This window comes from Brassica napus, chromosome C4, assembly GCF_020379485.1.
Source record: "Brassica napus cultivar Da-Ae chromosome C4, Da-Ae, whole genome shotgun sequence".
NCBI lineage: Eukaryota > Viridiplantae > Streptophyta > Magnoliopsida > Brassicales > Brassicaceae > Brassica > Brassica napus.
The window spans coordinates 7,787,191-7,856,478 of NC_063447.1; the positions used below are offsets into that span (position 1 = coordinate 7,787,191).

General features: G+C 34.7%; 12 protein-coding genes and 1 long non-coding RNA gene across 17 annotated transcripts in view; 10 read left to right on the forward strand and 3 right to left on the reverse strand.

Moving 5' to 3' along the window:
- Positions 1 to 6,007: 6,007 nt before the first annotated feature.
- On the forward strand, positions 6,008 to 6,883 carry LOC106390234 (60S ribosomal protein L36-2-like). Its single transcript, XM_013830653.3, has 3 exons — positions 6,008 to 6,197; positions 6,360 to 6,559; positions 6,690 to 6,883. Exons 1-3 carry the CDS (start codon positions 6,096 to 6,098, stop codon positions 6,724 to 6,726), a joined length of 339 nt encoding a protein of 112 aa, XP_013686107.1. The 5' UTR covers positions 6,008 to 6,095; the 3' UTR covers positions 6,727 to 6,883.
- A 10,323-nt stretch (positions 6,884 to 17,206) lies between these two features.
- On the reverse strand, positions 17,207 to 18,909 carry LOC106394695 (dof zinc finger protein DOF2.4). The gene is made up of 2 exons (XM_013835265.3): positions 18,642 to 18,909; positions 17,207 to 18,461 (listed from the first exon to the last, which is right to left on the reverse strand). The coding sequence occupies exons 1-2, from the start codon at positions 18,690 to 18,692 to the stop codon at positions 17,535 to 17,537; spliced, it is 978 nt and encodes a 325-aa protein (XP_013690719.2). The 5' UTR covers positions 18,693 to 18,909; the 3' UTR covers positions 17,207 to 17,534.
- Positions 18,910 to 22,159: 3,250 nt separating this feature from the next.
- Positions 22,160 to 24,230, reverse strand: LOC106396043 (beta-glucuronosyltransferase GlcAT14C). The gene is made up of 4 exons (XM_013836337.3): positions 23,582 to 24,230; positions 23,055 to 23,130; positions 22,835 to 22,950; positions 22,160 to 22,768 (listed from the first exon to the last, which is right to left on the reverse strand). Exons 1-4 carry the CDS (start codon positions 24,078 to 24,080, stop codon positions 22,308 to 22,310), a joined length of 1,152 nt encoding a protein of 383 aa, XP_013691791.2. The 5' UTR covers positions 24,081 to 24,230; the 3' UTR covers positions 22,160 to 22,307.
- Positions 24,231 to 24,856: 626 nt separating this feature from the next.
- On the forward strand, positions 24,857 to 26,851 carry LOC106396042. Of its 2 annotated transcripts, none has more exons than XM_013836336.3 (2): positions 24,857 to 25,070; positions 25,160 to 26,851. In XM_013836336.3, exon 2 carries the CDS (start codon positions 25,236 to 25,238, stop codon positions 26,715 to 26,717), a length of 1,482 nt encoding a protein of 493 aa, XP_013691790.2. In that variant the 5' UTR covers positions 24,857 to 25,070; positions 25,160 to 25,235; the 3' UTR covers positions 26,718 to 26,851. The 2 variants fall into 2 exon arrangements, with proteins under 2 accessions (XP_013691790.2, XP_022557990.2); XM_022702269.2 differs by having other exon boundaries at positions 24,899 to 25,050.
- An 801-nt stretch (positions 26,852 to 27,652) lies between these two features.
- Positions 27,653 to 31,789, forward strand: LOC106393250 (replication protein A 70 kDa DNA-binding subunit C-like). Its single transcript, XM_048754835.1, has 9 exons — positions 27,653 to 29,261; positions 29,345 to 29,612; positions 29,708 to 29,804; positions 29,881 to 30,005; positions 30,090 to 30,310; positions 30,414 to 30,595; positions 30,692 to 30,815; positions 30,904 to 31,080; positions 31,191 to 31,789. The coding sequence occupies exons 1-9, from the start codon at positions 29,103 to 29,105 to the stop codon at positions 31,344 to 31,346; spliced, it is 1,509 nt and encodes a 502-aa protein (XP_048610792.1). The 5' UTR covers positions 27,653 to 29,102; the 3' UTR covers positions 31,347 to 31,789.
- Positions 31,790 to 32,439: 650 nt separating this feature from the next.
- On the forward strand, positions 32,440 to 33,195 carry LOC125585550. The gene is made up of 2 exons (XR_007322536.1): positions 32,440 to 32,535; positions 32,618 to 33,195. It is a non-coding gene; the product is annotated as an uncharacterized LOC125585550 (long non-coding RNA).
- Positions 33,196 to 33,448: 253 nt separating this feature from the next.
- On the forward strand, positions 33,449 to 35,992 carry LOC106398002. The gene is made up of 5 exons (XM_048755422.1): positions 33,449 to 34,319; positions 34,432 to 34,984; positions 35,060 to 35,715; positions 35,810 to 35,913; positions 35,963 to 35,992. The coding sequence occupies exons 1-5, from the start codon at positions 33,449 to 33,451 to the stop codon at positions 35,990 to 35,992; spliced, it is 2,214 nt and encodes a 737-aa protein (XP_048611379.1).
- Positions 33,654 to 37,830, forward strand: LOC111209850 (ATP-dependent DNA helicase PIF2-like). The gene has a single exon (XM_022709843.2). It carries the CDS (start codon positions 36,013 to 36,015, stop codon positions 36,922 to 36,924), a length of 912 nt encoding a protein of 303 aa, XP_022565564.1. The 5' UTR covers positions 33,654 to 36,012; the 3' UTR covers positions 36,925 to 37,830.
- Positions 37,039 to 37,560, forward strand: LOC111209999 (ATP-dependent DNA helicase PIF1-like). Its single transcript, XM_022710167.1, has one exon. The coding sequence runs from the start codon at positions 37,039 to 37,041 to the stop codon at positions 37,558 to 37,560; it is 522 nt and encodes a 173-aa protein (XP_022565888.1).
- Positions 37,831 to 39,315: 1,485 nt separating the features above from the next.
- LOC106396044 (origin of replication complex subunit 2) lies at positions 39,316 to 41,454 on the reverse strand. The gene is made up of 6 exons (XM_013836338.3): positions 41,254 to 41,454; positions 40,844 to 41,015; positions 40,658 to 40,764; positions 40,310 to 40,442; positions 39,936 to 40,227; positions 39,316 to 39,855 (listed from the first exon to the last, which is right to left on the reverse strand). Exons 2-6 carry the CDS (start codon positions 40,973 to 40,975, stop codon positions 39,428 to 39,430), a joined length of 1,092 nt encoding a protein of 363 aa, XP_013691792.2. The 5' UTR covers positions 40,976 to 41,015; positions 41,254 to 41,454; the 3' UTR covers positions 39,316 to 39,427.
- A 227-nt stretch (positions 41,455 to 41,681) lies between these two features.
- Positions 41,682 to 42,217, forward strand: LOC106396045 (histone H4). Its single transcript, XM_013836340.2, has one exon. It carries the CDS (start codon positions 41,776 to 41,778, stop codon positions 42,085 to 42,087), a length of 312 nt encoding a protein of 103 aa, XP_013691794.1. The 5' UTR covers positions 41,682 to 41,775; the 3' UTR covers positions 42,088 to 42,217.
- Positions 42,218 to 53,940: 11,723 nt separating this feature from the next.
- LOC106398495 (cation/H(+) antiporter 20-like) lies at positions 53,941 to 58,563 on the forward strand. Its single transcript, XM_013839041.3, has 4 exons — positions 53,941 to 54,120; positions 54,251 to 55,270; positions 55,628 to 56,401; positions 56,523 to 58,563. The coding sequence occupies exons 1-4, from the start codon at positions 53,941 to 53,943 to the stop codon at positions 56,781 to 56,783; spliced, it is 2,235 nt and encodes a 744-aa protein (XP_013694495.2). The 3' UTR covers positions 56,784 to 58,563.
- Positions 58,564 to 67,954: 9,391 nt separating this feature from the next.
- Positions 67,955 to 69,288, forward strand: part of LOC106401202 (ADP-ribosylation factor GTPase-activating protein AGD7) — a 4,283-nt gene continuing 2,949 nt past the window's right edge. For all 4 annotated transcript variants that reach the window (XM_048754837.1, XM_048754836.1, XM_048754839.1 and 1 more), the window contains exon 1: positions 67,955 to 69,288. This exon is cut by the window's right edge. The gene's annotated coding sequence lies outside the window, so the exon portion shown is untranslated.

The window sequence follows — 69,288 nt, forward strand, 5'->3', positions numbered from 1 at the left end:
TTATGGAGAACCAAATCAAAATCTGCGAGATCATGTCTGGGAGAAAGTAACTCGAATTGGTATAGCTCGCGATGAACCATGGTTTATTATTGGGGATCTAAATAAGATTACAGGGAATCATGAAAAGGAAGGAGGGGTTCTGAGGCATGCAGATACCTTTATATCTTTTAATAATATGATTGAGAATTGTGGTTTACTAGAGTTCCCAAGTTTAGGAAATACTTTATCATGGAGTGGGAGGAGGAATAAAAAAGTGGTAAAGTGTTGGTTAGATCGGGCATTAGAAAATAATGAGTGGCACAATTTGTTTCCATGTTCCTTTGTCGAATATTTGAGAATGGTTGGGTCGGATCATAGACCCATTGTGGCATCTATTGAGAATAAAAAACTAAAATTTCGTCGGCAGTTCCGTTTTGACAAGAGATGGATTGGGGAAGAAGGTCTTATGGAGTCTATTACGAGAGGCTGGAATTCGAGATATAGACAGGGAGATGTAGGTATTGTTGAAAATATCCATAATTGTAGGCATGAGATTTCGGTTTGGAGAAAAGCTAATCCACCATATGGAAAGGATATAATAAATACATTACAAAAGGCTCTTGAAGAAATTCAGAATGATTTTTCCAAAACAAATGATGAGGTCCTGGAGGTTTCTAGAAAACTACAGGAAGCATACCGGGATGAGGAACAATATTGGGAACAGAAGAGTAGGACGAAATGGCATACTTGCGGTGATCGGAATACGAAATTTTACCATGCTCTTACTAAACAAAGAAGGATTCAGAATAGGATTACTGGATTGTATAATGAAGACGGAATTTGGGTTAATTCCGAATCCAAGGTTGAGGAAGTCGTAGTTAAATATTTTATGGATTTGTTCCATACTTCATCCCCAGAGGATTTCGATAGTTTTTTAGAGGAACTTCCTACCTCAATAACGGATTCTCAAAATCGGAAACTAATGGCTGAGGCTACGGAAGAAGAGGTTAAAGCTGCTCTCTTCATGATGCATCCCGAAAAAGCTCTTGGGCCTGACGGAATGACTGCACTTTTCTATCAACAATCCTGGTCAATCATCAAAGAGGATGTGGTGAATATGGTTAATAATTTCATTAATTCAGGAATTTTCGATGATAAATTAAATATGACAAATATCTGTCTTATTCCCAAAACGGCGAGACCTAACCGGATGACTGAACTCCGGCCAATTAGTTTATGTAATGTTGGATATAAGATTATTTCAACGGAATTGTGTCAGCGGCTAAAAGGTTTATTACCAAAGCTGATTTCGGAAACTCAGTCTGCGTTTGTGTCGGGAAGATTAATTTCGGATAATATCCTCATTGCCCAGGAAATGTTCCACGGTCTCCGTACAAATAAAGCATGTAAAGATAAATTTTTAGCAATCAAGACGGATATGAGTAAGGCTTATGATAGAGTTGAGTGGCCTTTTGTCAAGCGACTACTTTTGAAGATGGGTTTCTCTAGTGATTGGGTGGCTCTGATGATGCAATGCATCTCTTCCGTTAATTACAAGGTTCTCTTGAATGGGCAGCCGAAAGGGCATATTGTCCCAGAGAGAGGTTTAAGGCAAGGAGATCCGTTGTCTCCGTATTTATTTATTTTATGCACTGAGGCCCTTATAGCAAATATTAAGAAGGAGGAACGAGAGAAACGACTAACGGGTTTGAAAATTGCGCGCGGCAGCCCGCATATCTCCCATCTTTTATTTGCGGATGATAGTTTATTCTTTTGTAAAGCTACGAAGGAGCAGTGTGGTGTAATTTTAAAACTGCTTAAAGACTACGAGGCAGTTTCGGGTCAACAAATTAACTTTCAGAAATCATCAGTACAATTTGGTCACAAGGTTCCGGACAATATAAGATTGGAAATTCACAATATTCTGGGTATTACTAATTTGGGTGGGATGAGCAATTATTTGGGTATTCCGGAAAGCCTTGGGGGGTTCAAAATACAAATTTTTGGTTACCTAAATGACCGAGTAAATAATAAAGTTAATGGCTGGACAGTTCGGTTTCTCACAAGAGGGGGAAAGGAAGTTTTGATCAAATCAGTGGCTACACCGATGCCAACACATGTAATGTCATGTTTCAGGCTTCCTAAAGGAGTGACGAAGAAAATAACGAGCACCCTCTCTCATTTCTGGTGGGGTGGTAGTGGTAATAAAAAAGGAATTCATTGGCTTTCTTGGGATAAAGTGTGTACTCCTAAGGAGGAAGGGGGACTGAGTTTTAGAGATCTTCAAGATTTTAATACAGCTCTGTTGGCTAAACAATTCTGGCGGTTAATAGATAAACCAGATTGTTTGTTTTCAAAAGTTTTTCAAGGACGTTATTTTCGGAATACCGATCCTTTAGACGATCACAGATCATATTCATCCTCTTATGGATGGAGGAGCATCTTCTCAGCTAGATCTCTGGTTAAAAAATGGCTAATCAAAAGAGTGGGAACAGGACAATCTATCTCTGTATGGACAGATCCGTGGATCCCCGCTCCTCGCCCGAGGTCAGCAATACCAAAAACAAATACTCAATTTTTAAATCCTTCATTAAAGGTGGAACAATTCATTAATCCGATTGACTGCTCCTGGAATGTAGATTTGCTTAATGCTTATATACATGCTGATGATGTGGAACTCATTAGAGGTTTAGCAGTAAGTAGATCCTACAAACCAGATACAGTGGGATGGAGTTTTACGGAGTCTGGTAAATATTCGGTTAAATCAGGTTTTAGAACTGAATCTTTATATCCAGATAGAGTACATAGGAGTATTTGCTATGGACCAACTGTTAAACCGTTATTAGCCTTTTCTTGGAAACTGAAGTGTCCTCCAAAATTGAGACATTTTGTGTGGCAATTTCTTTCTGGCACATTACCAGTTTCAAAGAATCTTACAACTCGAGGGATTGTTTGTGATACACGATGTAGTATGTGTGGGGCAGATGAGGAATCAACTAACCATGTACTCTTCGAGTGTCCCCCAGCTTTACAAACATGGGCACTTTTTAGGATTCCTTCCTCTCCAGCGATCTTTCCATTGTCGTCCATTTTCACCAATATGGATTATCTATTTTGGAGACTACCAAAGGAGGAGGATCTAAATTATTTTCCATGGATATTGTGGTATATTTGGAAGGCTATGAATGATAAGATTTATTCAAATAAGGATGGCAATCCACAAGAAATATTGCGGTTGGCCGAGGTGGAAAGTAAGATATGGATGGAGGCACAGTTAACCGTGAATGGCCCTAGGGAGAATTCTTATAATGGGAGTTTACAACAATCTGCGGATTTAGACCTGGATGTTTCTAGAGTTTGTTATATTGACGGAGCTTGGAAAAAGGAAGACATATTTACGGGACAAGGTTGGTTTTGCAGAAAGAGTGGATCGACTGATGTCATGATGGGGGCAATGAATCTTCGTAGAAGTTTGTCACCCTTGCATGCTGAGTTTGAAGCACTAATCTGGGCAATGGAATGCATGAAGACCCTCCAATTTTCTGATGTAGTGTTTGCAACGGATTGTTCTCAGCTGGTGAAGATGGTGTCGACACCTGATGAATGGCCTGCTTTCTCTACACATATAGAAGAATTCAATCGCAGTAAGACTTTATTCCCTCACTTCCGGATCAGACATATCCTTAGAGCAAAAAATACCTTGGCGGACAAGCTTGCACGCGGTGCGAGGAGTTCTCCTTCAGCTTTGCTTTATGTCGATTCAATCCCACCGATTTGGCTTGCTAGACCGGTTGGAGTTTCTAGTTAGTTTTTTAGTTGATGTTGTCAAAAAAAAAAAAAAAAACAGATAAATGTATGCTACAAAAATATAAACCAAAATAAATATTATTTTCACATCTATATTTTTGTTTAAGTTTCCTCATATTATTTTCACAAAAAAATAGTATTTACAAGAAAAATATTATCTGATTATTTTCTTTTAAGTTCTTTACACAACTCAATTTTTTTATCATTTTGCTTACACAAGTTTTTTTTAATTATGATGTTTTTGCCGTACATAAGTATGTGTGAATATGTGTGAATATGAAGAATATATGTTTGTATGTATAAGACACAATATATAGTTAACTAAACATAATTTTTATTGAAATATATTACTTGTGTAAAAATCTTAAACAAAAACGAATTATAGTAGCAATTTTACTTTTTTCAAAAATTAAAAGTAATTTATTTCTTATAAATAACTAACTTTTCTTTTTAATAGATAATTTTCTGTTAAAAAAATATAAACCAAAAATAACTTCAAATATTTCATCTCGTATGATTGTAACATTTGTACAAAAAATAAATAAATTGTGTATGTATCAATAAAAACATATCATTATGTGAAAATAACTTTTTTTTCCTAAAATCCTAAATAAAAGAAATCTGAAAAATAATTTTTTCCTCTTTTCATCCTAACCAAATAAGATTTTTTTTTCCTTTTTAAATCATGACCAAATAGAATTGTAAAAGTAATTTTTACTTTTAAAATTTAATGATAAATATGATACTGAAAATATTTGATTAAAAATACTAGTGATATTGAAAAAATGAATTTTGAAAAAAAAAGGTTAATATTTGCTGGAAACAATTATTTGATAGTATTTTTATTTTCTAAATCCTAGAAAAAATAATTATAAAAGATTATGCAATTTTAATTTTCTTTTCTAACACCCTAAAACTGTAAAAAATATATTTGATAGTTCTTTTCCTTTAAAAAAAAATCCTAAACAAAAGAGATTTGTATCATATTTTTTAATTCCTAACCAAAAGAGAATTGTAAGAAGTTGATAGTATATTTTAAAAGAGAATTTGATGATGAAAAATTGAACATGATACTAAAAATTATTTAATTAAAAAACAAAGTGTAAAAATAGTATTGATATAAAGTGTAAAAATCATAATTTTAAAATTATTTAAGAGTAACTAGAAATAATTATTTGATAGCAATAAGATTTTTATGAAATTCTAAACATGAGATAATTGTAAAAGTGTATATGATAATACTTTTCTTTTAACCACGTGGTAGTGGTCCAGTGGTTAAACTCAACCTGGGAAGTCATGGATTCGAGTGCCGCTGGGAGGTGATTATCTTGAGGGACCTTCGAGCCCAATACGGAGAAGCCTGCTAACGTGTGGCCACTTGTGGGATTTACATGGGGTGATCACCAGCCCTCCTGGATGACTCGTCGGGCTCTCCGGCTAAGCTACGGAGGATGGTCATTGGCGCTAGTCGGATCTTCTCGAGGCTCAAGATACCAGGATCATCAAAAAAAAATACTTTTCTTTTTCTAAAATCCTAAACAAAAATATAAAAAAGTATCTGATAGTTTTTTTTTTTAATTATAAATAAAAACGAGATTTATAAAATATAATTTTTCATTTTTAAAAAAAATTCATAACAAAAGTAAACATACCTATTTAATTCATTTTAATTAAAATGTTATTATAAAAATATATCATTAATAAATAATGAATCAAGAAAATTATTTAACATCATATAAGTTTAATAAAACATTAAATTAGTACATAAGAAAGTGTATAATGTTGACATTGCTTCTTGGCCTTATTTAACTTCCAAATTCCTTTTTATTTCATTATAATTATTATTTTGGGTTGGATCAAGTTTAAATTTTTACGTTTGGATGTTTTTTCTAGCTCTAACAAATATTCACTTAAACTTATGTGTAAAAACGAGTTTTTAACTATAAAATAAATTTCACATAACATATGCAAAAACAATTTTAAAACAATAATAAAATAATAATTTAATATTCCTTATTAAATTAAAATATTAAATAAAGCATGTTGCAACGCACAGCCGAATCCAGTTAATTATAAAAGCTTATTTGGACCTGTGGCTTATCCCATCATATATCAAATCGGTTCTAATGTTACCCAAATATAATCTAAGAAGCTCGATAAATACTTAGGCCCACTATCTTAGAAAAATCTATAGCCCAATAAATAATTAGGCCCACTTATAATAAAATGCTAGGGTTTTCCAATTTGTCGCAGTATATAATAAATTTGCCTTTCTCTTAAGTGTTTTTAGCGGCTGCAGAGAGAGAAAAATGGCAACACCTCAAGTGAAGACTGGTCTGTTCGTTGGTCTGAACAAAGGTCACGTCGTCACCAGACGTGAGTTAGCTCCTCGTCCCAACTCTCGCAAAGGGGTATGCATCTCTCCATCTCCTACTCTTTCAGACAAATAATGTCTTGTCTGAATGATTTGCTTAGTTTTGACTGAATCATAGTTTTGATAGAATATTAGTTAGATTCCACATAGTCATTGAGAAATGATGTTGTATTGAGGTGTACGTTTTGGATCTTTGTAGAAAACGAGCAAGAGGACGTTGTTCATCAGATCACTGATCAGGGAGGTTGCTGGCTTTGCTCCTTACGAGAAGAGAATCACTGAGCTTCTCAAGGTTGGTAAAGACAAGAGGGCTCTCAAGGTCGCTAAGAGGAAGTTGGGTACCCACAAGAGAGCCAAGCGAAAGAGAGAGGAGATGTCTAGTGTTCTCCGCAAGATGAGGTATACTATTCAACCCCCAACCATTTGATTCTTGTTTTTTTTTGTCGTCTTTTCATTTCTCCAAGATATTTAGTTGTGTCTATATTATTTTGCTTAGTTTACTGAACTTTGGTTGGTTTTTGTCTTGTAGGTCTGGTGGTGGTGGTGTTACTGAGAAGAAGAAATAAACATTTTAAGTCTTCTATGTTATTGGAGTATTAAGTCTTTTTGTTCGCTCTTGCTAATCAGCTTTATATTCTCAAAAGACCTTTGTGTTGTGTTTTGTTAGAAATATGGATTTAATGTTTGCTTCACTCTGTTCTATTAAGCTTTTCAAACTTGTTACTTTCGTGCAATTGTTTTACTCCCTCCTTGGTTAAATTAAGCCTGATAATCAGTAGCCCAAATAATAACCAAAACGACTTTATTTGTCGCAGTTTAGGGGATGTATTCAATCTAAAATTTGAGATGATTTGATTTTTAATGAGGATTTAAATGATTTTAAGTAATTGTAGAGAATTTTTTTAAAATCACTTGAAAACTTTAAAATTCTACAACTTAAAATATTAACAGTGGATTTCAAAGTACTTTATAAAATGTCAAGTTCAATAATATTAGATTTTAAATGAGTTTTTAAAATTCATGTTTCAATAATAGTGGATTTGTCATTTTGACACAAATCACCTAAAAATTTCAATTGAATACACTCCCCTTACTATTTCTACATGTTGCACGCACTTATGTTTCTACTGAAACAACAGAAGTAAAATAGACCAAGCTAGTTTCTTAAGATCCATTCACTTTAATGCACACACATTATGTTTCTACTTAGCTCTTGTTATCGAATAATTTTCACTCACACATAATATTTACCAAGAAGAGCATGGATTGTAAACGGATGTTTTCATTACATCTTTCTGGTATTTGAACTCGGGTGATGGGTGCACAAAAAAAAAGAACTCGGGTGATGGGTGCACAAAAAAAAAGAACTCGGCTGATGTGGATTACATGTCCTAAAGTTAGTTGATATGAGCTTCTGGTTCAGAATTCTTATTGCTTTTAGTATATAGGTAGAATCAAAGGGATTTTCCATATAAGCATGCATGATTATGTAAAATATGGATATACGTTGGTGTATTTTTTTAAAGTGTATGGCTGGCTAATCAGGAATCTTTGGTCTAAAATTGAAGAACGTGTGTGTTTGATGACGCCGCGAGGAAGAAACGTGACAGGGTAATGCTTCTAAGAGATTATAATCCCTTCACCACTTTATATACATCGATCAATTGCAAACACCTAAAAGATGATAGAGACTCTAGATCCTTTTGTATTTTTTATTTATTTATGAACGAAAGTAAGTATATTTCCATGTAGTCATGTTCAACTCCGGTGGTAGATAAAGAAATTTAATTCAATTTAAAATGTTTTGTTCCCGACATGAAGAGATTGTGAACAAAATTTTTTATAAACTTTTCTTGTTACGAAAAAGTTCAGTTTAATCTTTAGGATATCGTTTGGAATCTTGTGGCATCTACATACTATAAATGCTATTTTCTAATCCCCCCACAATTATCCTTATCTACAACTACAAGCCACAAAATAACTCCACTACAAAGCGCCGGTACCAATAAGATGCAGTTTTGATATAGAAATGCAAATGCTGCGCATGATTTTTCTTTTTCTGAGAATCAGAAACTATAATACAATATTCCTCTCATCTCCATTGGTAGAACAAGTTTAGTATAACCAGGCCCGGTTCAAAACGTTAGTGGACCTTGTGCCATAAAAAAAAATTTATCCTAGGTTAATGGTTGATTTTATAAATTGGGCCCTTGATTTTAAAAAAACTTGGAAGACCTGTTATGAACCAGATTCAGATTGTAGATGACTCATAACCAAAAGATTATGATTTGTAATTTTTCTATTTATCTATGACGGTGTAATCTCCTATATAAGGAACCTCTATGTTATGAATAAAGATAGACTTTTCCATTACTTTTATAACATGTTATAAGCACGAAACTCTAAATCCCTAAGCTAATACCCAAATCGAAAAACCCTAAAACCCTAACCCTAGCCGGCGATCCGACGAACCCTAAACCCCGATCGCATCTCTTGTTCCCGTATCTGTTCCAGCTCGCGTCCCCGATCAGCTTCAGCCCAAGGCGTTCCTGATCCTAGCTCAGACGTTCGCGACCCGAGAGCAGCTTCAGCATGCGACCTCTTCCTCGTTCGCGACAGCATCAGACAGCTCGCGTCCGACGATCAAGTCGTTCTCGATCAAGCAACAAAGGACGTCCGCAACCCGATAAAAGCGACTCGATCCATTCCAGCTCGCGTCCCGTTCGTGTCCAGCTCGCGGCTCAACTCCTTTGGTGGTCCGATTCAACAATCATCTAAGGTTAAAAGGTAATTCAAAACCTAAGAACCCATAATCGAACATGGATTGATTGATAAAGAATGAAACCCTAAAACCCTAATCTTTATGAATCAAAACCATAGGGTAATAGATCAAAAATCCTAATTGAGTAAATCGAAGCTCTAAAAGTTCGATACCCCAAACCCTAAGTCATGTTCCTACATGATTAAAACCCCAAATCGGTTTTTACAAGTTAAAATCCGATAAACCCTAACCCTATATCTGTAAACCCTAAATAATATAAGTATCAGAATTAATTATACTATAATTATCAAATCACATATTAAAACCCTAATCGAATATTTTGAAATCAAAACTGTTTTCGGTTTTGATCATTTAGGTTTTAAATCTGATTGAATTTGATGCTATGTTGCTAGAATTGTTTGACAGTTAAATTGATAGATTTATTTTCTCATCCTGCTTGGTTAATTGTTCATCTGATTTAAAATTGTTTAAACCGACCAGCCTGTTAAAACATTGATTGAATCCGATAGGTTGCTAGCTTGCTTTGCTTATATAATCCGATAAGTTGATAGATTGATTGAGGTTTACTTGTTTAAAATCTGAATGATCTGATTGCATGTTTCTTGAGGTTTAATATCATCTGCTAGGATTGATAGTTTTGTAATATGATCTGTTTTAAATAGAAACCCTAAATAATCCGTATGATAGGTTATATTGATCTGATTTGGATGTCTTTGAGAATTGAGAATCTGTATGCTAGATTGATAGATTCATGATAAAATCTAACGTCTTGAGGTTTAAGATTGTATGCTAAGTTCGATTAATTTGATTGATTTGATTATATGTTTTTGAGGTTTGATAAATTCAGATACTAGATAAATTATTTACACATGGTTTATGCTAAATACCAATCGGCCTTGAAACTGATTCATTGAAATTCATGCTTGAAATCTATATTCTATTATTGCTAAAATCAGTTTTGAAACTGATTCATTGAAATTCATGCTTGAAATCTATATTCTAGTATTGCTAAAATCAGCCTTGAAACTGATTGAGTGATTAATAAATCTTTTTACTAGTCTTGCTAAAATCCATTGATTGTTAAACCCTAATTGCATGATTAATTGAATCCGTTTTTGCTAGTCTTGATAAACCATAATATTATGAGCACATAGAAATAGTATTGCTGAAACTTGCTAGAAATTGACTGATTGATTAAATGCCTTTAAGATTGATAGTCTCATTGTCCTCACAAGATTGAAATCCGAATTGATTGTTTTTAAGAGTAAAGCCGCATGAAAATTATACCTAAATATTGAGTGATATATGATTTGAGATGTCGAAAATCAACCTGGATTTTGCTGCCCTAAATCTCTCTGGAGATAATTATTTACGGTGGGCATTGGATACAAAGATTATCCTAAAGTCAAAAAGACTTGGTGAATGTATCATAGAAGGCAATAATGCCAATGAGAAAGATTGATACAGAGAAATATTAATTATTAGCCATCATCTTATTAAGAGTCTCAAAGATCAGTATCTCACTATAGAGAATCCTCTAGACCTTTGAACATAGTTAAAAATCGAGATATGATCACCAAAGAACGATGTTATTACCAAAGACCCTATTTGATTAGAGGAAGCCCAGAATCCAGGACTATAAGTCTGTGGATGAGTCTATTGCTAGCTGGGCAAAATAATGGATTACTGATGAGAAACAGTGAATTGAGACCTCCTGGATTAACCCCATTACCTGATACCAATAATGCCGCAGAAGAAAAAAAAAAGGTAACCACGTCCAGAATGATAGACCACACGGTCATGGCTGTGGAGGGTGGAAAGGACGTGGCCATGGCCACTATAACACATTTGGCCGTGGGAATCACTATGGCAGAGGCCGTGGGTACCAACCCAATTTGAGCCATGGTCAAGGCAGTGGCCGTGGTATATCCTTTAAACCACAAAGCTCGACCAAATCAGTGTGCCATAGATGTGGAATGGAGAACCATTGGGCTAAGATATGAAGGACTCCCAAACATTTTTGTGACCTCTATCAAAGAGAGTCTGAAAGGAAAGAATCCTGAAACCCACTTGGTCTATAAAGATGGTAAAAATAATTTCAAACATGATCAAGATGATCTTATGGAATATGAGACTTATGATTGCCTAAAAGAACCAAGTTGATAATCTAATTTTGACATCAAACTTGTGTGATTGTTTTGCTTGTATGCTTTCTCTGATTTTTATCTCTTTGAATTTATTTCTATTACATTGTCTGCTTAGATTAAATGGATGAATGATTTTTCTATATGAGTACACTGAAAAACGCCAATATAAGTAATAAAGCAGGTATCGCCAGTCTGAAAGAAGACTATGGCTAGGCTAATATATTATTGCCTAAGGGTATGCATCTAGAAATCAGTGATGCCTTATATTCACCCAGCTCTAAGAGCAAGAGCAACTTATTGAGTTTTAAAGATATAAGAATGAATGGTTTCCATATTGAAACAATGGGCGAAGGAAACAAAGAGTTCCTTCAGATATATGTATAAAATCGCCCAAGACCATAATAAGTCCTAAAGACTATACATGCATTCTCTACTGACCTAGACTATGCATAGATCAGTATTATAGAGGCTAAAAGCCTGTGAAAATATACACTTTATGGCACGGCCGGATTGGCCATCCTGGTCCAAACATGATGCAAAAATTGATATTCAAAAGACACACATTAAAAGATAAGAAGAGTTATCCCAAAGAATCTCACGAGTGTAGCATGTACACAAGAGAAACTCATTAGGCCATCACCAGTAAAACGGCTACGAGCCCCTTTTTCATAATAAAGACTATATGTCTAGATAATACTGGTGAATACATGTCCCAAGCGTTTAAATGATTATGGTATGTCCATGGTGGTAAGTGTGGACAATTCTGTGATACATGTCCATACCAAGAACGGCTTGGCCGAAATCTTTTAAAACGCAAATAGCTGATTGAAAGACCATAACTTATGAGGTCAAGACTCTCATTCACACCTTGGGCCACACGATATTTACATGCACCTAAGTTAATACGCATCAGACCATTTAGTGAGCATAAATATCCCCTATCACAATTATTAACGGGCCAAGAGTCAGACATACCCCATCATAAGACATTTGGATGTGTTGTCTATGTACTAATTTTTCCACCACAAAGAACTAAGATGGGACCTCTAAAGAAGGATGGGGATATATGTTGGATATGATTTTCCCACAATAATAAAGTACCTTGAGCCAACTATGGGTGATTATATTTGAGGCCAGGTACACAGATTATTTTAAGACCAAGAGGAGAAAAATAATAAAGCTGGTAAAAGAATGGTAAAAGAAATAGAATGGAATCAACCATCAATGTCTTGGCAAGATCCTCGGACTAAAGAATGTGAAATAGACGTCCAAAGATTATACATTTATAAAGCTAGCTAATCAAATGTCAGACACATTTGCTGACCCGAAAAAGAATGACTAAGTCATATATAAACCAGCTTGTAAAGCACCAACGAATTTGATATCCAAAAAGAGACACAATCAAGTTGCTACAGAGTCTAGACAACGTATGAAACGTGGTAGACCAAATAGGTTCCAAAAGATAAGAATCCTCGGAAACAAAAGAAAGGTGCAGAGAATGATAATCAAAATCCAAATCCGAGGTTACTAAGGAAACCATCCTGACATAGAGATAAGGCCGGCCGGCTCTAAGGTACAAGTACCAAACAATGTAGCTTGGGACGCCAAGCTGCAAAATATTAAAGGTCCTGATAATAATGAATCTCAATCGATTATATCATGTCTGGAACATAATGAAACCAATAAGGAATGTCGACATAAGATGATTTATTTGCATACAAGGTAGCACTTGAATTTATGAATATAAGCGAGGATCATGAACCCACGTCAATATAAGAGTGCACACTCGTAGAACAGATTGGATTGAATGGAAATGTGGGGTTAAATAGTTTAAGGAAGAACGATGTATTGGCCATATGATTAAGACGCCATATGATGTTAAAACCAGTGGATATAAATGGGTCTTGTGAAGAATAGAAATCGTGAGATATAAAGCTGATGTTGCACAAGGATTCTCACAAAGACCAGTAATAGATTATGAGGAGACATACTCCCATGTGGTGGATGCAACTACTTTTAGATTTCTCATAAGTCTGGCTATATAAGAGAAAAAATTAGATTTGCAGCAAGTTGATGTAGTGACTGCATATTTATATGGTCCACTGGATAATGAAAGTACTAGAGGGTACTGAGTTGAAAGTACAGCAAATTCTCGAGAACAATATTGATAATAATCAAAGTATATGATATGAATATCCTAGGAACCTCTGGATACAATTTTTTCAAACAGTTGAATATCTCAAGAAAGTGTTTGAGATGAAAGATCTTGGAAAACAAAGTTTTGTTTGGGATTACAGCTTGAGTACATTAACAATGAAATCCTTGTGCATCAAATAGTATATACAGAAAAGGGTACTCAAGAGATTTAATATGGACCAGTCTCACCAATTATCTAGTACATGGGCGTGAGACCACTTGTTTTGGACACTGATCCATTCAATCCAAAGGTGGACGATAAAGAAGTCCATTTAGTCCTGAGATGGACGATGCAGAAGTCTTGTTTTAGACACTGATCTGATTGGTCCATAAGAAGGACGATGAATAAGCCATTGATTTTGGTTTATTTTATACTAACCAGCCCAAAGAAGGGTTATTTGGTTTTGTTGATTTGTTTTCAGACAGGTTATGTTTTACACATGGTGGTACAAGCATATCACAACAACATCATCCAAGATTTCGTGTGTGTGTATTTGAGGTTGATGACTCAATATGTTCGATCAGATTGTGGCATGGCCGATGGTAAAGAAGAACCAACTATCATGTTCGAGGACGAAGCATATTCTGCTCAAGATCTTCATCACCCACGGATTGCGAAAAATTGGAGAGGTCCAAGGGATCTTCAGTAATGTCCAAATCAGGGGGAGTAATGTGTGTTGTACTCTTTTTCCTTCACCATGGTTTTGTCCCAATTGGGTTTTCCTGGTAAGGTTTTAATGAGGCAACATTAAAGCACATTACAAGCTCTAAATTATTATGTCATCCAAGGGGGAGTGTTATGAACCAGATTGTGAATGGTTCATGACCAAGAGATTATGATTTGTAATCTTTCCATTTATTTATGACGGTGTAATCTCCTATATAAGGAACCTCTATGTTATGAATAAAAACAGACTTTTCCATTACTTTTATAACAAGACCCTATTAAAAAAAATCCGGTGAAAAGGTGGGGACCCTGTGCTCTTGCACCTTGGGCACTACCCCAAAGCCGACATTGAGTATAACCTTGTCTAGACCGTCAGAAAATAATTTTAATCTTATAGGAGAAAGGTTAATCGGTTCCAGTATGTGATTTTAATTTGTCCAGATCAAACTGCATATGGTTAACCATAAAACCATAGCATGGTTTGATTATGGTTTGATCCTACCTAGTGGAACTAGTCCTATACAGGCCGGGTCAAAATCAAGCCATCTTTTGTAAGGTCTCAAATATTGGCTTGATGTGGTCTGAATTAAGCCTTTTATATTTGATTCCTACATTCTCTTGTACGGTTGTACCACATTTTCTATAGCTAGATGTTAATGTTGTCCTTATGAATAATTGAAAATATTGTAATTGTCTTGTAAGAAATGCAACTGGATTTGTTTTATTAGTATAAATGAAGTTCGAAATATTATTTGGATAGACATGTTTTTATCAGATGTTTAAGTACTTTTAGGAACCAATATAACATCTCTACTCTTTTTATGTCTTATCTTCAGTCTCGATTTATCAGTGGGCTGTCTCATCTAGTGTTGGATTGATTAGTTCACTTACGTTGGCCAAAATGGACGTGATTATGTACGTACCTCTAAGTCATGCGGTTAGTTAATGACCAAGATCTTGAGTTTAAATAACACACCTCATTATTTGATCTAGGAGGGCCCTTGGGACCTAGTGCAGGTGTTAAGATATTAAGAAACAGTAAAGCAAGAGCATGTTTCAGAAGGTTGATAAATTTCTTATAAAACAGGCACCTTTGCCATCGAACAATTTCAACTCATGCTTTTTTAATATAACCATACAAATTCCAAAATTATGCTTTTGTTTTGGGGGAATGTTTTTATAAAGAAAGTATTGATTAAAAAAAATTGTATCTGTGAAAAAACAAATTTTAATATTATATATAAATGTTTCTTTGTTATATACATGCTGTAAAGTGAAGGCTGATGTATCCAAAGTACACAAATATGCTGGTCGTCGTCTATATATGCTAGACCTGCACATATGCACAGAGTTACATACATTATAAGGTGACAAAATTTAGCTTGGATTTCTGAGCCCCATGCTACAATTCTTCTGTTGAGGATTCCTCATATTATCATATATAGTACCCCTGCCTTACAAGTTACACTATCCTATTACCTATATATCTTGATTTAACGTTCCTTTACATTTCTTTTATTTTATGAACAATTTGAAATTATTTTAATTTCATTCTAGTGGAAAACTGGCTTACTATCAGTTAATTCAAATTGTGATGATGTCAATATGATAACTAGTGAAAACAGGCAACTTTGAATACTATGGTGATGATTATGTTTAGTACTATTTGAATAAAAATAACTCGACTATTAGGAGATCGGACAGGTTTTTATGATGTGGCATAGCTTTATAGGTTTGAATGTGCTTTATTCCATATTGGTGAGCAGACATTGGTACTTGCAAAAGCAGAACAATCATCTAATTTTGATTCCTTTCTTTCATTGTGAACCAATCCCTCCTCTTTTAGGTCCCAAAACAAAATACCAATGGTTGTTATAACTATATTTTTTTGGTAAACTTGTTATAACTATTTATATCTTGTTTAGATTGTTAAAAGAAAATGAATGTTTTCCTTTATAATGTTTCATATTCGAATTTACTCTCAATTGACAAAAGAAAATCTTGTTTAAATTTATAAATTCAATTAATAAGATAAAGGATGACAAAAAAAGAAGAAGATAAAGTTAAGTGTGTGAAAACTTTTTTTGCTAAATTATCTTCTTTTAACGTTTATGTATTACCGTTTATAACGTAAAAATTGATGTAAAAAAGTAGCCAGTAATCTCCGGTAAATGGGACAATGGAAGAAGAGGGAAGAAACTCCAATAATGACCAAATCAGCAGAGGCTTGAGAATGACCTCTTCTAACACTTAACAGTGAAAAATGGAAGACGAGGTCCACACAAACTGACAAAAAAGCAAATCTGTCGCCTAGTGAGCTGTGTACACGCGTTCCAAAGCGCGTCAAATTGTCATTCTTAAGATTAAAATTCTCGTCCCGACATTGATTCTCTGCTTCTGTCCTTCTCAAATGTTTCATAGTCACATGTAAGAAAATATAGCCGTCATCTCAATTCTAAAGAAATCTTTTGAACAGAAAAATTTGAATTCTATATCACAAACGTTTAAAAACATAAAAATTAGAAATGTTATATTCTTAGTGGGTTCATTAAAATGTTTATGTGAGACATTAAAACATCCATAGGGGCACGTCTATTGTTCCTTTCTAAAGATCTTTCCGCCAAACCTCACCTTGCCTATCAAGCCTACGTCTTCAGATTTGGTTCCTAAAACCTTTCTCTTCATCCACATGACAAGTCTCTCACTGGCAATTTGCGTGGTTCAAGTGCTCTCTTTTCACAGAATTTCATCTAACAGATTACTTGGTGACTTTTGTTTTTACATAAAAATATTCTTACTTTTATATTTAAATAAAAATTCCAAACAAACAGAGGTCGACCTGGAGATGTACTATTAGCTATGGTGAGAACCTTCAGAATCAAGTCCTAGTGATACTTTCAAGACAATTTGTGGCGAGATTAAGCTCTATCTAATATATATCATAATTAATGAAAAGAGGTTGATTAGCTCGTTAAAGATTCATATTTCGTTTATCTTTTCGGTCAATTTTCTTTCAGTTCTATATTTTATTCAAATTCGAGAGTAAAGAGGAGATCAACTCAGGAAGAAACCTTTAGACCAAAATAGTGTTTTATTTTTGGCTGTTCGGTTGAGAACAATGTGGTTTACTATTTAATTAAACATAATTGACTGGCTTGTAAGGAAGCCCGGTAAAGAGAAGTTATTGATCAATGTAAAATTTAATAATTAATAAGCAATAAGGTTTAGAACAATATATAATATTTAGACTATACTAGTGAAAAATAAAACTAGCTCATTCAACATATCATGACTTTAATACGATTGACAAATACATAGATATCCATCTAAGACATTAAGATAGTAGTAATCAAACTCAAAATGTAACAAAGGAAGTGCTGATACAGCATAGGAACAGTCTCAGACACACCTAATAACTTAAGCTACGTACCTAGAACCATATATAGAGAACAGGGAAGACGTAAACACCATAAACTAAATAAAAAACGTAAAACAAGATAAAATAAACCTAATAATTAGTAACTAGGGGTTTTCATCAATAAGTACCCTCTAGTTTCTTCTTCTTTTTGTTGTTGGTTGAACTCAACGAGAAGAGCCGAACGTAGAAAGATCAGTCCAGGAAGAGCAATTACCATTGACATTAACCCATTTGTAAGGATTATTATCTTCAACTTTAACTGAAGAAAACTGCGACGCCAAAGCAGATGAGATCGACGCAGAAGTTATCCTCGGTGACTCACAAGGGTAAAACCCATTTGAAGATGGATTAGGATTAGAGTCCTCCAAGTTTCCACCTCCCAAAATCTGCGGCTGCTGATGATGCGACGCCGTTCTCCACTCATCAACACAGCTCATAAGAGACCCACCAGGATTTCCCATGTGGATTGATCTCAAGTCTTGACTCAATCCTCCATAGTTCAACAAGCTCATGTTGTTGTCTGTTTTTGTATTATCTGTGAGATCTCCTAGATGATGATTATAACTAGGATTCATTAGCCTACCTGGAGACAAAATCTGGCTCAAGATATTCTCATGGGTTCCTCCATAGTTCGAGGAGAGAATCGCGCTGATGGTGGATGCATTCCCTGAGGCAGCGGAGGAGAAGCTTGTGTTGTTGCTAGTGGCGGTGCTGCTATTGTTATTGCTGCTGCTTTTAGTTCGCCTGTTTCTCCGGCAGCCACCACCGACGGGGACGTTGCGGAGGGCACCGCCACGTGTCCAGTATCTCCGGCAGGTTTTGCAGAAGTGGCGTGGCTGAGTGAGGCTGTAGTTGTTGAAGTAGCAGAACTTGGTGTTGGTGGATTCGCATCTTGGACATTTTAGTGCTGCTTCGGGCATGGCTACGTTTGCTTGTCTTGCTCTGTCCACCATCGATCCTGGTCGGATCGAGCCGCTGCCTCCGCTACCGTTAGACAGCGGCTGGGATTGTGGCTGCAGCTGAGGAGGAAGACCATGACCTCCGGTTGCTGAGGCTCCTGCGCCTCCCTGATTATAATTGCTCGGAGGAGCCTAAAATAATTTAAACAAATGTGAAAAAAGAATAAGGAATTATTGAAAGTGAACAATAATATTCAAGAACATGCTAAGCAAGAAGAGTTTGATTCCCAAATTTTAGCATGTAATTACTAAGCAATTTTTTTTTGTCTCATATATAAGAAGTTTGTATATATGGAATTGTAAAGAACTTACTTGTTGCCAGTTGGATGAATCAAGATAAGCTTGGATGGAGGAGAAAACCATGGTTATACTCTCTCTTTTGATTTTATTCTTCAAAATTCTTAAAGTAAAGTTATATTCTTCTCTTTTTTTTTCTTGGTGGGTGATATTGGAACTAGATCTACTAGAGGAATCAGATCGAAGGAAAAAAACACAAAGAGAATGAAGGGAAAGAGGAGGAGGTTGAGTGTGAGAATGAAGATGGCTAAAATTAAAAGTGGGTACGAACCTTTATATATATTTATGTCCATATATATATATATATATGCATATGCTTATACAATATTTTGTGTGGGGGTATACGAAAATAATTGTTATATATGTAATTATTAGGGTTTGTGTTCCATATGGGGTGGGACTGACATGATTCTTTTTGTTTTCTTGCTTTAGTTAGGGTTTAAATTTATTATCAATATATAGTTTCATACACAAATATATATTAGTACATTTGCTTTTAACTTTTTTTGCCTTGTGATGGTCATCGCAGATATATAACTCGTTATTGTTTGACTAATGTTTAATTGTCATGTTATAAATAGAAGTATATTCTTGATATATGATTTCTATAGAGTACAAAATCAACTCTGATGCCCATAGAAAATAACTAAAAAAATATTTTGCTTTTGTTATTAACTAGAAACCCATTCAAAGACAATGATGTAATCTAATTGGATGCTGTCCCTATGTAAAATTGTAAAGTTAACCCTTGTCCCTTAAAATAATGACTGCAAGGTGTTTTTTGGTACAGATTGATCAACTTAAAGAATGAAGTATCTCTCGGTAAGAGTGATTACATAGTTGATTTCTGTCTAGATTGATCTGAGTAGAATATATGGAGTGAATTTAGGAGACAAAGGTGTTATGTAGACCGAACTTCGAGGTGTTACATAATGATTGTTAATAGGATCGTTGATCATATAATGATTTAGTATAATTATTTGAAAACAGAAAAGAAGATCAAAGAGATTGAAATTAGGAAAAGTGAGTGGAATGGGTGCTTTGGTCATTGGAAGACAGTCGAAGCATCGTGACCGGTCCATCATGTTCCCTCTTGCTTTGCTTTTTTTTCTCTGCATGGCAATATCTCTCTCGTAGATGTGATTGATCTTCACGCTCCCTCGAACAGCGTGACTCTTACTCTCTCCATCTCCCTATACATTGAAGTTTGGACCTTCGGTTCATTTCCCAAGGCTTCTTTTCCAAGTTTAACTTAGCATTCTGCATAATATTCCTCACAAACTTTGATATATTTCATCTTACTCCGTTTCAAAATGATCTATGTTTTAGAAATTTTTTTTTCTAAAACATACATATTTTATATTTTCAACTAAGTGTTTTGCTCGCACATGCGGGCATAATCATCTTACGAATACTTATTATTTTATGTTTTATTAATTTAAAAATCGGCATAATAAAATTCTAATTGGTGAACATGCCGAAGGAAAAAAATTATGGTGAATTCTTTGTTCCTCAAAATTTATACTAGTTATGTTGAAATTTTAGTTAAATTATTGAAAGGTAGATCCCACTTTTTTCTTCTAAATTCCCCTTGGAAGAATGAATTTATAAGAAACAATTTTCCTATGCATTTTTGATAAGGAACAAATTGAACAAAAAATTATATTTTTTATTTTTTCATTTCCTCGAATGAAATTTTATTTTTTCTTTTTTTTTTCATTTTTTTTATTCTTCTAGTGATCACCAATTGAAGCTATAGTGTTTCACGGATTAAACTGATTTAAAGTAAAAGCAAGAAAATTTGTTTTGAACTCAGTCACAAGTTAAAGTATTATTTATTATTTTAAATAGTTAAATCAAACATCAAATTATTTATATATGTCAAAAAACGTTTATCAAACTATGTACTTATTATTGTGTTAAGAATTTTAAAACACTCATATATTAGAAATAGTTTAGAAAATATCTTTATATTAATATTTTTGTTTGACTAATATTTAATTATAAATTTTTTTATATCTTAGTTTTTAAATTTATAATAAAAAATATTGTTTTCAGATAGCAACACAATATATATAAGAATTCTCTTAATTTTTAAATATATTTTCACAATTTTATTATATTAGTTTATAATTAATTATTTAATATAACATATAAATTTAATATTATTAAAATAAAATACGTGTTTTATTATATATAAAATTCATTACGGGTTTTGTGAAAATTAATAAATACTCAGTTAAAAACTAATAATAAATCAATGACCTATATAAAAGCTTAAAACCTAATAAAATATGACAAATAAGAAAATAAGAATTTTAATGTAACATATAGATTTAAATATTATTAAATCAAAATTAGTTTTTAATTATATATAAAATTCATTACGAATTTTTTTTAAAATTAATAAATTAGTGATTCAGGTAAAAATTATTAATAAATCAATGACTAAGCTAAAACCTAATAAAAACATGACAAATAAGCAAAATTGGCTAAAATCATGGAAAACATGACAAATAAGCAAAATAAAAATAATTATATATCTAATTACATATTTTATAGTTATAGTATTTAAATTAATAAATTATGGACTCAGCTAAAAACTATTAATAAATTAATGACTTAGCTTAAACCTAATTAAAAGTTGACAAACAAGCAAAATTACCTAAAATCATAGAAATCATGACAAATAAATTAAATCACTTCATAAATAAATAGTATAGATGCATGTAATAATGATAAATTGTGAATTTCAAAGATATTAATTATGTTTACTGAACTTTGATTGGTTAAAAAATATGGAAAATAGCTAATCACAGAAAACAATGTATTTATAGCCAAGAGTTTACGTGTTTTCTTAATTTGTGTGAAAACTCCAAAACATACATTATTTTGAAACAGAATGAGTATTTTATTTATAACTGTTTTGTCATTTTGCACCAATCTGAGCTTATGTGTAACAAAGCAACTATTTTGGGTTATATACCAATTTGAACTATATATCACAAATAAAGCCATTTTGGTTAAACCAATTTGATAGACGGTAAAATAGACAAATATGCGCTGATTTTAGGTAAAACAGAAAAAGACGAATAGTTCAATAAATGGCTTTTGTTTTGTAGCCACAATTTTCTTCTACTATTATTTTGTGATTTTGCAGCTTAATCATTTTGAGATGTGTAACAAACAAAAGACAATGATAAAATAGAATGGCTTAGACTTTAGAGTTACACTGACAAATAACTTAAATGCATGGCTTTGATTTTGTAATCTCAGAATCACAATAGCATCGTTATGCAGTTCAACGATTTTTACCAATGCAGTTTTTCAGCAATCATTCTGCAAGTTTACAATACTTTTATTTTATTTATCTCCGCATATTTGATTTTCTATATTTTGTCATTTAGCAGCTAAACAAAACTAATCGGGTAAAAACATTTGATAATTCGATTGTAAGTTGATGCGATTAACCATATATAAGTAAATATTTAAATATCTGTATTTTGTCATTTTGCAGCTAAACAAAGGTAATCTGGTAAAGACAATTTGATTATATGTTGATGAGATTGACCATATATAAGTAAATACAAATATATTACAAAGGCCAAAGAAACTTCACATGAAAAATCAATGATTGGAAGAATAAAATCAACAACCAAGAGAAAATAGAAAACAAGAAAACTATTTACATTGCTTAGCCCTGAAATTCTCATGATCAAGAAGCTTAACCATGAGCTTCTCAAGCCTCTTCCAAGCCACCGTTGGTTTAACAACCTCCCGAGTCTTCAACCCCAACCCACCGTCCGTTTGACCAAGCAGCTCGGCGTCGATCTTATCGAGTACGAGATCATCCTCTCGAAACTCCCTTGCAAATGGCGCCCCGCTTTGGACCATGTCATGAAAATCCTCAACCGTTAGATTCAAGGCACGCTGCTGCAGAACAGTATCCCAGTGCGTGTAATGCAAGTCGTGGTTAACAGTTGTGTTCTGATAGTCTTTGTTGTTGCACACAACTGTCTGAAAATAGCCTTCTGATGACAAAAGGAAGTTGGTGTAGTACATTAATAGTGTTCTTGGGAGGTTGTCCCATCCCCAGATGCAGAACTCGAGGAATGGTCTTGTTAGAGCTACACTTGTTGACCCTATTAGAAAAGAATCATACACTTAGAATAAGAATGAACATGAAATGAGAGGAAGTGTTTCTTTACCCATGAAAAGTTTGAAGGAAGCAGGCAAAGATCTTCGTTCTTTAGCCCAAAAGACACCAGATTTCTTGGAATGGTAAAAGCCAGGATCGATGATGATAGGTCTTGCTCTTTGGCTCCTGCAAAAATTTACAGTTAGAGCTGTTAACGCAAGAAGCGTGACACAAATGTTAAAACAGAGAACATTCCAGGTAGGTATACGTAATATTATTAGCATCCTCACTCTTTCCAGCCGATGTTGCTTGTGTGCTCAATGAAGTTCAGGTAACGAGGCAAGTATGAGAAGATATGCAAAATATCTGAAACCGATAAAAAGAACCAAAAGTAACAATATAAGATCACTGAACTGTAAAACAAGAATCTATAAGTGTAAGCCAAGAGAAAACATTTCAGACACACACTTATGGTTTTTTTACACTCAAGTCCAGTGTTCAAAAGGCTAGTTAAAGTCAATACACAGAAGCCAATCAAACACATGTCTTCCTAATTCTTGTCTACAAAAGATTAAGGGAGAATCAAACCAATAAAACCGGTTCAAGCCAACGCACATGAGCCGATCAAGTACATAAACAGAATCCCAAGCTAATATTCATTTGATGCTGGATAACAAAACACCAATTCTATACAATTCAACATTGTCTAAAAGAGAACCAACCACACATCATAAACAAAATTCACGAACCAATAAAACCGGTTCAAGCCAATCAATTACGATAAAAACCGGTTTAAGAATTGAGGTAAAAGCTGTACCATCTTGAGGCATGAGAGGATAATCAGAGGAACTGAGATTAATAAACCAATCCCAATCCTCAGCCTTCTTCAACAGAATCGCAACACCATGGAGCGTGCTAGCTAACATAGTCGGACCTTTCTCCGTAACCAAGTCGGCCAAACCCATCACCATAACGTTCTTCATCTTCTCCTTCTCCGACCTCACGTACTTGGCAAGATCCATCCTTTCTTCGTCGGAGGCTTGAAGGTCGAGATGGAGAAGATAGTGGTTTCGAGGATGGTGTATTGCTCCGAGGAGACGCTTGACACGTTTCGCATCTCCTTTTGTGCCCGTTACCAAGTACGCGAGCTTGGGGATGCTGGGTTTCCCGGTTAGGATTCGGTTTGGGGGTGAACCGGATGGTTTTCGGGAGGTTAGTGTTAAACCCAGAAGGAACAAGAGGATGACAAAGAACAGCGAGATCGCTGGGCGAGAGAAAGAGCAAGAGCGAGGAGAAGAAATGTGAGATCTTTTCATGATCGTGTGTTTACGATTCTCCGGGACATTAGAAGTCAGATCTGAGCTCGACGGTGGTGGAGAGAAGGGAAAGCCGGGAAGAAGACGAAAGTTATGGTGTTTTAATTATTTTTTTTTTTTTTGAACAAAATGGTGTTTTAATTATTTAAAAAAAAAACGTTTGTCATGGTTAAACGATGTCGTTTTAATTGGAAGACATGAATGAATTTCAACCGAACGATTATAATGGGATCGTCATACACCGTTGGATGTGCTTGCTAACGGAGTTACGAAGCAACAGAAGAAATGTTACATCAAATAAATTGACATAAATTGTTTAGAGTCACAATAAATATTCAAAAATCATAAATAAATCACAAAAAATTAAAAAAATAAAAGAAAAATTCAAACTAAACTAAGCTAGAAGCAGCAGGTAGACCGTGACGCCAATTGTCATCTCTATTGGTTGCCGAAACTCGGCGTTTTCCGCCACCGGTGCGATTCTCTCATTACCAGACCGGATTATTTCCGACAAGTAAGACATGTTATCATCACATAATGAAACAAAAAAAATCTTCATTTGGTGGTTGTCGTCACTTGTCGGTGCCACCAAAATCTTCGGGTTTGGGTCGTATGTTAATAGGCCAGTGAATTGAGCTTTCAGGTTTATTAAAGACTAACCCCGCAGAATATGAGGCTTAGGCCACATGCATTACGACCTTGTCTTAACGCGCAAAAAAAAAAGAATCTATTTAACGGTGTGTAAACAGACAGCCAATAAATAAATAAACATTAAACGTCACCGTTAAGTAACGGCAGAACCTTTCCACGGTTTCATCCAGGGCAGGCGTTTCCTCTCTCTCTAGACAAAAAAAAAAAGAGGAACAAGAAGAAGAAGAAGAAAACTTAGATTTGTCGTTGCGTCTGGTCAATACACAAAAGAGAGTAATTGATGATGACGACGATACCCTCTTAGCTTCTTCTGCTTCTGGTGCTTATCCTCACAAAAGGGTTTACTTTCTCTTTCTCTTTCTCTCTCTCCTGTGTCCTTATCTATTAGACAAAGACTTAATCCGATCTCTGTGATAATTCACTGTTAGGAGTTTCAAAGTTCACACCTTTAAGATAAAGGAGGCTTCTTTTTTAAGAGAAGATCGTTATTGGAGATGAGGGTCAATGGTAGATTCCTGGTTTAACGTCTTATCCATGGAGAATCATCACCCTTCGACTCTGTTATCAATGGATTCAAGTGCTTCTTCACACGAGGAGCTTGATTTGGAGATGAACAACAACCGCCAATCTCTCCTCTCCGGCCCTCCCGACATCAACCTACCTCTCTCCGCCGAGCGCAGCCCTCCTCCTCAGCCGTGGAATTTAGATTCCTGCGACATTCTCGATGTCGGGTTAGGCTCGCAAGCCTACGAGACCGAGAATTACATGAGCGTCGTCCCCAAAGTCGGTCGAAAATGCGCTAAGCGTGTGGACAGCGTCTGGGGAGCTTGGTTCTTCTTCAGCTTCTACTTCAAGCCCGCTTTGAACGACAAGTCAAAGGCCAAGATCGTCCGCGACAGCAACGGGCTGTCGGGTTTCGACAAGACGGATCTGAAGCTCGACGTGTTTTTAGTCCAGCACGACATGGAGAACATGTACATGTGGGTGTTCAAGGAGAGGCCCGAGAATGCTCTCGGGAAGATGCAGCTTAGGAGTTACATGAACGGGCACTCGAGACAAGGGGACCGTTTGTTTCCGTTTAGCGTTGAGAAAGGGTTCGTGAGGTCTCATAGGATGCAGAGGAAGCATTATAGAGGGTTGTCGAATCCGCAGTGTGTTCATGGGATTGAGCTTGTTCCTTCGCCGAACCTCGCTTGTCTCGATGAGGAAGAGAGGAAGAGATGGATGGAGCTTACGGGTAGGGATTTGAACTTCGCGATCCCGCCTGAAGCTAGCGACTTTGGTTCGTGGAGGAACCTTCCGAACACTGACTTTGAGCTCGAGAGGCATCCGCCTGCGTTGAAGAACAACAACTCTAAGAAGCTACTCAATGGTTCGGGTCTCAATCTTTCGACTCAGGCATCCAATGGTGAAGGAACGGATCTGTCTCCCTCTAGCCACAAGAAGAGGAAAGACATGTTCTCTAACGGGATCAATGAAGAAGAGTCTTGCTTACCTCCTGCTATAGAAGTTCACCAGAACGAGCTACCAAACTGGTCTAACGAGTTTAGCGGTGCGATGAAAAACGTTCACGGACCTGTTACAGCTGCAAAGACCATATACGAAGACGAGGAAGGCTACTTGATTATAATCACCCTTCCTTTCGTGGATTTGAACAGCGTGAAAGTCTCGTGGAGGAACACTCTCACGCACGGTATCATCAAAGTCTCGTGCGTCAGCACGTCGCGCGTGCCTTTCATCAAGAGACATGACAGAACGTTTAAGCTGACTGATCCAGCTTCCGAGCATTGCCCACCAGGAGAGTTTGTGAGAGAGGTAGCGTTATCGACTCGTATCCCTGAAGATGCGAATATTGAAGCGTATTACGATGGGCCTGGTTCGGTTCTTGAGATACTTGTCCCGAAGCTTAGAGCTGGTCCGGAAGAGCATGAGGTGAGGGTGTGTCTGCGTCCACATCTTGGAGGAAATGATCTTATGTTGACATAAAAAAAAGAGAGAGGACGTTCTGTTACATGTTTCTCGTATGTAGAAGCTTATAGGAGTCATCATATATCTCATTGATGTTTGCCATTTGATATATATAGACGTTTTTCACTGTTTTAATGAGATTATTCACCATATTGCAAGCTTGTGTAGGCTGTGTTTTTGAATCAACCCTAGCCGTAGATTGAAGTTGGGTTTTTGTCATACGCCTGAACATTTTGGGCATCCGTTCGGTTTATTTCAGATTTTTGTTGTACCGATATCAGATCGGTTCAGATATTTAGAAAATTTTATTTTATTTTGGCTTTGATTATTTCGGTTATTTAATTTTTGGTTCAGTTCAAGTAACAAGATTAGGAAATGGATAATATCCACAATAATTTTGGCTCTAATTATGTTCTGGTTTATCGCTGGTTTTTCAAATAAAAATATCGAACAATTTTAAATATTTTGGATCAAATATATTCAGATTATGCTGGTTTTTCATTTATACAGTTATAAATAGTAAAATATTTGATTATTTTAAAATTAAATATAATTAATATTTATAATTATACTAGTATTGACCCCATACTTTCTCATGGGAATGATTTTGTTTACAAAAAACACATTTCGGTTAATTAAAATTTACATGTATAAAATAATTTTTTTGTCATAATAAAATGGGTATACATAAAAAACTAACACACTTATTATTAATTCCCACAAACATATAAATTATGTTTGATCTGCTTATAAAAATTTACACTGATCTGAAATAGCTTGTTGAATGTAAATAAAGGATTTGAAACTTTCCTATATTACTTTTTTTCTAGTTCTTTCAATATTTTCCCTAGTTATGTACCTGCAATCTGCAATCTATGCTTTTGGTTTATTACATGTATTAATTCCTTCAGTAACTATCTACAAACAAAAATAGTCTTACAAACCCAATGAAAACAGTAAAAAATCAGCATGTAACAGAGAAACATCATCTCATGAAAGCAAGCATGTGAAGAAATAATAATAATCCGTACATAATAATGGAAGATTACTTATTACTTAATGTATGCTACTCTAAGTAGTCAAAATTGTTAAACTTTTTAGTTTTAGTTTATGATCTGATCTGATCTTTATTACTTAATGTATGCTACACTAAATTTTAAATATATATGACAAATTATAAACCCACCTCAGAAATAACTAAACATAGACAATGGATTCAATACTTTATTCATTGATGTGTTAATTTGAAATTATAATAAAAGAATTGTAAGTGTAAATGGATAGTAGCACATTATTTTGACGAACACAGAAGCATAATGATTTTTCCATTTTTCCATGTTTTAGATTTTTCAACCATTCTCTAAAGTTATACTCACAAATATATTTTAACCAAAAAAAAAACTCACAAATATATTTAAATATACATACGAAGAGCATTTACCTTTTGATAATTCTTCTGCTTCTACCACGTAGGCATTTGTGTTGACTTCTATCTTTCTCATCTTCCTTTCTCTTTCTTCTCGTTTTAAAAATCTTTGTTTGTCGAATCTCAAGCAGTTCTCCACCATGTCCACCCTTTTCAGACTTCCATAGCCCTAAACGGTTCCAATGAAACAATGTCCAGCTCCGCCAAAGCCAACGAAAGTGTACAAAGTATGAGATTAGATATGTATGAGTTGTTGGATCCTTACTCAGAAATTGATCTCAGCACTGGTTTTGGATTATTTAATATAAAATTATGATGATGATTTTGTAATCAAAGAAGAAGAATAGTAACTTAGATATTTTGTTTTTGATCTATTGGTGGTTTATCTAATATTTTAATCCAGGAATATGAGAGATATCTATACTATTATTTATGAAGTGATTTGGCTTATGTGTCAACCTCTCCTTAACATTAGATTTTCCTGCTTATTTTTTAATATTTTTATAATTTTATTTGCTTATTTGCTTATTTGATTATTTTGATTAATATTTATAGATCTGTCATATTTATAACGTAAAATCTACATTGAATAATGTTTATTTTTTTGCTTTACCGTACATAACACCAAGAATTGTTTAAGATAAATATACATTGAATAATGTTCTAGATAATAACGACAATGAAAACCATAATTCATTACGTTGAGGACAATATCTAATAATCGAAACCTGTTTGACCAAAATCATACTATACCAATAATTATTTAATATAAATATATACATATACATATACAACAATGAAAACCATAGTACATTACGATAAGGATAATATCAATACAACACTGACTCTATAATTTACCGACTATAGCTATATATATATATATATATCATTCGACTTTCTTTCGTTTACATCACCCTCAAATCAAAAGTTATAAACAGATCTTAAAACTTCTCAGCAGCAATAATAACTTGCCAACAATGTCTTTTTTGAGAAAAAAACCCGCTTCTCTTGTTTTTATTGGAGATATTGATCCGGCTAAAGATTGTTACAAGATTAAAGTCAAAGTGATAAAACTTTGGAATACATGGAAAAATTCAAAAATCGTTTCGATTGAATTAGTGTTGGCTGATATCAATGTAAGTATTGTATTTTACTTCATTATTGATTAGTATTAATTATATTGCTTAATGTCAGTGATTTCTTTTTGTAATTTTTTTAGGGAACGAGGATTCATGCTTCTATTGATGAACGTTCTCTTGGTAATTTTCGATCTAAGTTATCTCAAGGAGATTATTTTATTCTGAGTAATTTCACCATTGGTGACTATACCACAGAATATAGAACGAATCCTCTTCCTTTTAAGATTAACTTCTATAGAACAACCAAAATTACTCCTTGCGATGATTTTCCAAAAGAGTTACCAAATAATTACTTCAAAGATTTTAAGGAAATATTGGAATGCCAATATGAAAAAGAAGTCTTAATCGGTTAGTTTTCTATATCATATAGTTTTATTTATTTATGTGTCCTTATTTATAATATCTTTTTCACCGGTTCTTAATTCTAATATTTTGTGTTTTAGATGTTATTGGTGAAGTTGTGAATGTTGGACCTTTAGAAAATCTAATGGCAAAAGGGAAATCATCAACTAAGCTAGAATTAACAATTCGTGACATAAAGTAAGTTTTATTCAGCTTTTAATTTTATATTATTTTATTTTTATTATCTTATACTGTTTTGTATTTTAATATTTAGTGATACGCGTTTAACATGTACGCTGTGGTCTGGGTATGCAAAACAAGTATCAGATTTCTTTAAATCTAATGAAGCAGCATGTATTGTATGTGTTGCTCGATTTGTTTGTGTGCGAGAATTCAGAGGTATTTTCCCCCACAAAATCTAACAGCTAAATTGCTGATAATATATGATATTAATTTGTTGTTGTTATTTTGTTGATGTTTTAGGAGTTGTGACTGTTTCTAATGTATTCAATGCCACTGAAATTCTTTTTGATCCACAACTACCAGAAGTGCTTGATTTCAAATCTAAGTTGCCTAATGATGATTTGATTATTACTAGAGAAGCTTTTGATCCTAAATCTACGCCTCTAAAAGTAGATTTATATGATGAATTTTTCATTAAGAATCCTATAAAATCTATCCGTGCATTGAATGCATCGAATGAGGTATGTTGTACTTATTAAATATTTTTGGTTATAACTAATTAATGTCCATTGAAGTTATTGATGAATTCAGTTTTATATAAAGTTGTTTTGTTTGTTTTTATAGGTGGGAAAATGTGTTACCCTTTGCAAGATTGTTTCCATTGAAACCACTCCAAAGTGGTATTTTGTTGCGTGTGGTACCTGTCGGACGACAGTTCATCCATGTGAAGATGATCTTGATGATGATAGTCCACCTTTGTTTCATTGTAGCGGATGCAATGGAAACGTCTCTAACGTTGTGGCTAGGTATTTTGTGTTTAATATAAATTCTCATATATCATTTACGTGAATATATATTAATATTTAAAATTCAATGGTTTTATATTTTTGTAATTGTTGTAGGTTTAAACTTGTCCTTTGTGTTACTGATCATACGGGAGAAGCCGCTAGGTTTATTCTTTTCGATAATGTTGTTGTTCCCTTTCTCCATAATACTGCTATGGATCTTGCCGAAGAAGTTGCTGAGGTATGTTTGTTTATAAATCTTATACTTATAGATTATTTATTTTGTGTCTGTTTATTTGATTGTTTTTTTGTTATTTTGTCTTTTGTAGGAAAACGCATCTGTTCTACCTTTATCATTAGTCAGACTTATTGGTAAAACATATATTTACAAGATTAATGTATCAGCTGATAATTTGAGGAGTCGTAAAACGACTTTTAAAGTTGATATAATTTCTGATGATGAAGATTTGATTAGTAAGTGGGTCAGTGAAGGTTATACTGGTCAGGTATTTGTTATTAAGAATACACGTCTATAAATCGTATTCTTGTGTTTGTTTATGACCTTTTATATATTTTTTATGTATATGTCTTGATTATTTACTGTTATGTATTTTAGGGTGGTTTGTTTATGGATTGCCAACGTAGTTTGGAAGATTCAGCTGAAGCTTCCCAATCTGATGGATTAAAGCGTAACGGTGATGCTTTCGATCGTGGAAATTTGGTTGTGGGGAAAGATGGAAATCCTAAAAAGTTGAAGAAGAATACAGAATAATTTTTAAGATTTGGATTTGTTTCTTTAAATTTAGAGGTTTTTACGTTTTGGATAATTTATATTTATAGTGTTTGTTATGGATTTTTTTATTCTGTGTTGGTTTTTACAATAAAGTTTGAAGTTATTCCTCTTTAATTGTTGTTATTTAATCATTCAATAAATCTTATATACTAAATCTTACTTATTTTTATTCCTTCAAGTACTGACTAAAATACCGATACATTCATTATTCAAGAAATCACTCCAAATTTACAAGTTAAATTTCTACTTAACACCAAATATACATCAATAAATATGATATAGTTAATTAGTAGAAACCCTATTCTACGAATACTCCATGGCCATGTTAGGATCAGAAAACGAAAACCTTTTGCATTATTTTATATAAATAGTTTTATTAAGAGCCACTCAAAAATCAAAAAAAATAAATAATTAAATAATAACTAAGATAGCATCAACTCTGAAAATTATTTGCGCTATAAACAAAATAAACGTTTAACAAAACAAAAAACCATTTTCTATGGGAAGAAACTAAATATTGCAAAATTTTAGAAAAAGAAAAATCATATAATTAGTTTAACAAAACGAATTATATAAAAATATTTATGAATCTTTATATATATATTGCTAGAATCTGTAAATCAATATATATATATTATAGAAAAAACTATCAACTTATTTTTATTATTTAAAAAGGAAGTTTTCTTTTCTTATGTGCTATGAAAAGAATATATGTATATATATAATATATATATATACATATAGATAATGTCTAAATGGCATTTATCCTAATCTATATCATATTATAATAATCTGCCGACTCCAAGATAGTATATATATTTCTCTGCAGACACTTGATGGACAATAGACACAAAACTTCTAAGCAAAGAAACTTCTAAGCAAAAAGAAAAGTCAAAGTTATGGGTCCAAAAAAAACAACACCGCTTCCAGCTTTTACTAGACGTATGTAAATATTATTTTGACTTTATATGTTGTTGGTTAACAGTATGTACGTTTTTTTAACAATTGTAAGTTTTCCTAATAGGCGTCACTACAAAAGCTCATGCTTATGCTCCACCAATACCAATGCAATGTGCCATTACCGGACGTATTGAAAAACAGATGAAAAGCAAACTTGCAAGAAAGAAAAGAATGAATATTTTGAAATACAAGAGATCACACAACACTGGTATGTTTTCTAAATTTTATATTAAATATAATATATTACTCAATGAAATTAATGTTCTAATATAATATATGTTTAAATTCAGATACTTTGAAAAAAACAAACGATACAGATGATTTCGTTTGTTTTGTGGCCACGGATTCAGAGTCCGACGAAGATGAAAATCATGTAAATCACAATCAAAGTAATGTTCGTAGGGTTCATCGAAAAAGAAAAAACACTCACTCAGATATATTACTTGATGAAGGAATATTTGCTCCCATAGGTCTCACTGATAATGGTAATTATGGTTCTCTTTTTGTAAATTCATCATCTATATTATATTAAAATATTAATTAAATTTTATCAGGTTATTATGACGATGGCGATCCGTCCTACATGTGTGATTATTGCCAAGCTTATATGTGGTTTGGCGAAAGAATAAATAAAAGATTTATAAGTGCCAAACCATTATTTACCTTGTGTTGCCATAAAGGAAAAGTCAAGCTACCTCTTCTTAGAGCACCACCTACTTCATTGTTGAAACTTCTTTACAATAAGGGTGAAATGAGGAATCACTTTAGAGAATTCATTAGAGCGTACAATATGATGTTTTCCTTTACTTCACTTGGTGGTAAAGTCAATAATTCCATCAATAATGGTGCTGGACCTTATTTATTTCAACTATGCGGAGAAAATTACCACTTGATAGGAGATATGTTGCCTGGCCCTGACAAGAATCCTGCGTTCCTACAACTCTATATACACGATACTGCAAATGAGATTTCAAATAGAATGGCTGCTTATGGGTAAATCAATTTTTTAACTTTTGAATTTATATATATCTTGGGGAATCTAATATGTCATCCTGATTTTGAATAGGAGAACCGGTTCGACGGAAAAAATCAAACGACAGATTGTTGAAATTTTGAAGAATATGTTGGATGCTAATAATTGTTATGTTGGTGCCTTTCGATCAGCACGTGAGAGACTAGAAGTTTCTGGTGCTGGTCGGCGTATGAGATTGGTTCTCGCAAGTGGAAGGTCCACAGATGGTAGAACATATAATCTTCCAACTGAAAATGATGTAGCAGCTTTAATTCCTGGGGATTTTGAAAAATCAATGGAAAATCGAGACATTATCCTTGAGAGTAGTACCGGAAAACTACAAAGAATAAGTGAGCTGCATCCAGCTTATTTGCCCTTACAATATCCATTGTTGTTTCCCTTTGGTGAGGATGGTTTTAGATTGGGCATAGACATCGGCTTCCTAGATAAGAAAGGGAGGAAAAGGAAAACGATAACCATGCGTGAGTTTTTTGCGTTTCGTATACAAGAGAGGTTTGGTGAATCTCCGATCATTTTAATGTCTGGAAGATTGTTTCAACAGTTTTTAGTTGATGCATACACTATGATAGAATCAAATAGACTTCGCTACATTTGGTTAAATCAAAAGAATCTTCGATCTGAACACTATGATAAGATCGTTGATGCTGTGGCCAAAGGAAAAGGTGATCTATCTGAACAGGGTAAGCGGATCTACATACCATCTTCGTTTACAGGTGGTAAAAGGTACATGATGCAACACTACTTGGACGCTATGGCCACTTGCAAGTATTATGGTTACCCAGATTTTTTTATAACAATAACTTGTAATCCCAAGTGGCCAGAGATAACACGATATCTGCAGAAACATGATTTGAAAACAGAAGATCGTCCGGATATATGTTGTCGTGTTTTTAAGATGAAGCTTGATAATCTGGTTGATTATTTGATGACCGGAACAGTCTTAGGTGAAATCAATTCGGGTAAGTGTTTGAAGTAATTATTATTTTAGTTGTCATAATTATCATTTACTTTCGTCAAACTTTAGCTTTCCTTTTTTTTTTGAAGACTCCTTTGTTTTTTTTTTGTTTATAGTAATGTATACAATCGAGTTTCAGAAGCGAGGTTTGCCGCATGCTCATATGGTAGTCTTCTTGAAACCAGAATCTAAGTTGCCGACAGGAGATGACATTGATCGGTTTATAAGTGCTGAGATACCAGATAAAGAGACAGAGCCGTATTTACATGAAATTGTTAGTGATTTGATGGTACACGGTCCATGTGGTGCTGCTAACATAAAAAATGTATGCATGCAAGAAGGCAGATGCACCAAATATTTCCCAAAGTCTAATAGCGCTATTACAAAAATTGATGATGGTGGTTATCCAATTTATAGACGTCGAGATGATAACAGGGTCATTAGGAAGAAGAACTTCGATTGTGATAACAGATATATTGTTCCTTATAACGGCAATCTATTGAAACGATATCGAGCACACATTAACATTGAGTGGTGTAACCAAACAAGATCAATTAAGTATCTTTTCAAATACATCAATAAGGGATCAGATTATGTTAGAGCTACAGTTGAGAGTGAAGATGGTAATGAAGAAGTCGAGGACGAGGTGAAAAAATATTTCAGTTGCAGGTAATAATTTTTTTATCTTATTTTAATAGACTTTATTTTTGTCCGCTTCATAATTATATAATGCTTATGTGGAAGGTACATATCTGCGTGTGAATCCACTTGGAGGATTCTTGCTTTTCCTACACAATATCGCTCAACGCCGGTGACAAAGCTTTCCTTCCATCTGCCTGGCCAACAGTTTCTTGTTTATAATGAAGATGACCCAATAGAGGAAGTGATATCTAAATGTACTATTAGCCAGTCTAAGTTCTTAGCTTGGATGGAAGCAAACAGAAAATATCCAGAGGCACGTGAGTTGACATATGCTGATTTTCCTACCAAGTTTGTTTGGGTCTTGAAAACAAAGGAATGGAAACCACGTGATAGAGGATTTGCAATAGGGAGGATAACTTATGTACCGCCGTCTTATGTCCAAGCCTATTATTTGAGGGTTTTACTCAATATAGTAAAGGGTCCAAGAAGTTTCGAGGAGATCCGAACGGTTAAGGGGATTGTTTATCCGTCATTTAAAGATGCATGCTATGCTTTGGGTTTGCTTGATGATGATAAAGAATATATTGAGGCTATTAAGGAGGCAAGTTTATGGGCTTCTGGGAAGTTTTTGAGAAGATTATTTGCTGTGATGTTGCTCTCTAACAGCGTTGCAATGCCAATCGATGTATGGAAGGCAACATGGGATATACTAACCGAGGATATTCTTATAAGGAAAAAAAGAAAAGCAAAGAATCCAAGTATGTTATATATTCTTTTATTATCTTATTACGTAGACCCTTGCATCTGCAAATAAATCTCTATTTTAACATTATTTTGTGTTAAAAACTGCAGATTTCACACTATCCAATGACCAGCTGAAGAATATTGGTTTGGCTAAGATAGAGAAATATCTGCGTAGGAATAATAATTCTCTGTCTAACTTTGAGAATGCTCCTGTGCTAGATGAAGAAGCTATTGATAAAGATAAAAATCATCTTATATTAGTTGAAAAAAGCTACGATCGGGAAAAGTTAAAAGAACTACATACCAAACTGATGTCCACTGTGACTGACGAGCAGAAGCGAGTCTATGAGACAATCATTACAGCAGTTGAGAGTGGTGTTGGTGGTATGTTTTTCCTTTACGGTTTTGGCGGTACCGGTAAAACCTTTTTGTGGAGTCTTTTGGGAGCTGCTCTTCGATCAATTGGTATGATTGTTCTAAATGTTGCATCGAGTGGTATTGCATCGTTGTTGTTACAGGGAGGGAGGACAGCTCATTCTAGATTTGGGATACCAATTGCTGTTAATGAATATACAACTTGCAATATCAGTGCGGGATCACATCAAGCAGAACTAATCAAAGAAGCTAGCCTCATTATTTGGGATGAGGCTCCGATGATGAGTAAGTACTGTTTCGAAACACTAGACCGGACTATGCGTGATATTCTTAAATGTGACAAGGTGTTTGGAGGTAAAGTTGTTGTCTTGGGAGGAGACTTTAGGCAGATTTTACCAATTATCGTCAATGGTGGTAGAGTTGAAACTGTTTTATCTTCCATAACCTCTTCCTATCTATGGCCTAGCTGTAAGGTTTTAGAGCTGACAAAAAATATGAGGCTTACAAGAGATGTAGATGGTGATCGATCGAGGGAAATTGAAGCTTTCTCTAAATGGATTCTCGACATAGGGAATGGGAAGATAAACGAGCCAAATTCTGGAGAAGTGGAAATAGATATACCTGAGGATTTACTGATAACTCAATGTGAGAACCCAGTGGAGGAGATTGTAAAAGACGTATACGGTATTAGTTTTCCCAACGAGCGCAACCCAAAATTTTACCAAGGAAGAGCGATACTGAGTCCAAGAAATATGGACGTTGACACAATTAATGACTATATGTTATCACAGCTACCAGGTAACTTTAACATAATTTTCCAGAAAGTGAATGTATTATTACTAAAATAATGTTCATGTTCTGTGTTATGCTTATTATTTTTTGGTATTCATGCGTTAGGTGACGAGGAAACTTATCTAAGCTCTGATAGTATTGATACATCAGACACAAGCAAAATAGACAATATGGTTTATACTCAGGAGTATTTGAATAGCATTAAAGTTTCAGGATTGCCTAATCATGTTCTGAAACTAAAGATTGGTACTCCTATAATGTTGCTTCGAAATATTGATCCTATCGGTGGTTTGTGTAATGGAACAAGACTGTTGGTGACTCAAATTGCCAAACATGTTATCCAAGCTAGACTTATAACAGGAAATAATGTTGGTGAGAAAGTCCTCATACCAAGAATGTTTGTTTCTCCTCCTGAAGCAAGATTCCCGTTTAGAATGAGACGTAGACAGTTCCCTATTGCTGTTGCTTTTGCAATGACAATAAATAAAAGTCAAGGCCAGACTTTGCAAAGAGTTGGATTGTTTTTGCCAAAACCAGTTTTCTCACATGGTCAGTTGTATGTTGCTGTTTCCAGGGTAACGTCAAGAGATGGATTAAGAATTTTGATCACAGATGAGAAGGGAATACCACAGAAAAAGACCTTAAATGTCGTTTATAAGGAGATCTTTCAAAGTGTTGAATTGTCAGACTGATACTACTCATCGCTTTTATGCTTCTGTTTTATATTACAAGAGTCTGGTTTTGTTTTAGAGTTAACTCGGTTTTTCTTTTTGCCTATGGCTTCTTTTTTGTATTACAATATATGATCTGATTTAGTTTTCGAGTAAAGTTAGTTTGTTTGGCTTTACGCTTCTCTTTTTTATATTACAATTGTCTATGTTTATTATTTACGAGTGATTTTGTTTTGTAATTGAGTTTTTAGTTTATTTTCATAATATGAAAATATTTGGTGTATGATCGAAGTTGATTATCTTGAGTATATAAACATGTTTGTGATTTAGAAATATACAACATATATTAAAAGATTTTAATGTTTACAAATATGATATTTGAACCGTGGGTTGCTTTCCTTTCGAACTTGATATTTGATTTTTTACAGTTGGTTTAATTGTTTTCCAGAAAAGGTTTTAACCGGCCAAAGCATGTAGATATTGTTTTCGAAAATTATGAGGATTGTCCGACCAGTAGAAATCAAAGCAAATACAAATTGGTTTTCTTTGCATGTTCTGAATTCAGAGTAATTGAATTGGAGAAAGTTAAAAACGTTAAACAGACAAGTACACATGCAACCAACCACATACAAATATAAAATCCTCGAAAAAAATTGATCAACTAAACAAATGAATAGATAAGAAATTGGGAAACTACGATTCCTAAAAAAAATCAGCGGTTGACAGCGATGTGACAGATACCACCGGCAATTAGTGAAAATGAGCGGCGGCCTCGGCGGAAGGACAGATACTACCGACAGTTAGTGAGAATGAGTTCGGTGGCCTCGGCGGAATAGTGCTAACAATACAAATTTATGAAAAAGACATAGATCTGGAAGAAAAAATAAGGAAGGAGAAACAAGAGGAGAGAAGAGTTACAATAAGTTTACAGAAATGAACGAAGGGGAGACAAGAAACAGAAAAAAAATAATGAAATACAGGATAAAAAAACTTGAATCAGAAAAAGAGTAAAAAAAGACACCAAAAGGCAAAAAGAGAGAGCACAAGAAAGATATATGTCACTTGACTTCAAAAAATATAAAATATCTGTCGTTTGGTAAAATTTTTCAACATCTTAATAATGAAAATCATGTTAATAATGAAAAAGCCCATCCCATTGAATTAATTTCCTCAACACTTGATAAGAAAAGTCCATCCTATTGGGTTAATTTCCCCCAACATCTTGATAATGAAAAGCCCATACATAATATAAAATAAAATATTGCAATAGACCCAAATTTTGAATGTTTAAACCTAAAAATAACACATAAAATACTTTAATTAATTAATAATTACCCTGATAAAAAAGTAAAATAGGAAAACATATGTTAGATTTAATATTCGATATATATCCGCCGCACAGGGTGCGGGCAATTACCTAGTAAGATAATGAAAAAGGATCGTGGGTAGTTGAGTTATAAGTCCATGTTTTTTTTCTTCTAATCATTATTTTATTTCTATCGCAGAAAATAGGAAATCCAAAGAAAAATTCAATTGTTTTATAATTTTTTTCGACGTGTCAATATTTGATTTGTCAGGCGACTTGTGCTTTAATATATAAATGATTATATAAACTCAGTTATTAGCTCAGTTCCATTTGTTTTGTTCTAAAGATATAAGATTTGGATAATTCATAGTATCTAAACCCAAACCAAACTTTATTTTTCTGTTCAGTTCAGTTTTTCGGTTTGGATAAACAGTTGTTGAGATCTCAGATGGTCATGGTACTAATCTACTGTATGGATTTTGAGTGCTGATTATAACTTTCAATCAAATGTGTAACACATTACACTCATTCGTTCAAGCAAAAAGATGAATCATACCACAGAGAATTTGATACAACTGAGGCTTACTGACTGAGATCAAGTAAGAGCTGTCGGAGTGCATCCGAAGAGAGAGGTATGTTCAAACACTCTTGTCCATCGGAGTTTCTCTTGGTCTTAACCAGCTCATGATCTTTAAACTCCGTGAGATGAGAGTTGAGAGTCACTTGACTGCTCACAAAGAAGCGTTCACGTGAGGCTGAATACAGATCTTCAGTGGGCATGCCATCTTCATCCGGGTGAGAAAGCTGGTAGTCAGCGAGAATCTTGAAGACGTTCTGAGCGTTTGGTGTTAGACTCTGTAACACAATAGCCGCTGTTTTGGCGGTTTGGGCTGTGCTTCCTTGTGCAAGAACCAAGGGGAAAAATACGCCTTCTACCTTGTATGGTGCAAATGTTGGAACGTGGTGCCATAGCCAGTTAAACTGTTTGTGCACCATTTTCTTGTCCCACACTGCAATGAGTGCAATAAACATCGCCTCAGGACAAAGAAGTGGTACAAAAGGGACTAGAGAGATGGAGAACAACGCTTACATAAGGTAGCATTGACATGGTCGATGGAGGCAATAATGCGTATGTGCGAGCAGGAAGCAAGCTGGGCGAGAGTTTGCTGTGATTCAGGATCTCTTAGAGCAGGGCCGTCAATGTTGTGAACAACAACGCATATGAAGCAGTCTTTGTCTTCGGACTGTGAGCCATGTAGAAAGGAAAGTATAACATCAACGGAGCGTGAAGGGAATGCTTCTTGACCTTTAGCCAAGCTCACAGAACTCCTTCTTCTACTTTTCAACTGCTCAGACAGAAGTTCAGCTATTGCTAAAAGAACCTGAATTTGCAAACCATAGATGACTTGTAAAACCATTTTCTTTACAGCAAGATATTCTACATCCAAAATGACCAAAGAGTACCTGTTTTAGATTAACTGAAGGAAGGTAGCCATTGATGACAACAACGGAATACTCAGTCAAAGAAGATGAAGCAAAGTCTTCAAGCAAACCTTTTTTAGATCCAAATCCGTACATTAGAAGGCCAAAGCCACACCTGGAATCATCAAAATGAAATGAGAACACACAACAGCATGGTGACTCTGATGGAACATAGGAGAAGGTCAAAGAGTAGGAGCGATCAATGTCTTCAACAATCAAAGAAGTACCAGAAATAGATTTAAGCCTTGATCTAAACATGATTGATATTCAGGTTCTAACCTCTCTCTCTCTAAGATCAATGTTTTATAGGAAAGCAAGAGCCTTTCTCACCTGAGTTCAAAGACCCACTTCGGGTACATAGTCTTGTACTCGTTCATAAGCTCAGAAATCTCTTTCTCATGCTTCGTTTCAATATTAAACGCTGTTTCTCTAAGCTCCTGAGACACAATCAACTTGTCAAAGGAAAGCAATGTTTCACATTAAACATATATTACGGAGACAAAAACCCAAAATCACCTGTTCATCAACGAGATTAATATCAGAGAGCTTGCGCGCTGAACGTTTGCTTGACCCACCCAACTCTTTAGCTAGAAAGTAGTTTCTTGAGAACCCAAATTCATCTTCCTCTATGTTGTCTGTCTCCTCCATTGTAGTAAAGAAACAATGAAAACCTTAACTCAAGAGTCTCCTGAGACAACAAACATCAGAACATATTACTGATATTTTCTATAACAATTAAGTTCTGAAATAACAAACTAAAGTTCTGATTTTTAAAGAGACCTTTGTCTTATTTACCCAAACATATAACTTCACTTGAACACTCTTATAATCAAAATGGGTCAATACAACTTCCTAGGATCATCATCATCACTGGAACTATGCTGATAACAAATGAGATCAGACGCAATCAACAGAACGTGAATTACCTTCACAGGATCGTGAATTCGATTGTGCCCTAAGTGAATTGATGAAGTTAGGAAGACTCAGTCGGTGGAGACTCCGACGAGAAGATGGAAGCACCCGGCGGCGAATTAGTATAATGCCCTACGATTGATAAACGATGCAGTTTTTTATTTTCCCGCGCCTTTTTCTTCATCTTCCCGGTTAAATCTTTACGACGCCGTTTTAGTAATATAAAATCTACGGTTCACAGGCTCCCAATACACGTATCACACGGATAACATGAAATCCAACGGTTCTTATCATATGTCACATACGCTAGCCAATAAATGAGAATCACGCGGATCGGTGTTAAGAACCGTAGATTAAAATCCAATCCAACGGATCATATCTTCCCCGAGAAACGGAAAACAGAAAACACAAAGTTGTATGCTCCTATATAACCATCTCATCACCCTCTCAGATCTACACATCGCACTCTCCTACACACGTGTGAGAAACAACTTTCTTTTTTTCTCTGATTTTTAAACCTTTTCGAGGAAAAGAAAATGTCTGGGAGAGGAAAGGGAGGAAAGGGACTTGGAAAGGGAGGAGCCAAGAGGCACAGGAAGGTCCTCCGTGACAACATCCAGGGGATTACCAAGCCGGCGATTCGTCGTTTAGCGAGAAGAGGCGGTGTGAAGCGTATCAGCGGGTTGATCTACGAGGAGACCCGCGGCGTTCTCAAGATCTTCCTTGAGAATGTGATCCGTGACGCTGTGACTTACACTGAGCACGCGAGGAGGAAGACTGTGACGGCGATGGATGTTGTGTACGCGTTGAAGAGGCAGGGGAGGACTCTGTACGGGTTCGGCGGCTGAGGGGATTGAATTAGGGTTTTGTAAATCGCGTCTGGGGTTGTTTTTAGGGCTTGTTATGGCCTTTAAGCTGTTGTGATGGTTTCGTTTCGAATGTTTCGATGATTTGAATTGAATGAAAACGCTTTTATTACATCTCCGGTCTCTTTAGAGTTTGATTAGCTAATCATTTAGAACAAATTAAACAACTTTTGTCTTCATCAACTGGCTATCACGTCTCCGGTTCGAATCTTGGCTAGAACTCGACACGTTTTTCATTAATTATTGAAATGTTCAAAAAAAAAAAATTAGCTACTGTTATGAAATAACTTATAATTTATAGTATCGAGAAATTTAAATAAGAGTAGAATTTAATACCCGTATGAAGCAAATAACACTAGTATAAGGGAGAGAGTTTATTATAAGGAAGAAGAAGAAGATGTAATGGTTCTTTGATTATAAACTCTTGTTCTTGTTTATGGTGTACAAAAGAGTGAGATGAGTGATGGTATTTATAGTGAACAACAATACATAAAATAACAAAGATAGTGCTTAATTTGGTAAATGAGTGGGTGATCATAGTGTTTGATGAGTAGATGATCATAGTGCTTGAGTTGGTAAAGGAGTGGATGATCATAGTGCTTGAGTTTGGTAAAGAAGTGGATGATCATTTCAATGCTTAATTTGTAACACTCCCCCTTGATCATCCATCTTGTATTACGTGGTGCCTCGTTAAAAACCTAGTCATGGAAAACCCAATGGGAAAAACCGTAGTAAAAGTAAAAAGAGTACAACTACGTAAGCTCCCCCTCGAATGAGTAGTCATAGAACCTTTAGAACAATGATAGATTTTCATCTCTCAAATTGTAACATTCTCTTTGGTTGTCTATCTTTTGTATGTTCTTTGTTGCCTCGTTAAAACCTTGTCATGGAAAAACCCAATGGGATAAAAAAAAATGATAAGGAAAAAGAGTACAACCACACTTACTATCATATTTCTTTCCCTGGAAACAATATCTTCAGGATATGCATTCCAATCAACTCTCTTCAGAGAATTGAGCTTAAGAGAATAAACTCTATTCATTTCTATTATGATATCTAGGGCCTTTAGACTTCTTGTCCATAATTTTCTTTTGACTTAGACAATAGTTTATTGGTCTATTTGGATTTCAAACCAAATTTCTTACATATAATCGTATAGAAATTCGTCTCGTACATACGAATTATTCATTTGTAACTACAGAAGTTACTATTATGATTTTCTTTCTTTTCATATGAAATTACATCTTTCAGTAATGAAAAAGATTAATAATTTTCTTAAATAACACTCTTACGTATGGTATTTCGGAACCAAACATATACGAGCGTCTTAAATAAAATACTTCAAGGATATTTATGATAACATCTCAGTTTTAGATCTACAGTTTAGAATACATAAAAATAATATAGTATTGTCAAGAGTTTTCTTTCAAAATATAATTTTTCTATAACTCTTCAGGAGTTTTGATTATATTCAAATCATGATTCTATTGATTTATAATCTCTTGATAAATACAAATGGATACATTTGTTAACCTTATAATATTTCATATATTCCATAATATAGTTTGTTTCAATTCGATCGAATATGCAGAGTTCCCGGGAACATGATTTTGATATCATCAATCCTTCATGGATTATACTTTCAGGGATTAACATTTTTCAAGTGGATTGTTTCATTCAAGTTTTTCCTTTATTACCAGACTATAAGGAACTTGAAACTAGTTGCATCTACCACATGAAATTATGTCTCTTCACAATTAATTTCATATTGATCCTTCTTTGTGTGCAACGGTTCATTTACATCTCACTTGTTTTACACCTTTTAGTGTATGGACTACTGGTCCAAATACTTCTCTATTTCACAAGAAGTTTATATCTTTGTCTATTGCATCTTTCTGATTTGGCCAATCATTTCTTTGTGTACACTTTTCAATAGACTTTCTTTCATGATCCTCTTTCTCATTTATTATATCAACTGCTACTTTGCATGTATAATATCATCGACGTCAATTTTCTTATCGGTTCCATTTTGTTTCATACATGACATAACTTATTGAGATCTCTTCATTTGTCTCAGGTACCTGAATTTTCGTCAGTCATGTTTAATTTCTCTTCTGGAGATCATACAAAACTATATTGCCTCGTTTTGACCATTATCAATATATGCTCCTTTTCATTTACGAGGATTTATCTTGGGAACCAATCTGTCTACCACGCTGCAGGCGTGACTAGCAGTTTGATATTGTTCTTGTAGAACATTTATTTTTATTGGAGCATTTACAGCTGGTATATGTGACTTGATCACTATATTTATATGGGTTGTGTCTGGCAACTGCTTTAGTAAGTTTTGAAATGAATTATCTTTTGGACTTCTATTTCACATTGTGTTTAGCCCGAGGATCAATGATAATTCATTTCAACTTATTTTCTTTTCCAGCTGTTTATTTTCTCCCCCTTATGTTGGAAGTACTAACTCACTTTTAGAATTCATGTATAGCCTTACTTATAGTTTTCGGGGATGGCTCTGGATTCTTAAGTGTCAATAGAGATTTATATCCAACATATATTTCCAACCTCATTTGAAAACACATCTTCATTTGAAGCTCTGTGGCGGAGCAACATCCAACATTCTTAGATGAAAATGATTGGTTTCTGATTCTATACCAATGATGGGGAGAACTAGTGAATATTTATTGGCTTGATGCGATCCAATGTTGCTCAAAATGTTTAGCACTTATCTCAGTGAATGTGCTATAGTCGTTAAAGACTTTAAGAAGTGAATTCACCAATATTATAAAAATGCATAGTGGGTGATCAGTCCACTAACATCTTCGTTATTTATGCCAATATCTTATTTTGGCTGGTGAAAACCATATTACCCTTTTATCTTATGGGTAAGCAACATTTGTCAAATCATTCGGAAGAATCTTCTGGTTCCTATGCATATGACCTTTAAGTATATATTCGCATTATTAATGAACCAAAATGGTCTAACTGATTCATGCCAAATGTAAACTTCTAGTTTACTATACATTTATCTTCATTATACTAATCTTTGTGTAGTACAATATATAAGAGGCTGTAGATATTTTCTCTAAAATACTTATACTGCTTTGAGAATTATTTCTGATTAAAATGTATATATCATTTCGTTTGCTTATTGTCTCAACATAAGTGTCTCAAAATCTTACGGATTTACTTTGAGAAAAATTCATTAATCTTAGTTTTAGTGTAAATATAATCTTCTGGATGTTTGACTTATCATAAAAAGTGAGATTCTTTAACTCTTCCCCTCGAGATGATACTACTACAGGTTTATCAATCTCGAATGTATCTCATTTTCTTAATCAACAACATATCCTACATGGGTTATGTATTTTTCGTAGATCGTTTTAACTTTTGATACTTATAAAAATACAATACCTTAAGAACTTTAAATTGCATTCTTAAAAACTTTAAATTGAATTTTTATGTGCAGTAATACTATGTACATTTCTGGAGCATCATATAGATCCCCTTTTTAAGCATTCTATAAGTTTTTACTACCTTGTATTGTACACACAATAAATTTTCTTTCATCTTCAGATGAATTCATAATTTCTTTTCTTTATTACCATGTTTATTTTCTCAACTTTAAGTGAGAGTATGAGTTCTATAAAGAAACTCTTTGGACCTTGACCTCATTTATGCTCACGTCTAAAACAACTATTTATGAGTTTTTTTTTTTTAAATATCTTATTCTCTCCAGGAGAATGAATCATAATCAACTAGACGTGATTTATCAATAGATATTTTTCAATATATATGCATCATAAAAAAATTTCTTGAAGAAATTTTACTTTTAAACTTAACATCCAACATAGTTGGCTTTATTTACAGACTTCAGGTCTTGTAATCTTTAAATGCAAAATACAAAATGAGCTTTAGGTAATCACTTCAGGTGATAATACCTTTTTATATATATTATCTTCCAAAACTTATGGATCTTTTAGAGTCAAGCTTTAAACTTAAAATCCTCAATATAAATGGTAATAAAATCAAAATATTTCAAATATATATAAATATGTATTAACAAAGGTGTCTTATTATATCAGAAAATAAATAAAACTTTCATAGTAATTATTATATAGACTATATTATTACTCTCATGCTATTTAACAAAGTTTAACCTATCAATCAATTTAATGAACAAATTTATATCACTGCCAACTTCATGCAAATTGATTTATCTAATCAAGTTTGTTAAACTTGTATATAAAGCATAAAAATACTTATCTTATAAACAGAAGTATATCGGCGATGAAAGTTTCAGCTGTTCACGTTTCTGAATTGGCTGATAACTTGTACATATCTTTCCGAGAGAATACACAATCCTGAAAACTTTAAATTTTGCTCATATAAATATGGCCATTACATTAGTAAATATCAACATATAATCCAAATTCTTTTATGATATTAGACCAAAGACTAATCGACCACAAAACTAACCGATTACAAATAATTTCTTTTATGATGTAGACCATGAATCATAAAGTATGTTTCCTTAATACCATTAAACCATGAAGCATATTAAAGTATAATAAGCAAAATTTAATTCATCAAATAACTATTATTCTTACATATAGACAAGCGTTGATATATATATATATCATCGTCTAAAATGACTATATATATATATATATATATATATATATATATATATATATATTTAGAATTTCGCAATTTTAAAATGAACCATTTATTATGAACTTCATAATTTAAAAACCGTTTACATTAATCATACAAGCAATTACAAGGAGAAGCGATGTAAAGAAAATTAAACCGATAATCATCTTAAATTCACTCGGAGTAAATTCTCCATCGAATAAACCATAAATAGAAACACAAATAAAAATGGCACATAAAAACAAAAGTGCGCGAATCATCTTTCTTGAAAAATCGGAGGAGAGCGATTTTGAAATTTTTGAGAGAAGATGAAATGTTTTGGATGATGAAATGAAGTGAAAATGAGTTGTATTTATAGATGAAAATTACTGTTCATGACCGTTGGAGAAAGGGAAAATTTTTGAAAAAAAATTCTTTGTGACCGTTGGGGTTAAATCGAGTGCACCAAAAATTAGTCCGAAAATATCGTATTAAACGGTCAATCAAATCTATAAAATTTCATAAAAGTGAAAAATTATGACAATGAAATATTTATGTTATATGACAATAAATCATGCGACGGCTCAGCCGATCAATGCAGAATAATAAATCAATTATACGGCGGCTCGGCCGACCAATTAATAATAAACAGAATATAAGGCGGCTCAGCCGACCAATAAATAATAAACAGGATATAAGGCGGCTCGGCCGACCAATAAATAATAAACAGGATATAAGGCGGCTCGGCCGACCAATAAATAAATTAAATTACTAGTAAATAATATAGACGGTATTCCGGCCATTATAACATGATATAAATAATAGTAGAGGCGGTATACCGACCATTATAACAGGGTATAAATGATACAAATAAATTTTACCGAATTGCAGAGTGATCGTGCTGATAACGTGTTATGAAATAACTTATAATTTATAGTATCGAGAAATTTAAATAAGAGTAGAATTTAATACCCGTATGAAGCAAATAACACTAGTATAAGGGAGAGAGTTTATTATAAGGAAGAAGAAGAAGATGTAATGGTTCTTTGATTATAAACTCTTGTTCTTGTTTATGGTGTACAAAAGAGTGAGATGAGTGATGGTATTTATAGTGAACAACAATACATAAAATAACAAAGATAGTGCTTAATTTGGTAAATGAGTGGGTGATCATAGTGTTTGATGAGTAGATGATCATAGTGCTTGAGTTGGTAAAGGAGTGGATGATCATAGTGCTTGAGTTTGGTAAAGAAGTGGATGATCATTTCAATGCTTAATTTGTAACAGCTACGAATTTTCCTTCTTGCATTTCAATTATAAGCATTAGTAATCTGTGTATAACCTATGTTTGAAATTTGTTTTCGATATGATTATACGTTCGAAATGAGGCCAATTTGATATTAATGGATACAAATGTGAGGCTCAATGGCTAATTGCGAACTTCGGTATAGTTGCCATCTGGGCTTTATATCATAGTAGTGGTCAAAGGCATTTGATCACAAGTTCGTATTTTGGGCTTCGCTTATTTTGGCCCGTCTGTTTTATGTCTGGGCCCATATAACTACATAGGTTTAGAATTTTTCTTATCAGACCCTTATGAGCTATGTTACATGGAAACTCCGTTGAAGTTCCGTTTCACGTTTGCGGAAACGCATTAGAAATTCGTTTCTTAAAGTTTTCAGTTTGAAAATTTAATGGAAACTTGCGTTTCTATTTTGAAAACTCGTGATTCTGTTTTGAAAACGTTTAAGAAACTCGTTTTTTAGAACAATTTCTATAAATAATAATAAATATAAGGATTAGTTTGTTATTTTAATAAATTAGAACAATTTCTTCATGTTGTGAAAGGAACCGGAGCACTTACAAGTTTATACATTCAGCAACAAGAAACAAGATTGCTCCGCAAAAAGCAGAAGACTTGGTATTTGTGCACACTAATCTTCGTCTTCTATCTAAAAGAAGTCTTGCATACAAGGATGGTCCCAATCATATGTGGGACGTTGGAGGTGATCAATTTGATTCACTGGATGAGACTAATCTTGGGAGATTTGAGTTTGAAGATCTTTTTCTTGATGAACCTGAATTGGAAGCGGTCATGTTTGATGGAGCTAATGAAAATGAGGCTGAAGATAATGTTATTGGTCTTTGACTTTCTGTTATGATTTTTATTTTAGTTAGTCTATTTGATATTTAAGTAATGGATTTTGTTATTTTGAATTTTTTATATGACTTTGATGTTTAATGATGATTTATTTTATTTTCGTATGATTAAATAGAATGACTATTTATTTATTTGTATTATAAAATATACTAAACATAATCAAATGAATGCACACATTAATCAATTATATATATATACGTTTCTAAAACGTTTCCAAAGCAAATAAAACACAGAAACGTTTCGTTTCCGCGTATCCGTTTCCATGCAACCTAGCTTATGAGTGTGATATGATTGGAAAACAGAGAAAAAAAAGAAGTGGAAAAGAGTGAAAAACAAAATGAGAAAAGAGGAGAAAAGTAGAGTAACGGAAAAGGTAGAAAATATGTCAGAATCGATTTTACTACAAAGGACTCAACACACTTCTAAACTTTATGACCTATTTTACAAAATTTTCAAAAATTCAGGGCCCTAAATGTTAAAAGAAATTTGATGAAGAAAAGTGGGACCTTGCGCAAATGCGCCGTTCGCACACTCTCTAAGCCGGTACTGTTTCCAATGGTGAAAGACTCACAACCACTAATGATGCTCTTAATGTATGATTCTCGCTCTTTCAATAGTAAAAAAAGTAAATATTAAAAATCAATATTTCATTTGATTAGTGAAATATAAGTTAAATAGGGGATGAATGTTTTCTTCGCTGGAAATTTTTCGCTGTTGAGACAATACAGTCAAAGCCTATGTCCCGCCAAAGTTAGGGTTTCAGCTGCTTCACCTCAAACATTGTAGTGAAAACACACACACTCTTCTTCCTAGAGGAGGTTTGTTTTGTTGTCTTTGATTAGTACCTTAGAAGGACTATTAGTAACATCTATTATTACTGGGTGTTACTGTTTACTAATCTAATCTAGAAGGACTATTAGTCTATTAGTAACATCTATTATTATTGGTTATAGATTTTTTTAAAATCTTTGTTCCTTAAAGCTCATCTTTAAATAGTATAATATCGATACTCATTTGTTTTCTTTTTAACTTAGAATATTTTCTTAGTTATAATATTATGTTGCCAATGAACTAATGAACTATATATTTTAGTATCCCCTGAAAGTGAGAGCCATGTTCGAATTACAAACAACGCACGGCTCTCTTTAGTTTTTAGTTTAACTATTTCCTACATGCTCTTTTCTGCCATAATCAATTTTGTTTTGTTGTTTGTGATATTTCAGGTTCGACATGTTGCCATCAAAAGCCACGAGTGCTTAAAATATACATATGTAGTGGCTAGAGCAAATTCATTCCATTCTAATGGAGCATTTAGGCGCCAATAAGCTTTCACATTAATGTTTTAATCACTAGTTGGTAGGGTTTGAGTCGATGATAGGATTTCTTTAGTCCCCTTGGTCAGCTCAGTCTAGTGGTCATGTGTAGACATTCTAGGTGGGGTAGATTTGTAAATGTTCTATGTACCATGAGTCGTATATACAAGATAAATGATTATGATCAGGTTTCAGGAATCATGACCTACGTTACGCCAAACAAATAAGGATCATGATCGACACACCCACAGATGATTTGACGTTTGTACCTTTTTAAGAAACCAAACAGTCAATCGTTGTAGAGTTTACGAGTTTCATAAATAAAATAATAATGGGTAGAAACCGGAAGAAAATGGTATCTACAAGCTAAGTCTACAATATAATACGTTAAAGAATTCATTAGTGAATTTTTACCAAAAAAAAAAAAAAAAGAATTCATTAGTGAAGCATACGACACCAACCATATCTTTCTATCACTATTGTGGTTTTTAAATTAAGAAATAGGGACCCAGTCGATGTAAATCATAGTAATGTTTTTATGTCCACTATAGCTACTTTGTTTTCTTCGACAGTCATCTATAGCTTTCGTAATCGTATCATTGATCCGAAGCTAGTGTGCACTATGTTACACTACAACACATGTGGATCTCTTGGGTTGAATGATAAATACAATCGAAGTTTTATATTAATTAAGTTCGTACTCTTCTTTTGAGTTGAGATCATTTTCGTGGTCCAGTGATATTGTGGCTAGCTATTAACTAACCTATGTTGTTGCAATTAGCGAGATAAACATTTTTGTTGTGAGTTTAGCGATCGCTTCCATCAATCTTAGGATTATAGAATAGAAAACTTCACGTATTGAAGTTTAATAACTCGTTTGTAACAAGAAAATTTGACCTAACACGACAAGAAAAAAGGAAGTTTCCGACAGAAAAATTTCGTCGGGAATTCTCGACGAAACTCCATCATAAATGCAAGTCGTAGAGAATCCGTCTAGAATTCCCTATAAAACATTTCTATCGAAAATTTCTCGACTAAATCCCGAAAAACTATATTTTAAAACCGCCTTTAAATTGTATATTTGATTTGTAAATGTTCTATATATGTACCATGTGTCATATTTTTGATGGATTTGCCGACGAAATATATAATCCATCAAAATCAGATGGGAATCCCCTTTCCCGACGAGATAGGCCAGACGGAACGACTTTGCCGGAAATGACATGTTTTCTTATAATGTAAAAGTCAAAAAGGTTATGTATTAATTAGTGGGATTTAAATCATATATATCCTCGTTGACAAAAAAAAATCATATATATCCTTAACAAATTATGATTGTCATGAATTGTGATTGTTAAAGTTGTAAGTGTAATAGTGAGAAATTCGTGAGAAAATAGATATCTCAAATAGTAGATAATCTCATCCAAAATATCATAAATGAGCATTTGTCCAGTTTTGTTATGAACTGATATGATCTGCATGACACAGTTTTATTTAGATCCAGTTTTCATAATATTCTCGAATTTTATTTATTTATTCAAACTAATTTTATTTTATTAAATTGATGTTTTGTTCTTTGGGTTTCAAAGTTCAAACATTACGACATATAGTTTGGAAAACTTTTCTTCTTAGTCTTGCATATATTTACAAAACGAAAAAACCTCGAGTTGGAGTGTCTTATAAATCTGTGTGGAAAACACTATGGAGGAGTGAAACACTGGCACCTATTATTTCTATTTTATATCAATCTTTTTGAAAGAAAAACAAGCTTTGACAACATAGATTTGGTAATATAATTATGTTGTACATTATATTCTAAAAGTTCTAGTTAACCAGATATCATTTCATTAAACTTCGAAGTCTGTTCCCGTTCAAATTCACCTTGCCCTAGCCGTTGTAAGACTATCAGAGAGAGCCACAGGCCCATAGCTATGACTGAGCGTATTTGATATTCTGACAAATTAACGTACGCCGCTCAAATCTTTTTGATACTTAACATGTCCGTTTTGTATGCGTCTATACTTTTAGAGAACATCCAACGCCACCAGTGGCAACAAGTTTTCTTCTTTTTTTTTTCAGTGGCAAAAAGTTGATTTCGGAGATACGATTATAATGTATCATCTCATGGACATATAAGCGACGCTTGCGGAGATTTTTTATTTTTTTTTTCGCTAAAAGACGCTTGCAGAGTTGCTGTTATACTACATTTGAAGTTACTTATGATGCAAACCAATGCGTATGAAAATGCAATCAGATAACCACATCGTGGTGGCCTAGTGGTTCCACTAGAGGAGGAGTTGTCCTGTTGGTCCAGGCCAGGGATCGACTCCCCTCTAGTGCGAAATTATTAGCTCTACATGTGGCCACGCGGATATGAGCCCATGCTTATGGCCCATTTGAATACCCGGGAAATGATCCATCTGTGGATTGCACCTCCCACCCGGAGGTTAGGTCTGTATCTTTAATAGACCCGGGTTTAATCCTTTTATCTTCAAAAAAAAGAAAATGCAATCAGATTATTTTGATCCACTCGATCGGGTCTAGGTATTTACTATTTAAGTGATCATTTGCTCTTCTTTTTAACATACAATGCATAATCGTACGTGCAGTGCGATATCTAGAGGCTTAAGGCGGTTTAAAAAACTGGAGCCCTTTCATATAACTAATGAATATGTAATTAATACAGTTTTGATAGGATATAAAATCATGAAAACAAAACAATAGCATACTATTTCAACAAAAGAGAAGAGAAAAAATACCAATGTGCTATGGAAAACAACGAGGCAGTGCGATTTATTGAAAATTATTTGAAAGACAATAAAGTGATGAGAAAATATGTCGAAATGAAATTAATTAACCATAAAACTTGACCTCAATACTTTTTGATTTACCATTCAGATTTTTTTTCTGGTTTGTGATTCCTTTTTGATTTAGAATCTTGTTTCCTTCTATATAAACTTATATCCAAAATTATATACACATACAAGGATTCGAACACAGGTTACTATCTGCAATTGTTGAGAAACTTTAACGTAAAACCACTATCAGACACTACATTTTGGAAATTTTGAGGCCCCTAACACCCTATATATATTGGCCTATGGCAAATAATTTTTTCAATTCACATCAAGCACGGCTCTGCGTACATGCTTAACAAATAATTTTGACCTCGTTATATTATAGGTGTTTAGTTATTTTGATAAATCTTGATGATTAATTGATTGTTTCTGCATAAACATCAGCTAGGCGGTATTCTCTTAATTAATGTGAGTGACATCTTCTTCTTTTTTGACAGCGAGTGACAATCTCTTAAAGTAAAATGTTTTTAAAGTATGTCAGTGAGCACGATCGATAGTAACGACAAACAAAATCAGAAGAAAACATGAATGTTGTTGACCAAAAATAAAAGGAACGTTTTGCATGATGTTTAAAAATGTTTATAATGAAATGCGAATATTCATCAAAATCTTTTGTTGCAAATATTATTGGCTTGTCATCAACCACTCCTCTCCTTTCTCGTCTATAAAAGGTGTTATCCGTCTTTCCTAGCTAACTTGTCACAGCATCTCGATAATCACCCAAAAACAAAATCTATAAGCAAAAAATAAATACTCTAGTTTCTTTCTTCACATTCAAAGATAAAAAAAATAAAAAAAATAAGTAAGATCGTTTTTGAGTTGGCTGTTCTGATTGAGATATTGAATTTAGTTAAAGAAAATGGTTGTAAATGTAACAAACATCAAAGTGGCGTCGGATGGAATATGGGAAGGAGACAATCCTCTCAACTGTGCCTTTCCTCTTTTAATAGTACAAGTCATACTTGTTCTCTTCAGCAGCCGCTTCCTTGCCTTCCTCCTCAGACCCCTACGTCAACCCAAAGTCGTGGCCGAGATCCTCGTAAGCTCTACACTATACATGCACATGCCTTTATGTTTATAAGCTCTATACACACTATACATGCATATTCCTCTATTTTATTCGTAGAAATAGTCACATTAACGTAGAGTTTATCGTTAAATTCTTATAGGGAGGGATATTGTTGGGACCTTCAGCATTGGGTAGAAACAAAGAATTTGTTGAACTATTTTTTCCGAAATGGAGCACACCAATACTTGAGTCAGTGGCAAGTATCGGTCTCCTTTTCTTCCTCTTCCTAGTCGGTCTAGAGCTGGATCTCACAGCTCTAGGCCACACAGGAAAAAAAGCTTTTGCCATAGCCCTCGCTGGAATCTGTCTCCCATTTGCTTTAGGCGCGGCCATATCTCTATTCCTCCGTACAGCCGTGGAGAAGGATCATGGCTCGGCTGGGTACTGGCAGTTCCTTCTCTTTATTGGAGTTGCTCTTTCCATCACAGCTTTCCCAGTCCTTGCCCGTATCTTAGCCGAGCTCAAGCTCTTAACCACAAGCGTTGGCCAAACAGCGTTAGCGGCTGCAGCCTTCAACGACATAGCCGCATGGATCCTCCTTGCCCTAGCTGTGGCTCTCCCCGGTAGCCACGACCATCAAAAACATGTCTCCCCATTGATATCCATATGGGTCCTCCTCTCGGGTGTCACCTTTGTAATCTTCATGTTTTTTCTGATCCAACCTGCCATGAGATGGACCATCAGGTACTATGACGGGACCATGCACGAGGCTTGCATATGCCTAACTCTAGCAGGAGTCCTGATCTCTGGTTTCATCACTGACCTAATAGGACTACACTCCATTTTCGGAGCGTTTGTCTTTGGTCTAATCATACCAAAAAGGGGGTCATTCAGCGACCGACTCGTTGAGCGGATAGAGGACTTTGTCTCCGGGCTACTGCTTCCGCTCTACTTTGCATCTAGTGGACTGAAGACGGATGTGAATAAGATCAGAGGTGCAGATGCGTGGGGGATACTGGCCTTGGTCATATCCACTGCTTGTGCAGGCAAGATCATAGGTACCTTCCTCATGGCGATGATGTGCACCATACCGGCGCGTGAATCCCTCACTTTAGGTTTTTTGATGAACACTAAAGGGCTAGTTGAGCTAGTTGTTCTCAACATCGGCAGGGAGAAGAAGGTACCTACTAGTATACTACACACCATCTTGATATTATTTACTATAATTCTGTGCTTTTAATTGATTTCAAAACATAAGTAATAATCTCTTATATCTTAGAGCACATGGCAATATACTACTTAAAAGGTAAAAGTTGAAAAAAAACGATATTTTAGTTGTTGCTATGTAATACGTTGCATGTATACTAATTTTCATATTGCCCTAAGCTTCACTGACCGAAACACATGACAGGAGAGAAGATTCTTGGATTTATATATGTTGATTTATTGGTCCATAATATAAAAATGTTACTGAGAATTATTTTTAGTCTTTATGTTTTAAAAGGACCCTACTGCGATAATTAATATCATCGATCAGGTACTAAACGAGGAGATGTTCGCAATTCTAGTAGTGATGGCTCTCGTCACAACCTTCATGACGACTCCCTCAGTCGTGGCTATATACAAACCAATGAACTATGGCGGTTTGGACAGTACTGCATCTGGTGGCAAGGGGAATTTACGCATACTAGCCTGCGTACGTAGCCCCCGAGACGTCCCTTGTATAATCAAACTCGTCGAGTCTTTTGGTACGTCCAACGGATCAGTCAAATTATATGTGATGCACTTGATGGAACTTATTGACCGTCCATCCTCCATCTCAATGGTCCAACGAACGAGGAAAAACGGTGTGCCGTTCATAAACAAGTTGTGTAAAGAGAGGTCACGTGACGAGATAGAAGATGCGTTCAGTACTTACGAACAGGTTAGAGACGAGAAGCAGAAGATAAAGATACGCCACTTGAAAAGTGTGTCGGCGTTGGGGACTATGCACGAGGACGTATGCAACGTTGCGGAACATAAGAAGGTGTGGATGATCGTATTACCGTATATGGTAACGGGATGGAGAGTGGTTAAGCAGAGAGTGATAGAAAATGCTAACTGCTCGGTCGCGGTTCTAAACCATCAAGAGGCTGGAGAAAGCAGTATTAGTAGCGGCGAGGGGCCAAAAAGGGTAGGAGTTGTGTTTATTGGTGGACACAACGATAGAAAAGCACTTGAGATTGGAAGCAGAATGGCCCAAAACCCCAAGATCATTGTAACACTCTTGCGATTCTCGGATAACACCATGGCTTCTCCATATTGTGAAAAGGTGACAAAATTATTTACCATTAATTAATTGATAACAATTTTATATTCTAGACTCTAAAATGATGACGCTACTCAATGGTTACACTATGATAATAACTATTTAAAGCTTGTGGATGATACAGGAGATTGATGAGGGAGCTGTGGAAGAGTTTAAGAAACAATGTGAAGGTTTAGTGGTCGAGCATGAAGAGATAGCAGTTGAGGGAAGTCTAGCAAAGATTGCGAAGGCAATGGGAAGGAAGGAGTACGAGCTTGTAATAATTGGAAATCGACAAGTTTTAACAAGTTACTATGAGATGGGACGAGTCGAGGTTTCAACACTTGTCATTCATGGATGCAGTGAAAATGACAGAGCTAAAACTATTGTGGGAGATAATGTCTGAGACTAGTGAAAAGGAGATGAACCTTATGTAAATATAATGATCCTCTAAATAATTAACCACTGTAAAATAATTTGGTGGAGAACTTTTAATTTACAATGTTGCTTCCCAATAAATATTGAAAATTTTCTCAAATTTATAGTGGAGAAACTATGTCTGGTTATTTTAAATGTATTTCGAAGAACTGAGCCAAATCAAATTGAACTAAAATTCATTTTTAACGGTTACTGTTTTTATACCAAAAAATCAAAATTATACTAAAATTAAAATTTTTTTTTGCAAATATGACTCAAAACTTGTAGTCAAATACAAAACTAACCCATGTTTTTTTTTGAAACTTTGACTTGTCTCTTTCACCCTTAAAGTTCAGATTATTCACGAAAATGCCATCATTTTTTTTCTTTTCAAAAATGCATATTTTACTCAATCACCCTCATGTTCCTCAAATATTCACAACATTGTCATTGCCATCAATACACCAACTACCATGAACAACCAATTTGAAGCTCTTATAATGCACTTAAAAATCGATTTCAACTATTTCTTTCTCAATTCTTATGAAGTAAAAACAATCTCTCTTTACTTTCTCTCCATATTCATCCAAAAAATAACCAAAATTTTGATTCTAAATTTTTTATGGTTCATAGAGCCATTGAAGGTTACGATTCTCGGTGGTTTACTTTCGTTTGAGCTTCTGTGTGCTTGGAGAAGACTCATTTGTGCTAAGGAAGTTATCTCACTAATTTAAGGTATGAAATCGAGATTTTATCCAGATCAGTTCGCCTAGAAGACTTCCGAGTAAGTCTTCTGGCTGTAGAAGACTTACATGGAAGTCTTCTGGTCAATGCAGATGTTAGTTTTGCAATTGACTTTTAAATGTGTTTTTTTGAGACGGCTTACACTGAAGTCGTCCATTTTTTTGTTTAAACAAATCTTGAGGAACCCAGAGACGACTTCCATGTAAGCCGTCCAGGATAAACATGTTAGTTTTGCATTTGACCGGAATGTGTCAGAAATTTGACTTCTTCTGGACGATTTACTTGTAAGTCATCCAATAGAAAACAAAAAAATCAATATTTTATAATAACTAGACGACGTCCAAGTAAGTCGTTTCAGGTTAGTTTTGCAATTGAAAAATAAAACTTAAATATTTAATTTATTCTAGATGACTTACTTGAAAGCCGTCCAGTCGACGACTTACATGAAAGTCGTCCATGATTTTATTCCCAGATTCTGGTCAAACCTTGCTTATCTTGGACGACTTCCGAATAAGTCATCGACCGGACGACATTCAAGTAAGTCGTCTAGAAAATAAGTTTTATTTTCCAATTGCAAATCTAACCTGAAACGACTTACATGGAAGTCGTCTAGTTATAATAAAATAATGATTTTTTTTTGGTTTTCAACTGGACGATGTATGGGTTAATCGTCCCGAACTGGACAACTTCTTTGTAAGTCATCCCGGAAAAGTCAAACTTCTGACACAATCCGGTCAAATGCAAAACTAACATGTTTATCCTAGACGACTTACATGTAAGTTGTCTCTGTTTTTTTCGAGATTTTTTTTAAAACAAAATTATGCTAATATTTACAAAGGAAGACTTCCAAAGAAGTTTGCTGTAGAGAAGACTTCTCTGGAAGTCGTCCTTTGTAAAATTTTAATTGCAAAAATGACCTAAATGGATGACTTCTACGGGAGTCTACCAGAAGACCTCCGTGGATGTCGTCTGCGTCAATGTTTGCAATTTCTCTAAAACTATAAAGACTTTTAAACATTTTTTCGTTAATTCATGTTTATTAATCAATATTTGGACTACTGAATAAAATTTATAACTTAATTGGTGATATTTATGAGGTTACCAACATTCATGTTAATTAAAGTTTCTAGCTAATGTGCTTTTAACTCATACATGTTCTATGTTTGCTAATGTGTTTTATTTTGAATTTTTGCAGATCGATTGTCAGTTACATGCAGTGTATGCAGAATGATTGTTGAAAGATAGCTGTTAAAATTTTGTGGTTGATAAGTTCAAAGGCGCGAGACTGTTTTTTAGTGAGAGTTCGACACATGATGACTTTTTGCAATGGCTCAAGAAGATTATAACCTGGACATGAATACCGAGTCTGTGGAGTTAGCCTACTCATTACCAGAAGCAATGGTGCAACGAATGGCTCCAGACACCCCTTCCTATTCATGTTACAAGTGATAGATAAGTTCAGAACTTGCTCGAGATAACTAAACGCATGAAGTACGTCTTTGTGTATCAAGCTTTAACAAGATGAGAACGGTTCCAGAGGAAGGGGATGAAGATGATGATGATGATATGGTTGAAGGTGATGAAGGGGATGAAGCTGATGAAGGGGAAGAAGATGATGATGATATGGCTGAAGTTGAAAATCATGATGGGGAGGAGGATGGTGCGGAGGAGGATGCTGGTATCCCTGATGTTGCTGAAGCGGTTGATGATGCTGAGGATTACAGTGAGTATGGAAAGGTTAAAGATGAGGATGAGGAAGAATATGGTGATATGGGTTTTGAAGATTTCAAAGGGACATATGGTAGTGAAGAGATCTATGTCAACTAGAGTTTTGCTAGTAGGATGCACTGGTTTCAGAGATGCGGTTGACAGCGGTGAGGCGTAAGTTCTCCTTCAGAATATACCTTGCTCTCATGCTATAGCAGCTGGATCATATGTTGGTTTGCATATCTCCACACTTGTATGCCGGGTCTACTCAAAGGATACTTTGTTTACTATAAGGGACTCAACACACTTCTAAAAAAAATTTGTACATGCGTGTCATGTTTTTGCTAGTTTAATTTTAGTAGTTTATTAAATAATTAAATTTTAGACACATAACTATGTTTCCAATGGTGAGAGACTCACAACCACTAATGATGCTCTTAATGTACGATTCTCGCTCTTTCAATAGTAAAGAGAGTAAATATTAAAAATTAATATTTCATCTGATTAGTGAAATATAAGTTAAATAGAGAATGAATGTTATTTTCGCTGGAAGTTTTTCGCTGTTAAGACAATACAGTCAAAGCCTATGTCCCGCCAAAGTTAGGGTTTCAGCTGCATCGCCTCAAACATTGTAGTGAAAACACGCACACTCTTCTTCCCAAAAGGGGTTTGTTTTGTTGTCCTTGATTAGTACCTTAGAAGGACTATTAGTAACATCTATTATTACTGGGTGTTACTGTTTACTAATCTAATCTAGAAGGACTATTAGTAACATCCATTATTATTGGTTATAGATTTTTTAAAAATCTTTGTTCCTTAAAGCTCATCTTTAAATAGTTTTAATATAGATACTCATTTGTTTTCTTTTTAACTTTGAATATTTTCTTAAGTTATAATATTATGTTGCCAATAAACTAATTAACTATATATTTTTGGAAAGTATCCCCTCAAAGTGAGAGCCATGTTCGAATTACAAACAACGCACGACTCTCTTTTGTGTGTTTTTTTTTTTAAACACAAATTTTCATTACACTCAAATGCAAGGGCTACAAAGCCAAGAGGGAATTAAAAATCCTCTTGTGGACAATTCATGAACTACAATAGCAATTAGAAACAGTCATGATAAATCTTCATATGAAGATGACATCGAACTCAATACCTCTATTCCTCCGTACAGCCGTGGAGAAGGATCATGGCTCGGCTGGGTACTGGCAGTTCCTGCTCTTTATTGGAGTTGCTCTTTCCATCACAGCTTTCCCAGTCCTTGCCCGTATCTTAGCCGAGCTCAAGCTCTTAACCACAAGCGTTGGCCAAACAGCGTTAGCGGCTGCACACTACAAGAAAACAGGGGGATTCTGATGGCCGAAATCGTCGGAAATTCGTCGGAATCGGTCTATTCCGACGAATTTCCGACGAACCCGTCCGTCGGTATCGTTTCGTCGGAAAAAAAAAATTCGTCGGAATTTCGTCAGAAATTCCGACGACTTTCTGACGAATACCGAGAAACGTCATTCTGACGAACTTCCGACGATATTACGATGCGGCTACACGAGACCAGAGTTCATCGGAAAACTACAATTCCGACGAACGTGGTTCCTCGGTTTATTCCGACGAACTTTGGGCGTCGGAATTTACCGACGGACATCGGTCGTCGGAATATACCGACGACCCCCGTTCGTCGGTATATTCCGACGGAAATGAGTTTGTCGGTAAATTCCGACGGATATATGTCCGTCGGTATATTCCGACGACCGTTGTCCGTCGGTATATACCCTTTTTTTTTTACAAATTAATTTTGCATTTTTATATATTTTTTGATATTAATAAATTTAAAAAATTGGAAATTTAAAACTAATAATATTATAAAATTTAAATTCATAAAAACCGAAATAGGAAAAAAATATTCATAAAGTTTAAAATTCATACAAACCGAAATAGAAAAAAAAAACATTCCAAAAGTTTTATAAAGCCGAAATAAACTAAGATGAACTCGAAGACATCAAACGATCTAGCTTCTGCATAATCTCGGTGTTGAACTTCTTCTGGGATGCCAACTCAGCAAGGATAGTGGCATTCTCCGAACGGATAGTGGCATTCTCCGAAAGGATAGTGGTGTTCTGCTCCTCCAATGCCCCAATCCGTTCATCTTTGTCATGTAGCTCCTCGAGAATCATGGGATCGGCATACGGAGCTTGCGAAGAAGATGCCGGATACGAAGAAGCACGACGGGCCAACCCAACTAAACGCCCTCCTTTCCTTTTAGGAACCGCCTACAAAAATATTTAAAGTAAGTAAATATGGACAAGTAAGTAATCGACATTATAAAAAATATATTAATAAAAAAAATTACCTTTTCAACCATCTCATTTATTTGCAATAGAGACAGGTTGGTTGAAGCTCCCGTGGAGTCGCCGTCATCAGAGAGAGGCTGAGATTGAGAAACTATCTCAGCTTCCACCAAATCAACTACACCTCTGATCACGGGGTCCTGAATTTGACCCGTCGTCTTGTTAGTGTGAGCCACCTTAATGAGTTGGAGACGATCAACGGGATTACCGTCATTTGCTTCGATCTAAAAAAACCGCCATTATTAGCCAAAAAATATATAAAATATTTATTTAAAAAATATAAAGATAAATAATAATAAAAAACTTACAAGTTCATCCTCCTTAGTAGACATGGAGCAAGCGCCGAGGTTGTGCACATACATACCTTTCCCGCCACGATCGCTCTTCCGGTTCCTGGAGTTCCTAGAAGACGTCTCTGCAGTGTCTTCCCTCTCCCAATGAGCTATCAACTGCTCCACACCCCCCCCCCCCCCGTTGATGAACCGTGGCTTCTTGTTCTTCTGCCAAACTGTCTTCCACGCGTTTATCTGCTTTGTGTAAGAGTCCATGGCCTTTTCGTTGAATTTCTTACGGACTGTTTCCGTAAGATCGGAGTGCCAGTTGAACTCTTGCTACAAAACAAACACAATTTAATAAGTAAATATATGTAAAAAAATGTAAAAACTTAAAAAAAATGAAGGGTTACTATACCGCAAACTGACGAAACCACAACTCTCGTTCGTCGGAAGGGATCACACTCCACTTTGGATATCCAAAACGGAGCATGGAGTACATCATCTGGTTGATGCTCCGGCTAATGCCATTTTTCGACTTGGTGAACCTTTAAAAAAAATACAAGTTAGCAAGTTAATTAAAGCAAAAAATATAACGGTACAAATAAAAAAAAATACTAACCAAGTGCTATGGCCACGTCGTGGGTTGAGTTGGAGAAACGGGAGATGCTCTCGACCTGGTTGTTGAACCAATAGATGAACCGGCATGACCCCCGGATCCTGTTGAGCAGCAGCGTGAGGGGCAGCGTGAGGGGCAGAGGGAGCTGGAGCGGGAATATATGCGGGAACCGAGTCATGAGACGATACCGATGCACGGGAACCGCTCACCGAACTACGTCGAAGACGGGCTGCGGGGCGGGCTTCATCCTCGGCCCTAAAAAAAAAAAATTAACCCATCAAACATATTTTCATTTATATATTTACAAAAGGTTTTATAAACGTTTTAAAAAAAACTATTAAACCTTTTATATATATATATATATATATATATATATATATGTATACAAAATTATAAAATTTTATAAATATAGAAAAATATTGTTAAAAATTTATAAATGAAGAAAAATGTTGTTAAATATTTATATTTTAAAAAAAAATGTTGTTAAATATTTATTAGTGGAAACTTAAAAAAAAATATAAAAAATTTTAAAATTTTAAAATTTTTACTATACATGATTTACATATATATATATATGTATACAAAATTATAAAAAATTTATAAATATAGAAAAATGTTGTTAAAATTTATAAATGAAGAAAAATGGTGTTAAATATTTATATTGTTTTCAAAAAAACGTTTTTAAAAATCAAAAAACGTTTTTAAAAATCAAAAAACGTTTTAAAAATCAAAAAACGTTTTTAAAAATCAAAAAACGTTTTTAAAAATAAAAAAAAAACGTTTTAAAAAATCAAAAAACGTTTTTAAAAATCAAAAAATGTTCCAAAAAAAACTAAAACAACAATCCTAACTTATATATCCTAAACTATCCATTCAATCCTAAAATGTTCAATCAAACAACCTAAAATCCGAGATCAACTTCCAAAACCCTAAACAATTGAAAAAAAAAAAGGTTTGGGATGATTCTTACATGATTTGGGGTTTGGGGAAGAGATAGGAGGGTGAGGAGAGGATTCGCCGGTGAAGAGAGGCCGGAATCGCCGGAGAGTCGCCGAAATCGCCTAAATCGCCGGAGAGTTTTGAGAGAGAGAGAGGCCGCGGAGATAACGAAGAAGAAAGGAGAAGGGTTTTTATTTCCGTGGATTCCGACGGACACGGGTTCGTCGGTATTCCGTCGGTATATTTAAAATATACCAAATGCCGATTCGCGAAAATTTTCAAGCGGTTTGGTTCTCCCGGGCTAATTGAAATTCCGACGGAACGTGTCCGTTAGTATTTTCCGACGGACACATTCCGTCGGTATATTCCGACGGAATTCCGACGACTTAGTGTTTAGGGTGTTCTTTTCAAGTTTCTAAATGCAAAATCCAAACCTTTGATAATATATATAGTATTTGCATAAAGATTTAACAATAAAAATGTTTTATAACACGATTTTACACAACAATATTTTTGTAGTGTAAGCTTATATAAATATGATTGTATAAGTACATAATGTTAAGATGAGATGTTATGAAAACAATGATATGCATACATAAATATTTTAATGAGTTGTTATATTTGAACGGTTGCGATCTAATACTATACTAAACACTTATTATGTGTTATTTTCATAGTTTTGGCATCTAAATTTATAGATTTTTATGATTGAAACTTTATAGAAAAACATGTCGTCGGTATTTCGTCGGAAAATACCGACGAAATACCGACGACCTTTCCAATTTTCAATGAAACCCGTTGTCGTCGCTATGTCGTCGGTATATTGCGAGGGATTTCCGACGGACCATTAAAAAAAAAAAAAAAAAAAAACTAATCAGAATCTTTTGAATCTTCATCAAACTCCCCAACCTCGGCTTCCGGCTCTGAATGTACGACAGCATCATGTCCAAACACAGTCAAATTCTCAACGAGTTGAACATTTTCCAAATCTTCAACTGCCTGGGCGTTGCTGGTAGACTCTGGTTGCAATGGTTCATCATCATCAGAAGTTCCATCCACTCGTCCTCTTGGGTTGATTTGCGTTACAGTAACCCATGGATCGTCTCTGTACGTCACCCGAGGGTAACTGATGTAGCACACCTATACATATCAATTATACAAAGTATTAGTTCAATATATAACATTAATTAATTATATTGGTAAAAAATTATGAATATATTGACATACCTGATCAGCTTGCGAACCAAGAATGAAGGGATCATAATATTGAAGTTTCCGCCGCGAATGAACTGGTGGAAAATAATTTTCAGCAAAGATTGCAGTTTCTTCATTGATCACCTGTGCCACTATAGATCCTTCCACCCTGCTTTGATTTTTGACCATCTTCTTCAGATGATGCATATAACGCTCAAAAATATACATCCATCTGTACTGCACAGGACCACCAAGTTCCAATTCTCTTGCGAGATGAATAGCAAGATGTTCCATTACATCAAAGAATGATGGAGGAAATATCTTCTCAAGGTTGCACATGCTGACTGGTGCGTTTGTCTTCAAATTATTAATACCCTCTTCAGTCAATACTCTGCTGCATAAGTCACGGAAAAAAACACTAATCCCTGCAATTGCTTCATGAACATTACGTGGCAATAATGCTGAAAAGGCAAACGGAAGGAGGCGCTGCATAATTACATGACAATCATGACTCTTCAAGCCAGTAAACTTTCCTTCGCTTAATCAACGCAGTTCCCCAAATTTGATGCATATCCGTCAGGAAATTTCACTTTCTCTGTAATCCAATCAAAGAACTCTTCTTTTCTAGCACCATCTAGCCGATAAATGGGAAAAGGGGCCGTACCGTTCTCATCAACGTGAAGTTCAGAACGATCACAAATATCGACTAAATCCAACCTTGACTTCAAATTATCCTTCGTTTTACCTTGGATGTTAAGGACTGTGTTCATCAGATTATCGAAGAAGTTCTTCTCAATATGCATGACATCTAAATTATGCCGCAATAGATGACTCTCCCAATATGGTAGATCTCAGAAAATACTCTTTTTGTGCCAGTTATGTAGCTCTCCAACCGCATTGACTCGAATGTTTTCATGTCCACCTACATCTGGCGTCCTTTCTGCATCAAAATACCTAAACTGCTTCAACAAATCTTTCCCACTAACTTCCTCAGGTGGACCATCAAACACCTGCTTGTTCTTCGTAAACGAAGTCTTACTCCTGCGGTATGGATGATCAGGTGGTAGAAATCGTCTGTGACAGTCAAACCAACACGTTTTCCTTCCGTTCTTTAGTTGGAAAGCATCTGTGTCATCTTGACAATATGGACATGATAGCTTCCCATGTGTTGTCCATCCAGATAACATACCATATGCTGGAAAGTCACTTATTGTCCACATAAGTACTGCCCGCATCTGAAAGTTTTCTTTGCGCGAAACATCGTATGTCTCAAAACCATGCGCTCATAGTTGTTGCAACTCATATATTAGTGGTTGAAGAAACACATCTAGTGATCTTTTAGGATGATCTGGCCCGGAGACTAGAATTGAGAGAAACAAAAACTCTCGTCGCATGCACAAGCTCGGCCGTAAGTTGTACGGTGTCACAATAACTGGCCATAGAGAATACTGTCTTCCATGCTTTCCAAATGGGCTGAAACCATCAGTAGATAATCCAAGATAAACATTTCTTCTCTCTTCCGCAAATTCTGGATATGTTGACTGGAAATGTTTCCAAGCCTTTGCATCTGAAGGATGTCTAATCTCACCATTTGTGGAATGCTCTGCATGCCATCTCATTGCTTTTGCTGTGCGCTCACACTGAACAACCTCTTCAATCTTTCCGTCAAAGGCAAATACCACATTCTTTTGAATGGGATCGGAACTCTTCCCCTCGTCTCCTGATAACGAGGTTTCCCACAAAATTTGCATACATTCCGTGTCTCATCCGCTCTCCAGTAGATCATGCAGTTGTCAATACATACATCTATCACTTCATACGGTAGTTGAAGACCTGCAACAAGTTTCTGAACCTCGTAGTATGAACCCGGTGCAAGGTTATCCTCAGGTAGAATACCTTTGACAAAATCAGTAATCGCATCCATACATTCTTCAGCCAAATTATAGTCTGTCTTAATACCCATTAATCTAGTTGCAGATGATAAGACTGAATGACCATCTCTACAATTTTGATACAAAGGTTGTTTTCCTGCATCCAACATGTCAAAAAATCTCCTAGACTCGGGGTTTGGTTCTTCCCCTCTATAATGATCATGTACCATCTGCTCAGTACCTACACCATAATCTATATCCGTTCTAGATTCTTCTAACCTAATATCAGGCTGAGGTTCACTAACAGGCTGAGGTTCGCTAGTACTACCATATTCATAACCAGTTTCCCCATGAAGATACCAAACTTTATAATTACGTGAAAACCCTTTCATATACAAATGAGTCCAAACATCAAATTCTTTTATAACCTTATTATTATTGCAAGAAGAGCAGGGACATCTTAACATACCACTTTTTGCATCCGGTTGCTGTTGAACAAGCCTCATGAATTCTCCAATCCCTTGAACGTATTCTTCCGTAAGCAAATTGGTGTTCGGATCCAAATGAGGTTTATCCATCCACGAACGATAATAAACTTCTGAAGACATGATTTTCACGGAATTGTTATGACTAAAGAGAATGAAGAGAGAATGAAGTGTGAATGAGTTGAATGAGGAGGGGTTGTATTTATAGGAAATTGCTTACGGACCTCCGACGACTTTCCGACGAAATTCCGACGGATATAAAGAAGTCCGTCGGAATTCCGTCGGAATTGTCCAATCCCAAACGGCTATACAACGGTCATATGTATTTGTCGGCAACGGTCACATGGTTCGTCGGAATTCCGTCGGAAAATACCGATGGAATTCCGACGACTTTGCTGTTAATCGGAATGTCGTCGGAATTCCGTCGGAATATACCGACGAACTTCCGACGACTACAACGGTTACATTTTTTATCGGAATGTCGTCGAAAAGTCGTCGGAAAATTCCGACGACTTCATTTTTTTGGATTTGGTCGGAAATTTGTCAGTATTCCGTCGCAAATGTCCGACGACCTTGGTGTCCGTCGGAAGCTCCGTCGGAATTCGGAGTGTTTTCTTGTGGTGGCAGCCTTCAACGACATAGCCGCATGAATCCTCCTTGCCCTAGCCGTGGCTCTCCCCGGTAGCCACGACCATCAAAAACATGTCTCCCCATTGATATCCATATGGGTCCTCCTCTCGGGTGTCACCTTTGTAATCTTCATGTTTTTTCTGATCCAACCTGCCATGAGATGGACCATCAGGTACTATGACGAGACCATGGGAAAACATGCCTATAGCCGGTTATATGATGATTTGGACTATTTTAATTTTTTTTTTGTAGTTTAGTCCCTATAATTCTATTTTTTGTTAATATGACTTAAATAACTTAAATAATCAAATTTATCGTATTTATAATTTTAATTTGAAAAGTACAATTTTATTTTTTTTTACCAGATTTTAATTAAATTTAAATAATAAATTTAACTATTTATCAAAAATTTAGATAGTTATCATATACAATATATTAATTAATTTAGCTATCAAAGTATGTTATCTACCTTATTAAAAGATGAGAATTAATTATAAATAATCTTACTCATGTAATATTTACAAGAAATACCACTCAATTTATATTTATATAAAATTTTCTTTACAAATATAGTCATTTAAATTTTAATCAACATCACTAAAAATACTCTTTAGAAATTTGATTTTACAGTAGAGATCTTTAATAATATTACTCTTACTTAATAAAAAGAAAAGAATGGTTAGTTAACCAAAAATAGTTTCGAACGCATCATCTCTTGAGATGATGATGCAGGAGATGATGGCACTACTCAATGGTTACACTATGATAATAACTATTTAAAGCTTGTGGATGATACAGGAGATTGATGAGGCAGCTGTGGAAGAGTTCAAGAAACAATGTGAAGGTGTAGAGTATGAAGAGATAGCTGTTGAGGGAAATATATCAAAGATTATAGAGGCAATGGGAAGGAAGGAGTATGAGCTTGTGATAATTGGAAATCGACAAGTTTTAACAAGTTACTATGAGATGGGACGAGTCGAGGTTTCAACACTTGTCATTCATGGATGCAGTGAAAATGATAGAGCTAAAACTTTTGTGGGAGATAATGTTTGAGACTAGGGAAGAGGAGATGAATCTTATGTAAATATAATGATCCTCTCTAAATAATTAACCACTGTGAAATAATTTGTTGGAGAACTTTTAATTTACAATGTTGCTTCTCCATAAATGTAACCATATATCTAAAATTACAACCTATAAATCCAAATTTCAGTTCACAAATATATAAATTATAAAATATTATATTGAATTATATGATATGAAACTATCCGGATTTATTTGATAGTTTAATTTAAATAATCTAAAATATCTGATACTTTATCCAAACCATTCGAATTATTTGATATTTTTCTTTGAATTATATGAAATTACATAAAAGCTCTAGGCAAAACCGAAACTAAATTAGATCTAAACTAAACTCGAATTATTTCAGGTATTGACTTGTTTCCGATACTTTTATGAGAACAGAACCGAAAAACCAAAATAATTAAACCTTAATAAAACCAATTTTTTGAATGGTTTCTATATCTCTCTCTACATGCAAAAGAACCAAAACCCAAAAAAATTGAACCTGAACCTAACTAAAAGAATGTTCATGTGATAGGTGTATGTAAATGTTTTAGTGAACATACCACACGTGCCTAAAACATGTAAACAGAAAACTCGCACGTGCGTGAAAACACGTA

What these genes read in the sequence shown, in the direction of transcription:
- LOC106390234 (XM_013830653.3), top strand. Translation starts at nt 6,096, where the DNA reads ATGGCAACACCTCAAGTGAAGACTGGTCTGTTCGTTGGTCTGAACAAA. An exon ending in GTCCCAACTCTCGCAAAGGG is followed by an intron (nt 6,198 to 6,359) that starts GTATGCATCTCT and finishes GGATCTTTGTAG; the next exon opens with AAAACGAGCAAGAGGACGTT. An exon ending in AGTGTTCTCCGCAAGATGAG is followed by an intron (nt 6,560 to 6,689) that starts GTATACTATTCA and finishes TTTGTCTTGTAG; the next exon opens with GTCTGGTGGTGGTGGTGTTA.
- LOC106394695 (XM_013835265.3), bottom strand. Translation starts at nt 18,692, where the DNA reads ATGGTTTTCTCCTCCATCCAAGCTTATCTTGATTCATCCAACTGGCAA. An exon ending in ATTCATCCAACTGGCAACAA is followed by an intron (nt 18,462 to 18,641) that starts GTAAGTTCTTTA and finishes AAATTATTTTAG; the next exon opens with GCTCCTCCGAGCAATTATAA.
- LOC106396043 (XM_013836337.3), bottom strand. Translation starts at nt 24,080, where the DNA reads ATGAAAAGATCTCACATTTCTTCTCCTCGCTCTTGCTCTTTCTCTCGC. An exon ending in TCCTCTCATGCCTCAAGATG is followed by an intron (nt 23,131 to 23,581) that starts GTACAGCTTTTA and finishes TATCGGTTTCAG; the next exon opens with ATATTTTGCATATCTTCTCA. An exon ending in AGCAACATCGGCTGGAAAGA is followed by an intron (nt 22,951 to 23,054) that starts GTGAGGATGCTA and finishes AAATTTTTGCAG; the next exon opens with GAGCCAAAGAGCAAGACCTA.
- LOC106396042 (XM_013836336.3), top strand. Translation starts at nt 25,236, where the DNA reads ATGGTAGATTCCTGGTTTAACGTCTTATCCATGGAGAATCATCACCCT.
- LOC106393250 (XM_048754835.1), top strand. Translation starts at nt 29,103, where the DNA reads ATGTCTTTTTTGAGAAAAAAACCCGCTTCTCTTGTTTTTATTGGAGAT. An exon ending in GTCTCTAACGTTGTGGCTAG is followed by an intron (nt 30,596 to 30,691) that starts GTATTTTGTGTT and finishes TAATTGTTGTAG; the next exon opens with GTTTAAACTTGTCCTTTGTG. An exon ending in GTGAAGGTTATACTGGTCAG is followed by an intron (nt 31,081 to 31,190) that starts GTATTTGTTATT and finishes TATGTATTTTAG; the next exon opens with GGTGGTTTGTTTATGGATTG.
- LOC106398002 (XM_048755422.1), top strand. Translation starts at nt 33,449, where the DNA reads ATGTTGGATGCTAATAATTGTTATGTTGGTGCCTTTCGATCAGCACGT. An exon ending in AAAAAATATTTCAGTTGCAG is followed by an intron (nt 34,985 to 35,059) that starts GTAATAATTTTT and finishes CTTATGTGGAAG; the next exon opens with GTACATATCTGCGTGTGAAT. An exon ending in CTAACTTTGAGAATGCTCCT is followed by an intron (nt 35,914 to 35,962) that starts GTGCTAGATGAA and finishes ATCTTATATTAG; the next exon opens with TTGAAAAAAGCTACGATCGG.
- LOC111209850 (XM_022709843.2), top strand. Translation starts at nt 36,013, where the DNA reads ATGTCCACTGTGACTGACGAGCAGAAGCGAGTCTATGAGACAATCATT.
- LOC111209999 (XM_022710167.1), top strand. Translation starts at nt 37,039, where the DNA reads ATGGTTTATACTCAGGAGTATTTGAATAGCATTAAAGTTTCAGGATTG.
- LOC106396044 (XM_013836338.3), bottom strand. Translation starts at nt 40,975, where the DNA reads ATGGAGGAGACAGACAACATAGAGGAAGATGAATTTGGGTTCTCAAGA. An exon ending in TTAATCTCGTTGATGAACAG is followed by an intron (nt 40,765 to 40,843) that starts GTGATTTTGGGT and finishes ATTGTGTCTCAG; the next exon opens with GAGCTTAGAGAAACAGCGTT. An exon ending in AAGTGGGTCTTTGAACTCAG is followed by an intron (nt 40,443 to 40,657) that starts GTGAGAAAGGCT and finishes TGATGATTCCAG; the next exon opens with GTGTGGCTTTGGCCTTCTAA.
- LOC106396045 (XM_013836340.2), top strand. Translation starts at nt 41,776, where the DNA reads ATGTCTGGGAGAGGAAAGGGAGGAAAGGGACTTGGAAAGGGAGGAGCC.
- LOC106398495 (XM_013839041.3), top strand. Translation starts at nt 53,941, where the DNA reads ATGGTTGTAAATGTAACAAACATCAAAGTGGCGTCGGATGGAATATGG. An exon ending in ACATCGGCAGGGAGAAGAAG is followed by an intron (nt 55,271 to 55,627) that starts GTACCTACTAGT and finishes ATCATCGATCAG; the next exon opens with GTACTAAACGAGGAGATGTT. An exon ending in CTTCTCCATATTGTGAAAAG is followed by an intron (nt 56,402 to 56,522) that starts GTGACAAAATTA and finishes TGGATGATACAG; the next exon opens with GAGATTGATGAGGGAGCTGT.